Here is a 72089-nt window from a genome sequence, read left to right as displayed (position 1 = left end):
TAATTGTTTAATTAAGCACAAGGATAGTTAAGAATCCTGGCATAAGTATGTTAAACCTATCTCCCAATTAAGAAAAAGAATATATTTTTACTTGAGAAGGAAAAGGTTTGGAAGAGCAAAGGATATGAGTCTGAACTAATCTTTGATTAACCCACAAAGGGACTGGGTAGCAAATGTCCTGTCCCCCCTTGAAACTGTAGCTTCCTTCACTGACTGCAAGTTTAGGATTTAAAGATTGTAATGCGTGCCATGGGCTTGATGAGTGGCTAAACAGCTTGCTAGCAGTTACCAGACAGTGAGGAAATCCCTGGAGAAGCAGATACATGCACAATTTACTTTTATTTCTAGTCATCCTTGTTCATAACTTCTGTAACCCTGTTGGCTATGTTTGGATTTTGTAAATAAAATGCTTTTACTTGCTTTTAGCCTAACCCAGCAAGGAGTAAGGATGGTTTCAAAGCATCTGGCAAATATCAAAGACAGGTACGCAGACCTTCGCATCTGGTGCTGGCTCACTCCTGCAGAGTGAAGTGCTCCAATACATTTCTCCAGGATAGCTAAAATTGGGATACAAATTATTTCCGTTAAGCTGTAGAGGAGCTATTGGAATTTTCTATGGCATGGGCCTTGCACATCAGAGGAGCAGAGATAAGTTCTGGTCCTGGTGGTGTCAGGAAAATTGCTTGGGTTGTACCAGCTAAATGAACCTACACCCTCCTGTTAACAAAGCTAATATATACTCCAGCAAGCAACCAAGATCATCCCAGGCATGTTTTCTTTACCAGTATAGAGCTAAATATGGGGTCTCAGGTATACTGGTTTGCATCATCACACTTAGGTATTTGTATATTCGTCTTTATCTCAGTTGCTGTGTGAAAGTTGAGAACAAATTATTGTGGGGTTTTTTTTTTTCTCTATTGTGATTTTGCTGGTCCTAATAAATCAGCATGAATGATAAGACGAGAAAGAGCATTGTGGTGGGTTGACCTTGGCTGGCTACCAGGTGCCCACCCAGCCACTCTTTCACTCCCTTTCCTCAATAGGACAGGGAAGAAAATATGATTAAAAGCTCGTCAGTCGAGATAATGACAGGGAGATCGTTCACCAGTTACCATTACGGGCAAAACAGATCTGACTTGGGGAAGATTAATTTAATTTATTGCCAATTAATAACAGTACAATAGCAAGAAATAAAACAAAACTAAAACCACCTTCCCTTCACCCTCCCCCTTTCTTCCCAGGCTCAACTTCACTCCTAACTCTTCTACCTCCTGCTCTACTCCCTGAGCAGCACAGGGGGATGGGGAATGGGCATGTGGTCAGTCTGTAACACTTTGTCTCTGCTGCCCCTTCCTACTCACACTGTTCTCCTGTTCCAGCATCGGGTCCCTCCCACAGGATATAGTCCTTCATGAACTTCTTGAACATGGGCCCTTCCCATGGGATGCAGTTCTTCATGAACTGCTCCAGCATGGGTCCCTTCCATGGGGTATAGTCCTTCAGGAATGGATTGATCCAGCATGGGTCCCGCACGGGACCTGCCAGAAATCCTGCTCCTGGGTGGGCTCCTCTCCATGGGCCACAGCTCCTGCCAGCAACCTGCACCTGCATGGGCTCTCTATGGGCTGCAACTTCCTTCAGGACACATCCACTTGCTCCAGCATGGGGTCCTCCATGGGCTGCAGTGTGGATATCTGCTCTGACATGGTCCTCCTTGGGCTGCAGGGGGACAATTTGCACCACCATGGTCTTCCCCAGGGGCTCCAGGGGAGTCTCTGCTCAGTGCCAGGAGCACCTCCTCCTCTCCTTCTTCACTGACCTTGGTCTCTGCATAGTTGTTTCGCTCACATTTTCTCACTCGTCTCTCACACAGCTGCTGCACAGCAGTTTTTTACCCTTTCTTAAATATGTTATCACAGAGGTGTGAACAGCTTCACTGATGGGCTCAGCTTTGGCCAGCAGCAGGTCCATCTTGGAGCTGGCTGGAACTGGCTCTGTCCGACATGGGTGCAGCCCCATGTATCTTCTCACAGACCCCACCCCTGCAGCCTCCCTGCAACCAGAACCTTGTCATGTAAACCAAATACAAGCACCAAGAAAACTAAAACCTCCAAAGACTCTCTGGAATATTAGAGCTGGAAGGTCTCTAATCACAGAGCTTACTTGCCTGTGATTTATGAGGTCGCAATTAAAGTATTAATATATTCAGGAACTTTCATCAGTTTTAGGACAGGCTACAGTTCATCTGATAACATACATTGCAAGTCAAATTGCTGTTCAGAAATCTCGAAGTTTCAGTCATTCAGCCAAAAAGACCAAACTGTACCAGCATAGGTCTGGTAACAAATCACCCATCTCAAGTAATGAACAATACTCAAGGTAAGCAAGTCACAAACAATTTCATAACCATGGAGGTGCAATTGCCATTACAAGCACCATTTAAAATCTCTAGCTGTGTCAACTAAATGAGTCAATGATTGTTTAACGAGAGTGTGATTAGTTAATAACGATGAGTGATAAACACATTCTGTTTAGTGGTTCAGATTGCATAATCATCTCAGCTCTTTGGTCAGCCAACTTGGAAATTTCACGAGACACTTGAACCTCTTGCAACGTTTTCAGTGTTTTCTGCCTTGGCTAAATCAGAAATATATGAAAATATCTTTCTGCTGCTGTTTTGGTACTTCGGATAGTAAGTGCCACCAAGAAATGAAGACCTAGAAAGACATGCAGGTTGAAGACCTAATGACAGGAAAGGATAAATTTTGATTCCACTCAATGGATGGTTAATGGTATAACCTTAATAATTTCATCTGAAGTATTATGCTGATTTCAATAAGGCTTATTTCCATATTTCCAATGTAAAACTCTTGCATCATCCTTTAAAACATCCAGACAACATATAGAGGACCAGGTGATCTTATCTTGTCCAGACACTTTTATATTCCTTTTCTTCAATATATCTCCAGATGGTTTATGTATCCAGTTTTCCTATCCACATACTACAATGTTCATGATTGAACCTGCATTAGGATAGATAAACAGTAACCTGTTGACAAGATGATCTGCGGTGGCTGAGAGGTTACAATTCAATGAAAAGCTTTGAATATCTTTCAGATGTCATGGGTGACTGACTCCTGTTTAAAGCTAACAGGGGAATCTGTGGTTTCAGTTTGGGTTGATTTTTAGACATTGTCTGTAAGAATACAGCTGTACTAAACCAGCATCTGTTTCAACTCATGTAGATTCAAACTACCTGAATATTCCTCGTCAAAGTCTACCAAGGGAAGCAAATAAGCACAGAAGTGAAGCTATAAAACTTAACCTATTGGGGGCTTGGTTTTTTTTTTGTCAAATCAAATGAAGAGTGTAAGATTTTACTTAGAGCCTAGGGATGCAAACAACGTATTTGTTCCAAATACAAATAGACATTCATAAGCTTTAAAGAACCTGATCTGAGTTTTGCATTGTAACTCCCCCCCTTAACAAGCTGCCTCTTGTAGGAAAACTGCATGCTGGACTGTATTAGTGAGCACATAGCTGGTAGATAGGTAGAAGCAATTATTCCCACCAGCTTAGCTTTGCAGCCCCCCTAGAGCACTATTTCAGGCCCCCAGTGCCAGAGAAACATTGAGAAACCATAGCAACCCCAGGGAAGGGCCACTACACTGGAGCCATGCCATGCCAGGAGAGGCCAAGGTAGCTGGGCTTGCTTAGCCCAAAGAGGATAGGGCCAAGGAGTGACCTCACTGTTGTCTTCAGCTACCAAACGGGTGGTTACAGGGATGACTGAGACAGATTGTTCTTAGAGGTTCACAGGGAAGGCAAAGGGCAATAGGTGCACCTTGCAACAAGGAAAACAAAAACAATTTTTACAGTGAAGATGGCTAGGCATGACAGGAGGCTGTGCAATCTCCATCCTTGACAATATTTGATATTCACCTGGACAAGGCCCTGAAAACCTCAGCTAACTTTGAAGATGGTCTTGCTTTGAGCAGACGCTTGGATTAGAGACCTCCAGAAGTCCCTGCCAGCCTAAGTTACTCTATGATCCCATGATTTCATTAGAAATTAGGATTGTAAAACACAATGTTATTTCAGGGCCTCAACAAACTTGAAGAAAAAACTTTAAAAACTTGAAGTCAGGACTCTGTGATAAAACCTCAGCTAACTTTGAAGATGGTCTTGCTTTGAGCAGACGCTTGGATTAGAGACCTCCAGAAGTCCCTGCCAGCCTAAGTTACTCTATGATCCCATGATTTCATTAGAAATTAGGATTGTAAAACACAATGTTATTTCAGGGCCTCAACAAACTTGAAGAAAAAACTTTAAAAACTTGAAGTCAGTACTCTGTGATCTTGTGATCTTTCCTCTCAATCACAAGAGATGTCTTAGCAAAGCATTCAAAACTCATTAGCATTTCATCTTCCCCTGAAAAAAAATCAGGAAATGAAGAAAAAAGACTGTTTGTTGTTTGTCTTTTGGGTTTTTTGTTAGTGGTTTTTTTTTTTTTCTTTTGCATCACATCACATGATCAAATTCTTATTTACAATCCTTTTAATGTTGTTTCTAGGACCTGGGACTTTTCCAGCAAAATACCAGATATTGCAAAACATCATAATAAAGTAAAAGCAACACTGAACCACTCTTTTTCTCAGGTCCCTATCTTTAATTGAAATTACAGTTCCTAACTCATGAGAACATTAATGTGGGTGAAAACCATTAAAGATTGTGGTGGCCTCAGTTAGCTGTAGTAAGGAAAGGTTTCTTAGGAGTTATGTACAGATATGGTGTTACTGGTTGCTATGACATACTTCTGAGAATCCCCTTTAAATTAACTTATTTTTTCTTCATATGTACTTCCCATAAAAATACTGTATTTCTGCACTGGCTATGGAAAACTGCTGATGACATTGCTGACAGGTTCCACTTAAACAGATGCATGTGCATAAATATTTAAATGTAACTGAGGAGATAATAGCAAATACTTTTCCAGTGCCTTATATTGTGTTTTATGTCATTTAATTTAAAAGCAATGTCAGATAGCTATTGTTTTATACTTTACTCCATAAGAAGATAATTGTTAACACTTAAACACTCAAGGTCTAACCACCTTTAAAAACAGTCATAGCCCTTTCCTATATTAAAGTGAAAGGAAATAAATAAATACAAATATAGGCTGTTAAACTGGGAATGCAGCTAAAGACACTTGCTAAAAGTGAGTCAGGCTATTCTGGAATGAACACATAAAAATAATTTTCTGAGCAGATAGTATCTTCTTGCCAAATGTGAGTTAGGATAAATAGAATAGTGGAAAGTTTGTAGGCTGGCTCTTGGAATATGAGAGGTCAGGCCCTCCCCTTCAGACTCTCCCTCCCTCTTTAGGCACCTTGAAAGTGCCCCACACATAATTTATGAATTACATTTTCTTTCCTCCCACTCTCCCAAAATGTTTTGAAAAGCTAGAGTGAAGGCTGAGTACATCTCAGTAAATTAAGCATTACCTTGATATGATAACTATCCCCCCAAATTAAACTATTCTCCCCAAAATTAAAAAAAAAAAGAAAAAAAAAGAAAATTTAGAGTTAATAATCAAAAAAATATTCAGGCAAATTAGGGGATGGATGCGTGCATAAATTTTGCCACCTTTGTACTTTGCAGTAACTGTTTAGCAAAACCATGTGGTTGTGATTACTGCTCAATACTTTCTACATTCAGATTAGATGTGACTGAGTTCAAAAGGAATAATCAATATTTTGATGTATCTAAAATTTTTTCCCAATTTTAATACAAATTTTTGAAGAGTATTACTTCTTACTTACATCCCCCCCTCCAATTTATGTCTTTTTTCAGCTAATTTACTATTAATAAAAATAATAATTCCTCTCTACAACTAGTTTTCATGGAGTTTAAACCTTAAAAGTAAACCATTTGAGGTGCAGAGGTTATAAGAACTGAACCCTGTGGTGCCACCTCAACACAAGTAGCTATAAGACTAGAAACCAGCAGCAGTCACACACCACTAACCATCGCGCTACTGCGTCAGTCAACGTATGATAACAAACACATGACCTACTAAAGAAGCATTGCAAAATTGCTTTCTTTTCTATTTTTAGCCCTCTGATACACAAGGATTTAATATGTGACACCAGGCAAATTCATACCCTCTGTTCAGAACTTCCCCCTAACTACTCAGTGTACATGTGCAAAATTACCACTTGGTTTCCCTTTTCCTATGCCATGTATTTCAGGGGGTCAGAAAGTTTATTCTAAAAGGTGCTGACCATGAATTGTTATGAAGAGCAATGTGTTTGACCCTATTCCCCCTCAGTTCAGACTGTGTCTCATTTTGGAATTTTTATTACTCTCTCCAGTATTATTCTGTGATATTTGCTTAAAAAGGGTTGATACTTCCAGCCAATTTGCCTGAATGTGTGGCACTGTTCATCAGAAATTAGTCTAATTTCCACTGTAGATCATGGCTGCCAGATGTAACAGCTGTTCCCTCTTGTAACCCTGATACTTTCTTTGCTACACTGTCATACAGGTGTTAAATGTAAGATGAGACATCTGAAAATAACATCTGTCAGAAAAAATACAGTAAAACATGAACTGTCTGAAGAGTACTTAGAACAGGTGTGAGCATTTTGTCATAGATGGCAAAAACAGTAGCTGGTTGGGAGATTTTTCTGGGTTGTATCCTAACAGAGGAGGAACCAGTTAAGAACGACACAGTAGAAGAAAACTGTGGCAAGACTGAGTGAAAACTAATAAAATACTAATTTTAGGAAAACAAAAAGAAACAGGAATATCAAAAGAAGAGCAACGGCCTCCAAGAAAACAGTTTAAAAAGCCCAGGGACTAAGGCTAGAGAAACAAGTGTAGCGGGATAAAGAAGTTATGAAGAGTTATTAGTCCTCTGAAGAAGTGGGAGCAGAATTATAAGCCCCCATTACACAGGAAGGATGCAGAAGCAGAGGGACCTTCCACCAAGGTCAAACACAAAAAGGAAATATGCAGGAAGGGGCAACTAGGACAGATTGCCAAGGACAAGTATAAATAAGCATGCATGGTTAAAACCAGAAAGGGCAAGCCACCGAAGGAGATACAACTAACAAGAGACCTGAAGAAATTTGTTCTGGAAGCAGAAAGAAGACCGAGGGGAGCACTGGAAGGATATTCAGCAGGAGGGAAGGCCATTGACAAATGATGCTGAGAAAGCCAAAGCTCTTAATATCTTCTTTGTATCAATATTCACTAAAAAGATCCGCTAGAAACATCTATCTAATACCAGTGACAAATGGGTAATATTTCAGACTAGAATCATTAAGAACAAATTAGAGACTAGATCATGAGCCTGACAAACTAGGATGAAAAAAATAACTGGACAAAGCAATCTCAGAACTGGTAAGCAATTAACTCTGAAAATTTTTGGAACAAAACATTGAAAAAGAGCAATACTGGGCTCTTTTATAAAAGTTAGAAGGCAATGAAGGCATTACAGATCACCCAATTTAATTTCAGTTACAGGAATTTCAGTTACTAGATTGTTATACATATTCCTAAAGAAGATAACAGCAAGATGAGCAACAGGCAGTTGTCCAAGATCCAGTCCTGTTGAGTGTTCCTACTGATGACTGGGCAGGAGAACAGCAGGTTTATTACAGGTGCAGTGACACAAACTGACAGTTATCACCACCCCATTGAAGCAGACAATGAGAAATCAAAACAGCTGTGACAAAGCAAAGAAGTGCAGAGTACCATATGCACTCAAGAAGTGTCAACTGCATGGGGACAGGAACAACCAGCTTCGGCAGCAGCGCTGAAGAAAAGGATCTAAAGATCATTATGAAGCACAGGCAGAGCAAGAGTCATCATCATGATGTTGCAAAGAAAATACAAATTCCCAGCTGGAGGAATACAGCCCACCAGATGAGAAGCAATCCTTCTGCTGTACTTAGCACTGGCAGGGCCCCAGCACCATGTCCCATTTGGGGTGCTGCACTAGCTTTGTGAGAATGAAAGGAGTGCAGAGGAGAGCGGTCAGACACTCAGAGGGCCAGAAAACATGAGTTGTGGGAAGAAGCTGAAGGAAATTAGGTTGGTTGGGCTATTGAAGAGAAGCCTGAGATCTGGCACATACGTCCCTTCAGGTACATAAAAGACTCTCAGGAAAGGAAGGGGATAACAGTCCTGCTTCTCTTCAGCAAATAGGACAAAAAGGTACCATGCTTTCACTGCCATGAAAACTCATGAGAAATTAGAAAACACAAAGAAATGCTGTCTAATCCTAAAACCAGCTAAGCACTGGAATACAGAGCCTGCGCGCACTGGAGAATCAACACCATCACCAGCCTTTAGGAAAAGATTAGACTAACATCTGTGAGTGTTGACGGAGATACAGAGGCAGAGTATTCTCATTTTGAGGTCCATTCTTTCCTTACCTTCCAGTGGTCTGTAATAACTATTGCCATAAGTGACCTGGAAAGTGCAAAAAAACTTGTGTGATTTCAGTACCACTCTCTTGTCTAGCACCATCATTCAGTCCTTTTGTCTCTTTAAAACAACTGGGTTTTGAAAGTATCCTTGACGAAAAGTTATTTTCCTAGAATGTTCACTGGAAAGTAGAAGTTGGAAAAATTTGGGGAGTAATTCTATTCAGAAGCCAAATGAATAGTTCACAGAGAAATTTGGCTGTAGAGAACATCCTATCTCAGGAAAGAAGCCACTTCCAGACTTCTGACTCTGGCATGAGTCACACCTCAGCTGTGTCAGAGAGTCACTGTGGCCAGTTGTCAATGGCTTCTTCTAGGAAATCAGCTAAAATCCACCTGCTGACATGCACTGAATGGGCAAATTATACCATGCAGCAAAGGTGCATCATGCTGAAGGTGAGGTGATGACATGTAAGGATCCAGGTGTAAAATCTCAGAGCCAAACTATGAATTTAGATTGCATTTTCTGTGGGCTCTCATAAACCACATCAAACTGCCTTCCAGGTTCAAGTGGCTCTTCCAGGTGCCAGTCCCAGGGCAAGGATCCCCAGATCCCTCCTGTAAAATGGGCATATGAAAAAAAAATCTCTTCCCTTGCATCATTATCAGATTTAAAAAACATTTTGTTTTCTTCCTATTATATTACAGGGGAAGATGCCTCCCTGATACCTGAGAGCCTACAGCGCCTGATGCCTGCTTTAACAAACATTATTTTTTCATTGCTTATCATGCTGTCAAGAACAAAATTTCTGCAATAAACTTTCTCATCTGCATATATGCCTCCAGTGAAAAATTTTTTTGAAAATTTAGCCAACGTGACTCAGTCATTTCCAAGCATAGGACAAAGAAAAAATACATTGTTTTGCTCATATTAAAAATCCTGGCAATGCTGCTTTTGTATCATAGCTTTCCTTGTGTAATACACAAATTTTAATTGAGGCCAGCCACTGACAGAGATGGCAGCAAAAGTCAGAAGTGATTTGTTTGCATTTTTCCATTACTCCACACTGTGCTGCTTTCACAGAAGACACTGCTGAGAATTTCCCTTAAGTATCTCAGGAAAGTAAAAAGATGTGATTTTAGGTCAGGCTAGAGCCCTTCAATGAAGCCATACTGTTTCAAGTGACCTTCGAGGTCAGGTGGATACACAGAAGTAAATGAACATCAAGCAGATGAAGCTGCTCTTGGCCCTGCCTTTTCCCTTGCCCCTCTGAGAGATGGTGCTATGCCTGAGGATATCTGAGCTCCTCATGAGTCACACCAGGCTCCAACATGGTCAATGAAAGGGAGCTGAAATTACAGTCGGCACATTCTGTAGCTCTTACCACTGGTATAGACCAGAAGCAAATGCAGTTGATCTGTCCCTTAGAGGACGTGGGAAAATCATTTATGTTTATTGTCGCCAACCTGGTTGCAGGTGCTGAAGAGGTGAGCACCAGAAACTGGAGCACAGCAGGATCTTGCTTGTACCTCAGCAATGCTGGCTGCTACCTTGGCCCTTCAGCTGTTAACCAGCAGCTAGCATCTAAGAAGGCTTCTCCTGCCCTAAGTTGCGTCCAGGGCTCATCAGCTGCTTTTAAAGTGCTGCACTGGAAATGCTTCTCATAGTAGGACCCCTGGCTGGCACATCCAGTCAGGAGATACTTGCTCTTGTATACCTGATAGAGCATAAAGAGACCATTTTTGTACTTAGTTTCTGGAGGAGAAATCAGAAAGAAGAAAGAAGTCTGAATTGGAGCAAAGCCTGCTAATTTTCCACTTCAGAGGGATCTCTCAGTGTTACATCAATTGAAATAGGGTGGAGAGCATCTATAGAAAGTAGCAGTTCAATTGCAACTATCATGTCTTTTTTCCTGAAAAAATGTTCTAAAGAAAAAGATTTTTATTAGAAGTACGCAGTTTCCACTGGTATTCTGCTGAACAATCTCACTTTGTCTTGAGATTTTCTGGGCTGGATGTCGTATCAAGATGCCATCATACAATGATCCATTTACAACAGTATCTTGGGTTATAAGATGTACCCAGATGTTGTGTGACTTACTATCACACTGTCTCAAAACAACAAAATAGAAAAATAAAGTTGACTTTTCTGAAAAAGATAACTGAAAATAAATGTTTTTCACAAAAGCTTGATTTACTCAACTCCACCTTTCAGAAGAAAATGCAGGAATTTTGGGTGAGACAGTATTGTATTCTTAACATTTCAGGCAGTAGATAAAGCAAGTCAAGACAATTGTCTGGAGCAATGAGGCATCTCTTTTCTTGTTCCCTGTTCATACTGACTACATCCCATCTTTATTTTTGGCCATTTGGAAGACAGAATGCAGGTCACGTAGCTGCAACCCCATTCTTCCATGGGGGATGACAGGGAACAGTTCTCTCAGCCTTTCCACTTCACTGAGCAGCTGAGGGCAGGATGCACATGTTCTTTCTCACTAACCCACAGGGTTTATTTACACAGTACATTCTCTTTGTGTGATGTGGGCACATAGGATTTAAAAAAAAAAAGGGAGAGAAATAAATATTTTAACTTTTCTCAAGCTACAAATAACAAGAAACTTCAGCAAGATTTTCCTTGGTGCTTACATGTACACTTTTATTCTTTACTCTTAAATTCAAATGGTGTTGCCGTGTTCTGAAAAATGGTAAAATGATAATAGAGTATTTATATAGATGAACCTGTCCAGATAAAACAAGAACCAGCCTGAACTCCACTACTTATCCTCCAGAGCACAAAACCAGGAACAAACGCTCCTCTGATCACAAAGTATTCTCTGTAACATCTAATTTTATTTTCATTAGTGGTGCAGTTTGTCAAAATTGTACCCTGCTAAGTAAGTCATCCTCTCAGGTTTATGAATAGCTGCAGTTCCCTGATGAAAGCAGTGCTGCATACTTACCATCACAGGAAACAATCCTTATATAGAATACTAGAAATAAAAGGTAGGGCTCGAGGCTAAGGGACCTAGACACCTCGCTGTTATTTGGTTCAATGGAATTTAAGTTCCTAATTCTTGTGAACTTGTCTGATATTTCCAGATATTTGCTGTGTTGGTTTATTTGCTTTATCACAATATTTTTCAAGATGACAATTAGGTGAGTATTTTACAACGTATGACTAAATTTTAGCAGATATTTTGTGAGTTGGCTGCATCAACTTTTCTTTCTTTCCTCCCTCTGATGAGTGTCTGTTTTGCAAATTTCTTGGCCCTAGACACAAACTGAGCAAAATATGCTAATTTCTAGCTGTATGGTCTTCGCAGTTCTGTTAGGATTTGTACAAATTTATTGATTCATATACCATAGGTAATAGCGAGAATGTAAATTTTAGTGATTAGGAGGGAAAGAAACAAGGCATGTCTTCTGAAACAGACATTCTTATTTGTGATTTAGGTTTTAACCCCTGTGATATTACCAGGGTTGCCCTCAGAGCAGAGCAGTCATTTTGATTCTTATTTATAACTCATTGAAGGCACTATAGTGCACTCTTTCCTTTGCCCTCAGTAAACTGCGATCCAGTCTGCTCATGAAGTAAATTCCTGTTCATTTCATCTCACCTTCCCAAAGGTTCCCCTACACTTTTGAAGAATTTTACTAGACACATTGAAATTTTTGGTGTAAATTGAAGTGATTTTTATTTAGCAGCCTGCATTAGCTTGCTTGGTAAATCACTTTCTAAATGAAAAATACATATGTTAAATACGAGGCCAGAGTTTTCATCTGCTCAAAAATCCAGTCTCTCAACCCCACACTATTGGGGTGGGTAAATAAAGTAGTGAGGCTGCTACTGGGAAAAAGAGCAAGTGCTCTTCTCTTCTCATTTCCATTCATGAATCACATCATGTACTGTTCCAAGAATAGTGTTGCTTCAAGATAAACATCATTTGCAATTATTATATATTACTGAGGGAATCAAGTGAGCACACAATCACCGATACAAGCCACATTTGAATAATGTGTCCTCCTTCACACACAAATTAGCAAGCAGTGGGTGCTATCTGATTGGAAATAGGACTTAGGGAGAGTTATTCTTAATGTCAAGCTTGGAACTTTACTTTGCAAAACTCTAGATAGACTACCAAAACCACTTTTTGCAAGTAGCTCTCAGTTTGTTTAGTTTAATTTTCAGTAACCAGTTTAACTCCAGCTGCTAGGAACTGGTACACATTCTGTCACTGGAACTACTGAGTCAAAACACATATGTCTTTAATGGGGCTTTTGGCAAGCATAGCACAGATGCTATTACAGAGGTTGATGCAAATAAAACTAATAGTTTATTTCACACTTTACAAATAGAAATCAATGTTTAGGATAAAAATAACAGTTTACACACAGTAAATATATTTACAGAGATAAATCAGCTAATAGGTTCATTATACTCATGCTCATTATATCTATGTTGATAAATTATGAGCTAAAAGGAAGGTAACACATAACACTCAGAAGGGGATATATTTTTAAAAGGTTAATGAAATCAATGTGAAGCTGTCAATCTTGCAGTCTGAATTTCCTGATTTGGAGACGGTAGGATTTCTAAGTCTTGTGTATGTTACAGCTTTATATTAAAACTTGAAACTTGCTACATCTTTCAAATTAAATACATTTGGCCTATTTCTAGCAGCTGTTTAGCTCCAAGTACAAGTTTCCTATTTCAACTGCAACTTCAGAAGACACTTCGTAAAAGCACTTTTTAATATTGGAAATTCGTGATTTGAGGGATTATTTGTAACATCTCTTCTGTGGAAGAAGATCAGATATTTTGTTAGATAAAGACATGCCTGAGGATTAGCAAACCGGACAGTAAACAGCCAATCTCCCACAGATGTAAACCATTTCAACACACGGTGCTGACCCAAAGCTAATGTTCATAACAGTTGATAGTAGGTTTTGGATGTCCTGAAGTGAATAATTTTAATACGACACTTTTTCGACTCAAATGTAGTCTATTTGTTCAGATTTGTTTGGCATTTATATTAATCACTTGAGAGGAACTGACTACATGCAAAGTTCTTAGAGAGAAAGAAACAACATGCAAAAGGACATGAAATTCATGCGTTTAAGGCATCCTGTTACTGTTTTATGCTCCAGCCTTCCCACTGCTTTCACACTCAGGTGAGACCGCAGTGGGGTAGGGACTCAGACCACCTGCGGCAGCCATGGGGCGTCTCCGCATGCCCCATTACTCCTTGGTGCCCAGCCCCTGCAACCTCTGCTCTCCAGCAAGGGGGACCAGGCATGCATCATCCTGCACCGAGACACGGGGCTGGTCGCATGGACTCAGCGATGCAACAGGGAAAATCTGACTTGAATTCAAATACAGCAATAAGTATGTTTCTAGAAGGAATATTGGGTTTATGTGGCTGTTGGCCCATGTTACCTGGTACGATTATACATTCACTAAAGCCCTAAACCAACACTATAGAAGTTGATAGGAGTTTGTCCTCCACATCAGCTGGAGTAAAATATAACCTTAATTTCTTTTTAAGATGGCATGTCTCATGCCTTATTTGCCACTGATTGTTTCAGGCTGAATTTTTATTCCTTATTTATTCCTTTATTTATTATGTGGTTTTAGCTGGAAAGAAAATCATGGGTATTAGACCTGTGAGGATATTTATGTCCTGAAACCTTTAATTTCAGATAATCTTCAAAAAACATATTAATAATTGAAATTGCACAAAAATGGGAGGAAATTCACAGTAACGTCTTAAACAGCACAGTAAAGTCACTAAATAGAGGTTCCTTGTGATGTCCATGAGATGTTGGAAGGTGGGGACCCTGCAGACTACTAAGGCTCTAAAATAATTGAAAAGCTCCATTTCATTGATTAAACTAACTTGTTTAAGGTCAGAACAACGTTTTATGGGACTGATGAAATTCACTCATGATAGTCTTGGTATAATTTCTGTAAAGTGGAAAGAAACAGGATATGAGGAGTCCATCTGAAGGCCCCAAAGTTCACTGTGAGTCCAGCAGTAGCTAGACAGGGATACTCACGTGCTGTGAAAATATGTGTGCGTTTTACGTCAATGTGTGATGAAGCTAGTTCTGCAAGATACTCCTGCAAATCAGTTGTTGTTCTTTTAATTTCTTTGTGTTGTAAAAACAGCTTCAGGCTTAATACCGACCACGCCAGCAACTGGACAATGACTAAGAAAGCAAATCTGGTTCGCTTTCCAAGGACTTTCCTCAGGGTAAGATGAGTAGCTTGAAATACTTGGACTGTTTAGGTTAGGAAAGCGAAGAGTAAAAAGAAGAAAACCTAACACTGTGATGATGACATTCAATTGTTCTTCATGCCCACTGGGGGTAGGAAAAGAATTCAATTTAATTTGTTGTGTAAAAAAATGCTGCTTTCACGAATAAGTTTTTAACAATGAAGAGAGTCTAGCACAGGAAAAAGCTACCTACAGTTGTTGGAGAAAATCCTTCACTGGAGAATTTTAAGACAGATATCTGTTATAGATGGTCTCAATATAGTCAATCCTCTTCCAAGCAAGAGGATGTCTTCAGTGGAACTCTTGAGATCCCTGCCAGCCATGCATATCCAAGACACTTGGGAAACACTGTGTAGATAAATCGGGCAGCTTCAGAGAAAGGATGCATGTTGAAAGCATTTGTGCAGTGACTCACCACCACCTGAGGTAAGCATTTGAATGGTTATTTACTATTGTTCTATTTGTCATTCAAATTATTTTGTTACTGGAGAGCTGGTACAAACTCATAAGTTTCAGCTGCCTAACATTTTCTATTAGACAAGATTTTTTGTGCTTTCTTTGAAAAGCAATTCAATTATTTGCAAAATAATTTCAGTAGTCTACAGGCAAAAGTCCACAAACTAGAGAAGTCCCTTTATTGTCCCATGAAGTTTCATTCAGGGTAACCCAGGCTATAAGCTGGGAAAAGTGGGATGTACCTCAAGAAAAAGATGTTATCCACCTCAGTAAATATCTTTTCCAATGAGTAATAATGACATAAAATACCCTAAAGAGTTAGGTCCACACTAGACTGTGAGATATCCAAGAGTTGCCAGGGCAGATGCAGCTGGAAAGAAGAAAATCAAGGATGTTAAATCTGTTTGTGTCTGTGTTTGTGTGTGTAGGAGAGAGAATTCACACGTGTATACTACGTTTGCAGGTGAGTATATATGTATATATATGTGTGTGTATATACACACACACACACACACACACACACTGCCAGTCAAGTTGCAGCTATCTTTCATTCTGTTACAGACATATATAGCATTAATTTTCTCAAGGTCTGTCTGATTTATTTAACCAACCAACACAAAGCTAACAGATTTTGGCAAGCTAATTCAACATTTAAAATAATCTTTTAGTAAGTAGTTATATTAAAATATATTTCCTTCATATATTCATACCAAGAAAAAAAAGAATCAGAGATCATGGAAAATTAACATTAAAGGTCTACAAAATCATCTAATGGTATATCATGATTACAGTTAATCTTCTCACAATATTTTCCAACTCCTTCCTTCATTCTAGCAGTATTATTGCTCGTCTGACTTTTTGCTGTATTGTGAAACTTGATTCCTGGTCTGGAATGGAGTTGCTGACAACTACTATCTTTATTTCTTTTGCGAGCATTGTTATCTAAAACCCCTTTATGCCTACCTCTTTACAGCAGCAAAGTTAGAAAAGGACAATCTCTCAAATAAATTCAACACCAGAACTCTGGGACCGGTTAGAGTCTATTTAGCAAACACAACACCTCATGTTATATTTTCCATTGTGTGATTTAGGACTATTTATGAAGGTTTTTAAAACTATTTCACCAATTTCAAATACTTTATATGTATATAGTCATTACGTGTGCAATCTGTACAACATCTTCATGAGGAGTCTGGCCACAGTATTTTGCAAGCTTATTGATCAAATAATGGTGTAAGTCTTAGCAGTGACAGCAACAGAAGGTAGCAGTGAGAGCTGCTGAATGAAAAGACGTAACATCAAACGAGCATATTTGCTCCCACTGAAGACTGATATTTTAAACCTAATTAAACGCTAAACATGCTGCAGCTTAAGGTAACTTTCTGTGCCTTAAGCATATGCTTGAGGGAGGAGGCGCCCTCCAAGTTCACCTGCAATAATATCAGACCACCTAAAGTAAACGAAAGATAAAGGGTCGAATCCTGCCCTACCTTAAAGCTGACGTAAAGTCTTTGGAAGTCTTTTATCTTGAAGTTAGTGAGTTTGGGCTAGATAGAAGAGGCTGAGTTGAGTTTTGCACTGATAGCAGTCCCACTGAATATGATTTACAGCTTTGGTTCATTATGGCCTGTTTTTAAACTGATATTCAGAGCAGTGGATTTATTTCCTTTTAAAAAAAATTAAATGTTTTTGAAAAAAATTCAGGTTTAGCTCACTGCCAGGTTTCAAAGGAAGTTAAATAGCCCTAAGAGGAAGGGTCCCTTTGGGTGGCCTGGAAATATAGACAGTGAAACGGGAAAAGGAAAAGCAGTTCACAGACTGTTTATAAAAAGCATGAAAAAAACCCCACTATAAATGTTCTAAGCATTATTCCAGTTGCAACATCATTTGGGGGGGGGAGGGGAAATGGTCCCTCCAGGATGCAAATCAGCCACAGAAAAATGTGGGATTTGCTCACAGCAAATTAAAACCAGATCAATTGATTTTCAGGGGACAGCATTCAGACTTCTACTCTGCTGAAGGGAAGTGCCATAAAAGTTGCTCTGTTTCTCATGGTACGTACAATAGGAGTCCAAATCAGGGCCCAAGTGTGAGCTCAGCGAGATGCTCAGATCACTCCAACCTCTAATAATGCAGATAAAAATTAAATGGAGATATGTTCCTATGTGTTTGGTTCATCTAGAAACACTCATCTGCGTGCCATGCTGTCTTAGCCCAATGAATTACTCCTCACCAAAGATGTGAGAGGTAGGGACATACTACTGCCCCAGATGCATGGTCAGAAACACTGAAACACACAGACTAACGATACCTGAACAGAATCTCCATCATCTTAGTCACTTGTTCCCATTTACACATATTCATAACCACAAGATCACCCTTACCCCCAGTGTTCCAGAGGACTGGCAGCAGCACAGCTTCTGCACTCTCCTCAGACTTCTCACCATGATGGGCATGTTCACGCCTGAGCAATTGGTCTTAAAAAAATCAGTCCTTTTCTAAACATCCCCAGAGAGCCCCATGACCAGCCAAACAGGTGAAGTATAATGACTTGGAGAGTTTATAGATAGATGGGGAGCACACAAGCTGTGGAAAACCAGAGAGCATGGCTCTGCTGCTACATGGACTATCTGCTATTTTTCCCCCACAGAAGGAGCACAGAGGCAGGAAGGGCTGTGACAGCCTCAGGACCACACCGTGCCATAGACAAGGACCCTCTGTGACCCAGGGGAAGCTGACACTGTCTCCCTCAGGAGCCCTCTGGCACCAAGCTCAGCAATCTGGATTTGGCCAGGATGGGAAGGAGAATTAGTCTCATTTGTTTGGCTCTAGACAATGTTAGAATAAATAGCTCAGCTCAGCCTTTGAGCTGAAGCGCAGACGTGCATCAGCCAGTTTGTTACACAAATCTGTTTCTCTTTTCTTTTTTTGAATACAAACCAAAACCTCCAGAAAGGAAAGATAAAGATTACCCACAGAAAAGCTATCTGTGACCTTCGTGGCACGCTGACTGATCTCTGAAAAACAAACAGCTCCATGAGCAGCAGCACAGATGAAACATGATTCCCCACAGCTCTGTGTCCCAGGGTTGCCTGGCAATGCCCTGACCCCAGCTCTTCTCCATAGCCTGTACTTACATTCATTTTGCCTCCTGGTGCAAGACGCAGGCTGTAACGTGTTGAGGCTGGAGCCAAGCAGGACACGTGGTCTCTGCACAGCTAGGACAGCGCTGCGGGCTGCACAAGGCCAGGCACCAGGGGTTTCAAATCTCATCTCTGTCAGATGTGGTTGAACCTGGCCAATGACTAAGTAGTCATTGGAAGTAGAAATAACAGCAGCACAGCACAAATGAACTGAATCCCCACAGAAAATGAGATACACTGTCATGAGCTGCTGCAATCCATCTTCCTCTGAAGCACATCTCCCTGTTACGCTAACAGTGGGTGACAGTGTTTTAACTGCTCCTAAGGATCTCATGAATTCCCATAGCTGTGTCACACGATTTTGCACAGCAGTGTTTTCTATTGGAAAAAGCACTTTCCTTTAACCTATATTGATATGGAAGACTGAAGCTGAATGATTATTGGCATTGAAATAATTATTTTATATGAAAGCACTCGCAACACTAAATATTGTGGATAGTTCTATATTGCTTCATTCAGGAAGTATAATCTAATGTTTACCCACACCAGTTAGACTTGAACACAGTAATTAAATAATTCAGAGAAAGTTAGGATGATTATAGGAACAAGAGAAATCTTCACTCTAAATCCCTGGTTCAAATTTGGCTCAGTGCTTGTTTATGCTGAGCCATGACTGTTCAGTCAGTGAAGTCACGCGGTATTTCTGGGCCCATTTAGGAAGAAAACTGGGGTAGCAGATCTGTTATTTTCCTTTTAAAAACTGTAATTATGAGCTTGGTAGTTTTAGGCTATCCCCCTGTAGCTGACATGCTGATGATGTCAGGAGCAACGCCAGAGGTTAAACACACGCAAATTTAATGTCTCACTCCTATTAACAGAAAAATGTATGCTGCTGCTTTTCTCTGCCCATTCTGTGACTAAAGAAAAGATTTAATTCTTTAGGCCTGAGTCACAGTGTTTTTTAATACAGACAAAAAAAACCCCTCACGTTTATACTCCCCAGACGTCATATTCTTCAGAGGCAATGGTCAGGTAGAAGGATCAGTAAGGAGGCAAGTCAGACAGCCACTAAGGATGCTCTGGCAATTTCACAGTTAAATATCCCATAACCAGAGACTGTCAGAAATACAGACATGGAAACGATCTGTGCCATGGAAAGAGGGAGAAAAATTATGTTGCTCATCTTTATATAACTTTTTTGTACGTGGTGCCATTCTGCCTCCTTCTTTCTCCCCACTAACCCCATCTTCTCTTCCTCTAGTTAAACCCCTCAGTTCATTCAGTGGTACCTTGTACATCCCCAATCTCGTTGCTGTCCTTCATAATGCTTTCAGTAAGTCTGAATCTTCCTTATCTGTGACAGCTGGTAATCCAGCTGAGGCCTTAACCACGCTGAGTAGAGCACAAGTACAGCTCATGCTTTGCTTTATGCAGCCCAGTCTGGTGCTTATCTTTTCTCAGCAACATGATATTGATGTTCTTGTTTAGCTCAGGATCCACCACAATCCCTAGATGTAAGAAATGCAATCTCAATAGCTGGCCTCATCCTTTATTTGTGCAATTGATTGTTTAAACCTAACTTTTGCATTTGTACTCATAGATTTGTGTCCTTATCTTTATGACTATATCTCCATTTTTTCAAGTTCAATTTGGATTATAACCCTGTCGTCCTGTGATCTGACTGCTTCTCACTGCTCTTCAGGAGCTTGTGAGAAAATCCTTAAGCAAACACAGAATGAATTAAAAAAACCCAAAATTTTCTTAAGGGGAGTCTTGGAAACATAATTTACCACTACTGCAATTATTGCTGTATTTTACTTTAATTTGTGTCCCAGATTTGAATGGCATTGTACAGCATAGAAAAGAAAGTGCAAGTTGGATAGCTAGGTACAACATTGTCTATAATGAAAATGAACCAAGAAAATGCCCAAGTTTCTTGATGATACAGGGCTGATGTGTTTGGGAGAAGAAGCTATATGTAGAACAAATATTTTCTAAATTCAGCTTTGTTCATTAGTTCCAGGATGTTTGTTGAACAAGGCAACTGGATAAAACATGATTACTCAGTTCATAACCTGGCACTATTTTCTAAACCAATATAAAGAAATATGTTTTTACACTTTGGCAGTTGCTGTTTAGCTAAGTGGCAAGTGAAAAGTCACCGATTCCATATACTGTCAAACCGAAATCTGTACTGGACTTCTGAAGAAACAGGCCAGACACATGATTTCTTCTACTGGCTGATTTCAAGTGACTCAACTAAATCTATTCTAGAAGCATCCTGATTTGGAGAAACTTAATATTTAGATCTCTATCGTGCAACTACTCTGAGTACAATTTTAGAGGTACTGAGCTGCCGTGAAAATATAGTAGTCATTGCAGAGGTTTAGCTGGTTTGAAAGTTAGGAGGGTCATCAACTGAACCCAGAGACTCAAACTCTCAATATAGTAAGATGTTTCACTTTTTATTATGAAATGGGACTTACTGCAAATCACACAAGAATAGCTAAACTTTGATACTTTGAAAATGCTGGCCTCATCTCCTGTGATATTTCTCATTTTCAAAATAAAAATAATGGACAAGTTCTGATAATAAGATCAACTACTACCATAATTATTGGATGTGACTATATAAACAAATCCAGGGTCAAAGTGGGAGTTCATTCTTCAAAAATCTGTTCTTCAGATAATTTCATTTACTAGTACAGAGGTAGCAGCTGTAAAAAAGAAAGGAAACTGGAGAAGCTTTTTTTCTGGAAAATGTAGTTAATATTTTGTATATAGGATCCCACTACAGTTTCACAGAACCTGTGTGACTCTCCACAACGTGACTGCTTCTTATCACAAAGAACAGAAACTGGAGATCATCTGGGAAAAGTAGGTACTTTTGTACCCGTAGAGTACCATCGTGAAAACTTCTGCCTTTAACTGTTAGCCTATGCTGCCTAGCAGGCAATTTTTTCCAACTTTCCTAAGTTATTTTGGCACATGCTGTTTGCCCTCCAGTTCATAAAATGCTACAGGTTCATGCAGTGTACTTGCTCTGATTTTCCAAATGTTTCACTTTGTTTCTACATGATTATGACAAAATTTACTCCATAGGCAAAATAGTAAGAAGCACTGCAAAGGAGAATATGCATCTAAGTGGAAAGACGCACCAGACCTTTATAATTAGCACATTAATTGTTCCTCAGCTTCTCTGTAGCCAGCCACCAACTGTGTGGCAGTTGCTCTGCAGTCAACAGGAGATCCACAAAAACCAGACATGTCACATGGAGCCTTCTGCTTTCAAAATGTCCCTGAGACTATGTTTCCTGTCTGAAAGGACTAGTGTTGAATTTAATTTTTCCCTTTCCTCTTCTGCAGTTATCTTGATTAATGTTTTCCACCAGTGGAATGTGTATTAAGTTTAAAAACTTATTGTTTTACACACACATGAGCACATGGAGTTCTCTCTCCCTCTTTCACCTCAGTATTTTCCTACTCATCAATTTGTGTAAGAGGTGGCCACTCTTGTTCAATTCTGGTCATTCAAAAGGAGGTATACCTTGCTTGGTGCTGGCTCAGCATCACTGGGGAGACCCATCATGTGGTCTGGGCAGCTGCTGAAGCTCCCACTCAAAGGAGAGAGGTGGATATCTTCCCTGAACAATTTAGAGCATCCTTGGAGTTTTTGGGATAAATCACTCCCCTGACAGCACCTCTTCTGCATCCATTGCAAGACAAGCTTTGGACAGTGAGAAATAAGTAAGATGAACTCTGCATGGGTTGCCATGGAATTATCCCTATGCACAGGCTTGCTAGTGTTAGGATACTTTAAAGGAAAGTGTAGGACTGAAATTATGATAACCTTTAACACAGAACAGCTACGTCAGCTTCGTAGTACTAGTAGTTCATACATATATAACATTCTCACCTGTGAATATATATTTCTCCAACTCACCAAGCAGTGTATCCCATCATGATGTACGATGGCAGCTGAAAATTTTCATGGAATGGTTTGCAGGAAAAGATGGGATATAATCAAATCATGTTTTCATTATTTTTGTGGAAAATAGCTGCTGCCATCTTGAAGTGTAGGGGTAAATTTCAGGTCTTTGTTCAAAATGTAAGTTTATTTCCATTTCCCTCCTCCCAAAAATCACAGAGACAGTAATTCTGCCTGGGCCCTGATTAAAAGCGTACACACGGGATGGAAGAGACTGACGTATCTACTTGCGTGGGAAGCAAACGGGAGTCTGCTTGAAAAGAATCTTTTTTGTGAGGAATAATCAAGAGGCATGGAAAGCCAACTGCTTCATTAGGTTAATTTTTACAAAGGCTCCATCCATCAATATGCATTTCAAAAAATTAGATTTATAGAATCCATTTTGGTTGTTAAAATTGGAAAATATGTTGAAAGGCAAGCTTCTTGCTCAACAGATCCACTCTTACATAGCTGTTCTAATGAATAGTGATCAACAAGGTTATTTTTCACTTCCCTTCAGTAATCTACAAACTAATACCTTGACACTATGTTATATAAGCTAAAGGACACAAGATAAGGAATGCTAAGATAAAGATGTTTCTTCCATGCACCACTGACTAAATTCCAATCATTTCCGCCAGACATAGGCTGCAGTTACAATTGATTTATACAGGAGATGTTTGTTTCTGGTGTTTTTTATAAGATTCATAATTTTCAGATCACAGTGAAAACTAATGGTGTTCAGAGTATGGTGTTAGGATAAGGATAAGGTATTAGGATAAGAGTGTTTTTCTACTCATAAATGTGAAATCAAGGTAGCCTACAGATAACAGGATTTACTACACTATTTTACAGTATATTTTCAGGATATTGTTCTTCACGCTGAACAGCATATAGACTTTTTCACATGATACTTTGTCACCTGGGGCTGTGTTCTCATCCTTTGGATTTTTGTCCTTCTGCTCTTCTATGAATTTATTTACAGAAAACAGACCTCTAAGGACAAAGCAAAGCAAAAATTTCTGATATCCTTTGTTTACTAGTACCTAAAAATAAGAATGGTTTTAGTCATACAGATATTTAGGGACTTTATCTAGGGTTTGTGAACATATCATACAAATCAAATCTTTCCGTTGACATTTGGTTCAAGATTAGATTACATTATACATCCTCTATTACATTATACATTATTACATTATACATCCATTATACATCCTTCTTTAAAAAAAGAACAGCTTCAGCCTTATTCATTTACTTATAGCCAGATTAGCACATAAGGGAATGGATCATACAGTGGATATAAGACCACTGGGAGATCATAAGCTTTTCATACAGGGTTAACATCTTCTGCAAAAAATCCCTTATATACTACAAGCTTAACACTTTCTGCAAAAAAATTCTTTATATACTCAAAAAAACACATTTATATATAAACCTCTTCATATAGAAATCTAACAAAAAAAGGAGGTTTGTGTGTATGTGTGTGTGTGCGCGTGCAGTTTCCAGTAGCTGAGTGCTTCAAGGTGAACATCTTTAAGCTCAGCGGGAGGCAGAGGCCAACTCTCGCGCGCCAGCCACTGAAGCAATAACCTGCTCATTCACACACCCACGCATGGGCAGACCTGGCGCAAGGCCTGGACAGCTATTCCAGAAGCACACAGTCAATGGATAGATAAAAGGATCCTGGCACTGGTTCCTCTAGGATGGCTGTATCCTCGGCAATGACTTCATTTATGACCTCTTAAAATGAGTTAAAGAGACAAATTGGCTTGGCAATCAAATTCTTCTCTGATGGCAAAAAGAAAAGAGACAAGTCAGAGCAGACAAGTTCATCTGTCTACCTGTCATCTTCCTGCACATTTGTGGAAACTTTGTATTTCTCCCATCTCCTCATGCAAGAATAAAAGCCAGAGGCCTAGGCAAGCAGCCCCTGGGGTATAATTCATAGAATCGTCAAATGGTTTGGGTTGGAAGGGACCTTTAAAGGTCATCTAGTCCAACCCCCCTGCCGTGGGCAGGGACATCTTCAACTAAATCAGGTTGCTCAGAGCCCCGTCCAACCTGACCTGGAATGTTTCCAGGGATGGGGCATCCATCACCTCTCTGGGCAACCTGTGCCACTGTTTCACCACCCTCATCATAAAAAATTTCTTCCGTATATCTAATCTGAATCTACCCTCTTTTAGTTTCAAACCATTGCCTCTTGCCTTATTGCAACAGGCTCTCCTAAAAAGTCCATCCCCATCTTTGTTATAAGCTCTTTTTAAGTATTGAAAGGCCACAATAAGGTCTCCCTGGAGCCTCCTCTTCTCCAGGCTGAACAACCCCACCTTAATTAATCATCACTCCCACCTCAGCTCTTTTAGGTTTACACAAGAGCCTGTCCTGTATCTGGGGTTATCAGACACCTAAGACTTCTCTCAGCTATGCACTTTACACCTAAGGCAAAGGGATGCATGACAGTGAGTCACTGTGCCAGACCTGCCCACGTGTGTGTTGCTCTGATAACCCAGCAGCCAGGCTAACTTGCTTTCCAGCTCTGCCGTGCCCAACAGCACACAAGAACTGCAGTGCTGGAAAGCTCCAGAAGCCAGCCACGGGGAGGGGCCCGGTGTCACTCTCCTTGACTGACTAATGTCTCAACCACTCCTGGAGCTGGGGTGACTCTAGACTCTAGAAACCTTGGGCTGGAGCCAATAAATAGGGGCGCCTTTTGATGTTGCTAAGTAATATAAGGCCTACCTCAACTCCTCACAAAGCCGTTAGCTTGTAATTATATATTAAGACATAGAGGGTTGATGCTTATAGAAGTGTTCGTGCCATTAAAGTTGGAGTTTGTTTTTGGACCTTGAGTGTTATTTCACCTTAATCCACACTGAGGGGATTTGTGGATCTTGGTCACTCTCCCCTGCCCGCAGGTGGGGCATGACATGCGGCTAAAAATCTGGTCTCAAGTTATCGTCACTTTTGCTCTACTCTTCTTCATTCAAGAATTTTCTAGCCGTGACAGCATAGCTGATGCCTAGACATCACTTTAAATGTTTCAAAGTTCAGTGTTTAGAAGCATTAGGCAGATTATCGCCCAGTACAATGGGGACATCTAGGACTGGATGATGGGTAGGCCCTTACTTCTTTTGGGTAAGGAATGACCAAAGCTGTCATATTACAGTGAAGTGTCATGAATACCTGAACTTCTGAAACATGTTGCATTTTGAGTGGATCTCTAATACCTGCTAATAAATGTTTTTAAACCAGGCAACCTCACAGACCCAGAGTGGAAACATCTGAAGATTAACTGGTTGAGCAAGTGTCTGTACATGCCCGCAATGCTGCCACAAAGCCTTTGTGCATTTGTTTTATTTGACAAGCTATCCACATCAACGCTGTATAGATTATTTTGCTAGCATAATGATGAAGAGCACAATTTCATCTGCCTTTTGATCGGCTAACTTCCTTGCTCTTTAGAGACCACAAATGACACTGAAGGAGAGAACACAGTGAACTCCTTCTACAGCTACTATAAGCATGGTAATAATATTTACAGCATATTTCCTTTGCACCATTGCTATTGTTTACCCGGAGTCTACATCAAAAGAAAGAAAACAAGAACATATTCTACATCCCTGAAGTCAACAACCTCCCATTCCTCAAAAAGAAAGAAAACAAGAACGAATTCTACATCCCTGAAGTCAACAACCTCCCATTCCTCAAATCAGCATATAATTGAGATATGCGTGTCTGGCTTACAATGTCAGTTGAACGTCATTGCTCAGTGTTTTTTCCTTTTCAACTGATACTGCAAAAGCTGATGCACATTGTCAGAGAGTACTGTTTAACTAAACCAGTGACAGGAAAAGCCGCCTACAGATGCAATGCTTAATAAAACTACGAGCATAAAAATTGTACTCCCTCACACACCTTAGAGATCAGCCATGACAGAGCTCTTACCACAATATTACAAACATTTTATACATTATTATATTTTTACTTCTCCAGTAAGTAAAGTAAGATACCACAATAACAAGTGTCCTTTAAAGGGACTTCAGAAAAAGGCTTTAGAAGAAAAAGAAAGCTATAAAAGCAGGTAGATGTTCACCAAAAAGACCATCAACAAGAACTCTGCCACACACAGTTGAAATTTATCTTGTGCCTTCCTGGAAAGGAAGCACTTTTCCAGGTCCTGTCTCACACACCTCTACTACACAATCCAAGACCTACCAGAACTGCTGCTTATCCAGAGCTGAATTTTGCCCATCCTAGGCCACAGACATTGTAATTCTGGAGGGAAAGACAGACTGACATGAGTTGCAGGAGCTGTCTGAAGTTGTTCAGGGGGTTGGAACTCCTGCAACTGTCCTGCAGGAGATAGACTGGAAGAAAGAGTGCAGGTAAGACTGTGAAAAGAAGGACGATCAATACCCTTCATTGCCTGGCTCTGGTGTTTTTCTCAGAGGGCTTTTATTCTGTGTCTACAGAAGAAAATACTCAAACTGGAAATTGCCAGAGATGTGAGAAGGGTTTGCAGAACTGAGCTGGTGAGACTGAGGCAAAGAGGAGAAATAGGGCAGGAAGAAGGACAGAGTAACAAATGGAAATGCAATAAATAAGGTGAGAAACATCCACTGGGGGAAGAGAACACGCTCAACCACCAGGTCATGTGGTTTAACTAAACCAAGCCTCTCAGTCTCACTGGAGATGTCTGAGACTCCCATGGACTTTATGGCACAGTAAGAGCTCAGTCAATTAAGGAGTGTATTAGCTGATCATCTGCTAACCATCCCACCTTTCTGAGACATAATTTGAGCTCACGTTATCTGTAAAAGTGAATACCAACAGTTGTCTTCTTTTTTCACCATCCTGTAGCTACCTTTTTTCTATGTGCTAGAGCAGCACCTTAAGTTTATGGTAATTAAGAGTTTTTTCCTTGCCTTGACCTTCATGGTAGAAGAACAAAAAAGCTTTTCTGTTTCAGCAGTGTAAAGATGCAAGAAAATGCAAGTTGTACAAAAAATCTAGATAGCCAAATACTATTTGCTATTCAAATACCCCAGTGATTCTGTACTATTGTAACACATGTATTTGCATCTTACCAAAAATCTCAACGCATCTCTATTACTTTTGCATAATTCCCAACTGCTACAATATCCAACATCTTCATTCGGTTGAGTTTTATCTTCAGAAAATTCTCAAAGATCTCTGCTTCACAGTAATCAAAAAGAATCCCAGACAGTTGTCAGATCCACACTGCATGTCAGTGTACAAAAACAGTGGAAGAAAGCAGCTGAAGACCCAAAAGCTTACCATCTAAGCAAACTGGCAGATATCCAGGCAAAATGAGTCCTGGCTGCAAATGATTTTGCAAAGTAGAGTTGCATAAGATATATCAGATCAAACTTTTGGGGTCTTTGGGGAAAAAAAAAAAGCAATTCTGTGCGTTTCAGCAGGGTGGAGTAACAGTACATTTTTTAAAAAAGGAAACTTCCCTTGTAGTCTAGCTTCCTGAACTGTGTATGTGACGAGGTTAATGCTATAAAAATACAGGAAGTGGTTAGACTTTTGAAAGCCTTCACTTCACAGCATGCAGCATGCTGCAGCTGAAACTAGTCTTTTACTAAGAAACCCACTGTTATTTTCCATGCAACTTTCTGGTATCAAGCAAAGTTACACAGGTCTACGGCCTGTCTCCATTAAGACCTGCCTATGTCTTACTTTGCTTCTTTTCCTAAGAAGACATTGCTACTGTGAAGAAGAATTTTATCATCAAAAATGAAGATGCAATATTACCATTGTAATAACAACAAACCCATAAAGATACTGGTTTTGACTACCCCAGAACATGCTAAATTCATGAACTATATTATAGAGTAGGGTTAATAAAGTCTTTTTTTCCCCCAATATCATTAAAAAGCATCCTAGTCTTCAATATTCTTGGTCCATTGCTGTTTACAGAGTGTTGATATTTTTCCTTTAATCACAAGATTAATTTTATGACATCAACACATCAGAATTCAATGAAATTAAAATAATAAATGCATTTGCAGTTGTTATAAAAGGGATTAATAGTTTGAATTTGGGCATTAGATATGTATACACTTAAATAATAAGCTGCTTCATCTCTACATGAAGTCGGTGAGCATATTTTGATACTCAGTAACTCTAGAAACAAAGCCACTTAATTTACAGAGATTTAGATAATGAACTTTAGATTAAAAACTTCAGCTGCAAAACCCTTTCTCATTAAAGCAGTGAAGTGTTTGCTTCATTTTAAGCACGTTTAAGCTTGATTGCATAAAGTTTAACACACAGAACAAGTATCTAAGGCTTGTACTTCATTATGCATATTCAGAATCCATAATAAACAGAATTAGTCTAATCCTATAACAAAGATATTGGCTTTGGTACCACAGTCCCTTGAAGGTAACTTACAATAAGATAACTTCAGTGGAGTTACTGCAGATTTATTCCAGCGTAACTGAGAGGTAAGGTGCAGCACTAATAAAAGTAAAAATCCAGAGATGGAAACACTTTGGAAATGCTCTGATTGTGCTTCTGCAAAGCCTTCAGCAAGTGCTCTGTCCCTCTGCGGTGGTCTCCCCTTCCACCTGCCCCCATGCATCCCTGCCTCGTTTTCCTGCTCCCACTCCAAAGCCAAAGAGGTGAAGACTCCACATGAGTGCTGTAAGGACACACGGAGCAGTACCCCCTCCTAATGTAATTGCGGCTGTCATCTCCCTGCCTAAAAGTTTGACATTGCAATCCCCACTTTTCTAAAGAGGAGGCTAAAAAGACAGAGATCTGGTACCTCCAGCTTGTAGATAGAGTACAGCCTAAATCATAAAATACAATATAAATCATAAAGGACAATACATAGAAGGGAACATAAAGGCATTAGTAATTAGCAGCTGATGGGTTAACTAAATGTATTGAAGCAGATGTCCAGTGAGAGTCTGTAAATCTAATTTCTCAGGCACTGTTGCTTTTACTCTAGTAATATCAACTTATTCTTTTATTTAAAACAAATTTCTTAGTCTGTTACTAATTGATAATGGCATATTTTAATGAATATAGGCATTGTAAAAGAAAGGTGAATTAATTGTTGCCTCAGGAATATTAACAATTGGCATCCTACTATAAGTGTACAAGCCTGAAGATTTATATGTGCCATATTAGCAGAGAGTTGAAGGGATTTTTTCCTTCATATGCTGTAGCATATGAATTTGAAGTAAGACTTTTCTCATTCAGTTCTTTGGAAATTTCTGTAGTGCATTATTGACCTTTCAGCTTAACAGAATCCAAGTTCTCAATCACAAATGAGAGTAAAGTCCAACTCCCAACTCTCTTAAACAGTAGCCAAAGAGATATCAACTCGTGCCTACACTGAATGTACATTTCCAAATGACGGATAGCACTGACGTCAATCCCAGAGCAAGGCCATGTGGACTGCACAACAATCTTTTTATTTGATCTTTCCCACTGACTTCATGCAATACTGATTGGAAGGGTTACTTTACTCTATGCCAGCTAAAAATAGTAAAAATTAAATCAGTATTTACTACAAACTTGCAAGGACTGTCACAGTTTTAGAAGATCACATGCCTTTCTTCAGTGTCAACATATCAAAAAGAAGTCAAGCTTTTTAACACAGATAAAGCTGGGAGCAGTTGATCATAGTCCTGGTGTTCATGTAGGTGTGAAGGCCTGTTTTTTATTGTAGGTCCTGACTTGGGAAATCTGTAATTTTTAAGCATCCCTTGTTTCTACCTTAAGTCTCATTTTACACCCAAAAATGTATAAATGTGCAGTACAGGAAGGGTCATGTAGCTGTTCTTATGACTATGTACATCTATGGAGGCAACGCTTTTTATGTGGGGATATTATCTATACCTGAAGTATTTGGGATCAGACATAGTTTATCAAATTCTTGGGATCTGCAGAAACTTTACCTTTAGATCCTGAATAAAAGAAAAAAACATATGTGGGAGTGTGCAGTTCTTTAGCAGCATGGCAAGCTCTGAGACCTTCTTGTCTCCATGAATCTGCTTTCATGGAAGTGATTATTTGTCAGAGGGGGTTTTTTTCACCTAAACTGCAGTTCTTTCTTAACTATGTCAGATCTGTATGCAAATGCAGCCACAGAAAATGGGCGGATGCACAGGGAGCCCTTTTCTGAGCCAGGCAACGCAGCCGTATGCCCAGTTAGAAACTCCCTTTTATGGTCGGAGGCACGATCACCTGCGAGACTCCCACTTGTGGAACACCAGGGGAAAGGCACGAGCTCAGAGGGGTTCAGCCTGCGCTAGTAAGCCTGCAACGTTAGAGGAGCCTCTTCCCCAACTGCAAAGCTGTGCCTCTGTAAAGTAAGAAAGAAAAGAATTCATAAGGTAGAAGAGACCGTGCAGGAGGATGTGCAGCCTTGCAGTCCAACAATCAGTGTTTTCTGCACAGAGACAGGAATCCTGGGTCTTGCTCCCGGTTCCCAGGCTGATCAGGGATTGTGCAAAAGCATAGCAATGAATCCTGGAGCCCCAGGGTCTTCCCTTCTTCCCTTCCCTCTCCTAAGGGGTATGAAAGCCTGCAGCACAGCACTTGGCCCCTGTGCTTCACCAGACCAAGGGAGGCTTCTCTGGGGAGAAATTACAATTTTACACCAATTTGAACATTGATTTCTTCTTCTAACTGTTCAGCTACAGTAACTGGCACATTTATGTCTCTTCTCTTCCGTGCTGCAAGACAAACCTTCAAATCTTTTACTCTAAACTTTAACCTTAACTTCAGTTCTTCACCATCAACCTTTGTCAGACAGAATATCCTCTTCTAACCCACCAGCCAGCCTAGGATGCACATCCCCACTCAGAGAGCCTGGTGGACTTATTCTGCATACATGATTTGGTTATAAAATAAATCTGAATATTATTCCTTACTGAGGGACTCTACTCCACAGAACTATTTATAAATGTAACTGCTGTTATTTCTAATGACTGTTGTTTCCTAATATGAAAAGTTGGCCTAAGTACGGCTTAAAAGCTTTTGTCATCCTTTTAATAACTTGGTTTCAGTATTAAAAACTACCCCTCTGGTATTACAATGGGCCAAACCAGTGTGACAGGTTCCTGTGCAGGTTCACGGAACTTGTAATTCTTGTTCCTTTTCCTGGCTTTGCTCAGTTGTACTTTCCCTGCTCCCTGAGGGGTCCAAGGAGTTTGCAGCCCTTTGAGTCATCAATAAGTAATGGTGGTGATTTCTGGAGAGCTACATCTTGCCACTCACTGCCACTGTGCTGTTATGAAGCTCTGGGAGTGGAAGAGTTAACCTGACCGAAGGCATGTCCTTGGGGATCCAGTCTCAGAGAGTATGAGACACAGACATGGTATTTGGCTATTCTTGCTCTTCTTCATTCCACTCCCAAATTTCAAACACGGAGGAACTCAAAACCTCAAAACAAAATGATCCATTTTACTTTAAAACCTCAGACAGATTCTCATGAACAGACAGAGCAAAGCTGAAGCGCAGGGTTAACATCCTTGCTGTTTGGGGATGCCCAGCATGCTGGGTGGGGAGTTTTTGGTTCTGACGCCTTTTTCTAGATCAGTGTGTCAACATCGCAGATGCACATACACCAGGATCAGCAAGAACACATTGCCAGTTCTAGATTCAATGTGTTACACCCTTATCCCATAGTCTTTAATGATCTTCTGTACAAAAACGGACATAAATCCACCCCATTCTGGCAGCGAGATTTTTCAGGGCCATGAAGACAATGCTGGCTGTTGGTAGCTGAAAGTGAAGCAGATGCCTAAACATAGATTTAGGGACCTAACGGAAGCATTCTTTATATAATTTTGGCTCCATTGCTTAAAGTGCTTCTGGTTGAAGTTTTACATATAATAGTTTGGATGTTTATTATTATTATTATTGTTGTTGTTGTTGTTGTTGTTGTTGTTAAAGAAACAAGACTGTTGACTTCTGCTGTGCTATACAAATCTGATTTACTAGGCTACACAGCAGAATATATGATCACATCTGTTTTCTCCATTTTAATATTGAAACGGCATTCTTCCCATACTATATGTTGAAAATATGTTGCACTGTATTGCCATACTCACAAAGACAGCAGAATAAAAAGGTCTGAAAATGGTGTTGTCACATTTTGCCATTTGTTTTAAATAGCTGGTTTTTATTTCTGGCTGATGTAAATGTTTATCATTATCTAAAATAACTACTATGATTCATTATCTTCCATGGGCCTGAAACAGAAATTATGTTTGGTCAAGATGGCTGTCATCTAATTAGTTCCTGAAATGAATTAAGATTCACATAAAAAAAAAAGCTACCCCATCTGCTTTATGGATAAGAAAAAATAGGGGAAAAACTGTGAAGTGTAAGGAGTGAGAGCTAGAAACAGTGTCAACCATCTTTCAACTTAACCCATTACCTTTCTACTTAGCAAGAATAGCTGAGATTTCAAAGCATTTTTTTCATCCACCTTAGACTGAATGTTTCAAAAAACTCTGGCAGAGAAGAAGGTGTCCTGATGGTTCAGACACCATCTGCAACACTGGAAGGCCCAGACCAGAGGTCATTTTAGGCCTTATCCAGAGCAGGTGGTTTCAACTACAGGGTTTCAAACTACACATTAGGAGTGCCCTGCAGATCAGGAAGACCTGAAGTCACTCTCCTTTTCCACCATCAGATAAGACCATGGAAATTACACAGAAATTTTCTACAGCAAAACTTTTCCGACTCTACTGTGGTAAAGAATGGAAAAGAAAAAAAAAAAGATAAATGAATATAGGGGACATTCAGACACAAAATGATTACAAAATTGCAGTAAACTCATCTCAAAGCAAGGGAAAATGGAATTCTCCTAAATCAGTTAACAGAAAGAACAACATTTTTGTGTACATGTTCTGAGCTGAATTTTGAACCTGAAACAACTATGCATAAATTAAGGGGTGAGTGGTCCTCCCTAAACACGCAAAAAGAAAGGCAGTCCTGTTCTCAGCTTCATGTTGTTAGTGGTAACAGTTCTCAAGTCCCGATATACGTTATTATTATCAGCATTGTTATTTTTATTATTAATCTCAGGCTGTGTACGTCAATCTCACGACTTCTGAGGCCAATATAAGTGACAGAAATTGGCAAGTAGAGTATTAGTTTGGGGAAAGTAACAATAATTTTTTCTTTTAAAAAATCCTTAACTGTTGCTCTCTTCCAAGATGATCTCTAGTTATTCCTTGAAAATTAAATTGCTGTTGATTACTTTCCAGTGTACAAAACAGAAGTATCTTACAGCACATTTAGCTCAAAGCAGATCAATTTTGCATATGCAAAATGCACATCGCCTACCATAATGACACTGCATTTTTAATGTCACTCTCTGTACGTATGTGTATTTAAAACAAGAAGATTAATTTCTTCTTCATTCCTATATGGTTCTGTAATATGCTGTATTTATTATGCACTAAAAAGTACTAGTAGACACAGAAAATAAAGTGTGTGTGCTGTATTGATTCCTAGTAATTGTAATTGAAATATTGTCTGTATCTGAAAAACTAGAATGCAAATAGCCATGTATAGCTCAAGCCTACAGAGCAATAGATTTTCAGCAAAAGCCAATAGCACATTGAGAACAGATAAATTAATGTGGTATAAAACTGAAGGCTTCTTGGATACTGCCCACCATTAGTAAACATTACCCATTTGGATGTCCTCAGAAACAGCAACATACAAGAAGCATCCAGACTTTTACAACTGGCATTCTTCTTGTGTTTGAATAAACATTTCCTTTTCTAACCGCAGTCCATTCATTTATTTGCTTGTGCTTTTATTTCCTTCGGAATCTCTAACTGTTATGGAAAAATCCACAGCCAAGAGGGAGGCAGGAGGAAAAAGTTACAAAGTTTCCACACAGAGCTCTGTCACTGGTGCGGCATGTTGCAAACCTGTGGGTCTCCCTAGGTCCACCGCTGTCAGCAGCATCAGCACTATCTGCGGTATTTGTAGCACGCTGATCAGTATCTCAGCACCAAAGGAAATATTTTTAAAGGAGTGAAGCACAGTCAAAATCAGCTCCAATATCATCTTCTTTGCAGTCAAGGGCTAAATTTGGAGGCTTTTTCTCCCTCTTTCCCTAATCCATTGTATCTCCTTCTCCTCCAGTTTTCGCTTAAGGTCTTTGGTAATAAGTTTATGGGGGAACGAAATTGAATTTGCCATTAGCTCTGGAAAGAGACAGTCTAAGATTTGTCCAGACCTCCCTGGCAGAGATGCACTAGAAAGCCCTTCTTGGGAGTTCCTTGGCTAATGCAGGGTTGGGAGGTTTCTTCTAAAGGGAATTCACCTCATCCCATAACATTTTATAAACTCATCTCAAATACTTGCAAAGAGTAAATGTGTTTTGAAATGGTAATAATAATGTGGACTTTATATCTGTTTGTATATATGTGTTTGTGTGTTTTATGTTTTCTCATAGGAAGAAAAAACTTATTTCTCCAGCTTTCTCAAAACAATCTTCATCTTTTTCCCATGCATCACAACCTAAAAAAGGCACAATGTGCTGAACAATTACCTCACTCAGAAAAGTTCTCAAGAAGATAATAGAAATTTTTTAATGCAATTTGGTCCCAAAGGATATTTCTACACAGATAGATGCTTTCCAAGGCAGGCTGGCCTTGAAACAAGATGCATCAGAAGCATCTAGAAAAGATGCTCCTCCCTAGACTGAGCTCCATTATGCTGTCTCCCGATCTTTACATATGGAATTTGCAGCATCATGGTCCAAGCAAATTTTCTTTTTACAATCTTCGCTATTGTTTTAGCACACTATTGTTTTAAAGTAAAATGCAAGGCAACAAGACTCCTTGCAAATGTCTTGTGGAATTTTTACTCTTGGTACCAGTTATTATTGTTGCTACAAAGACTGTGATTATCATAATGCACTGAAAACAGTAGCACTGTTAAGAAAATTTTTATTAGGATGTCCAGTGTGATTTTCATAGTGTGAGGATCAAAGCTCATGCAGAAGGACAGATACCTAAACCTGAGTAATCTTAGAAGAATTGTGTCAAGGATGTGTATTTTGAAATATTTGTATGTTACTATGCTTTAGCACTTACATAGATCACCCAGAAGGACTTTATGAATTTCTATTCTTTCGATGAATTGACATAGATTCTGGTGAAGGAGATGTGAAGGTGGTATCTCCACTGTGATATGAAGCACAAGAGGCTGGTCACAGACAGAAAGAGGTATTTGCTAGAGCAGAAAAACACTCCTCGTTGAAAAGGAAACTCAAAGCTTTTTGAAAGTTTCTCACATGTCTAGTTAGAGTGTTTTTTCATATTCTCAGTGCTAAATCTGGAGGGTGTATTCCTCCAAGTCCAGCTGGCAGCAGAGGAGAAGGCAGTGATGCATCATTCTGCAGAATTGGACTCTCTCATTTCCTAGGCTCCTGTAGGCATTTTCACCTAACAAACCCTTTGCTCTTGCAGGACTGGGAACACTGGCTTGGCAGTTATCTTTCCTGGTCTCCTCCTTTGGCAAATTGCTTTGCTGTGACTTTTGGACGTTAGTACTAAAGGTCTTGACTTGTTAAAAGGCTTCAGAAAATGTTTTGTGAATAATGGGCTGCAGAAGGCTGCGATGCACAAGAAACTTTTCTGATGTCTGCATGCAAGGCATGGACTCTTTTGCTGCTGGGGCCATTTCCAGTCCGATGTTACTATTCCAGTTGGAACACTGTTAAATAAAGGCTTATTCTTGTCTGCACTAAATGCTGATTAGTGTTAACATCTTGTTAGTTGAAATAAGTTAGCTTTGCAATTCAAGGCCTTTTGGCTATGTAGACAAATTCCCAGAAGCTGGAGGAGGCAGAGGTATGCTCTGACGTCTGTGGTCCCTGGAAGATGGCGCACTTCAGAAAATGGCATACTTGCTCTGAAGGAAACCAATGATTTTGATCCGCAGTTTGTGTATCTCTTCTCAACCACAATGAAAAGAAATCTGAGTCATCTTTTTTGCCCTTTGACCCCAAATTTCCCTTTTTATTTACTCTTTATGATTATCTGAAATCTTAGTTTTCTTGCTCTACAAAGAACAATTTATGCAGTCCTTAGAAAGACCTATTGTTCACAAGTTAGTGATAGTGTTTCCTGGGACTGCCAGAACAACTTGCAATGTTCTACCCACAGAAGTTTTATTACTAGTAAGACAAAAGCACAACAGTCCCATCAAACAGATGGATCAAGTGCAACCCACTTTAAATGAAAGCACATAAACCAGGAAATCTGGGATTTTTACAAGGCTAAGCTGTAAACGAATTTAGTAGAAAGACATATCAAAGTTTAAACGTATAAAACATAAACATGCCCAGGTATTCCAGGACAGTCTTTGATCTCAGCTGACATCATTAGTATGTTTGTCATTGAATGCCTTCAAGAAAAAGCAACTTTCCCACTTGTCTCAGAAAAATTGTTACCACTGCCATTGGATTGTTACCATATCTGGCAGTGGTACATTAATGCAATGCATGGGGTTTTTTTCTTCTGAGTGAAGTAACAGTTAACTAGACCTTTGGACTTGGAAATCTTAAAGAACTTTCCAAAAGCCAGTTAGTATCATCATACTCATAAAGTTGGGGAAATCTGAGGGTCAGGAAAGTGATGCCAGAAGAGGAGTAAATTTTCATTTTGATTCTCCTACGTGGGTTGCGTTTCCCTGCACATACTCCACATCATTGACTCTTATTTGCCATCGGTACTAAGATGAGCAGAGGAGAGACAAGTGATTGGAATCTACACCCAGGGTGATTCACAGCTTCTTGCCACATGAAAAGATAAGTATGCACAGAGGAAGAAGACAAAGGTTTCCCACTTAAAACATTTCAAAGCTGCTGTTAAAAATGCAAGCCCTCAGGTTTTAACTACTTTTCTAGAAGCTTAGTGCAGCACACTACAAAAGTGAAAATCTGGATTATAAACAATAACGCTGTGAAGAGTTCTTCACATAAGAACATCAGAAATCCCTTTTTGCCCCAGAAAAGATTAATAGCAGCTTTTAAATTAAATTCACAGGTTACAGCAGTTCTGGACAACTAGAAGAGCAAATTCACATAAATTATTGGGAGAGGAAGGAAAGCCAGGTTAAAACTAATTCTTCCCAATGTACAATTGTTATTTTTATGGAAAAATGTTGTTTCAAAGGGTGGCTCAATGCAAAGTGATTTTTTTCTCCATTGCTTGGATTACACACAATGTTTCTGGTAGATGGTTTGAGGCAGCAACACCTATGTCAGAAGTACAGGAATAGCCAGACATCCACAAGTAAATATTGAACGGCATGTTAAAAAGCTTCCTTTTTAAACAAGGTCACATGCAAAGCATTTTGAAAGAGGTGCCTGTCTTAAAATTTTGAGTCAGAGCTACAATTTTGCACATGAAGATAAATAATACCAAAGTGAATAGCACTTTTCCTGCCCTCCACTGCATTTAACTCCTATATAAAACATTTCTGTTAGGATACCTAAAATGGCTGCTGTTCTGAGGGCTCTCTTATATCAAAGTCTAGAAAAGAAATCAGCAAAAGAAAACTATGTCTAAATTATAGATCTTTCCTGAATTAAACGTGGACACATTTGTCTATATGCATCTTTAGAGATACCCTCAAAATTAATTTAACTTATTTATTCATGTATTTGAAAGACCAAACTGTCAGCAAAGAATACTTAAATTGCAAAGTCTTATTTTATAACAAATCCTCCCTGGTGACCACAAAACAACATGTTGGGAATTACAGAATACTTTAAAAGGGTTGTTGGACAGTTGAGAGTTGGCAGAGTTTGTCAAGTTTTAGGTGTGATGAATATGAGTTAAAGCTCTGACATTTTGCAGCTCAGAATTAGTGTCAGAAACTTCCACAGATCATCTTCTATCAGCTTACTTCAGGGTCAACTTGTGATGAAAACTGTACAGAAAAATTTGTTTATTGTTTTACCCTCAGCAACTGTAAGAACCCATTTGTCAAACTTCAGAGGAATCTGCAGGAGACAGCAGCACAGTATGTCAGCTTCCACAGCAGTTGGCAGAAGCCAGAGTATTCATCTGCTGTAAAAGCAGTTTTACTGAAATCCTACAAGTTGCTGCAAATAAGTTTGATTACAATATGAAGTCACTATGAGGTCAGTCATAATCGACAGCAAACCCTGCCTGTTACTAAGTCAAGGTAAATAGCAATAAACTGTGTCTATATTAGGCTTAATTTGAGGTTTAGCTAGTTAATCTTCCTCTAACCTCACCCCATGGTCCTAAAATAGACTACCGCCAAAAGTCTTTCAAAAACTTTTATAGGATTGTGACAAACAAACCAGAAATTTCACCTTGCTAGTATTCACATGCAAAACTTGCTCTTGTTCTTTGTTTCATGACAACTAGTTACATTTTTTTAAAAAAGAACCAAAATTAAGAAATCTTAATTTCTTTTGTTATGCCTTGCAGCTATCTTTTAGTAATTTCACAGAGCCAGAGTATTCATCTGCTGTAAAAGCAGTTTTACTGAAATCCTACAAGTTGCTGCAAATAAGTTTGATTACAATATGAAGTCACTATGAGGTCAGTCATAATCGACAGCAAACCCTGCCTGTTACTAAGTCAAGGTAAATAGCAATAAACTGTGTCTATATTAGGCTTAATTTGAGGTTTAGCTAGTTAATCTTCCTCTAACCTCACCCCATGGTCCTAAAATAGACTACCGCCAAAAGTCTTTCAAAAACTTTTATAGGATTGTGACAAACAAACCAGAAATTTCACCTTGCTAGTATTCACATGCAAAACTTGCTCTTGTTCTTTGTTTCATGACAACTAGTTACATTTTTTTAAAAAAGAACCAAAATTAAGAAATCTTAATTTCTTTTGTTATGCCTTGCAGCTATCTTTTAGTCAAATTTCAGTTTACAAAAATTACTGCAGGGAGACATTTCAAAATGCTAGAATAGAACAAAAGAACAATATTGCATGTAATCCTTTGTCCCGCCTGGCTCCCTCAGCTTACAAAAGTTTTCCAAGGCCTATGCTTTCTAGACTTGACTTAATAACCTTAAATATTTCAGGGTTGTCAACACCTCACTGGTGACTTATCTTGTCCATCTTGAATATCATGAAATTCCTTAAGGGTTACTGAGGTGTCACGTCAAGAGCCTTTCTGCTACTACCCTGTTCTGCCAGGACAGCCTTCGCAGTCTGGCAGTGAGCAGATTACCCAAATACCCAAAAGCTTCCGTAAAAGTTTAAAAGCTATTTTGAGGAAAAAGACATACATGAGAGTAATGTATTTAGTGAAAATAGGTCTGTCTTATCAGCAGCTTCTGATAGGAATTGCTGCTTTTGTTTAAAAGGTAGAGCAATAAAATACCAGTGAAAATGTCGAGCAATAAAATATCATTGATACTGCTATTGACAATGCCCTATCTGCATATCTCTGAAAAGCTAAGCAGTCATTTCTTCAAAGATAGGAATGAAAAATACTATAAAAAGAACCCTGCAGGAAGAAAGCCCTATACCTTTTCTGTGGCAGTTTGTATCTCTCTACTACTGTTTGTAATATTGTGTATTATCAAAAAGCCTAGAGGCATCAGATGAAATCCCTTGGCATTCACTGGCAATTCAAACAGAGAATAAGGGACAGTTCCCACCTTGAGGACCTGTTGATCTAAGCAGACAATACAGACAAAGGCTAGGGAGAAAGGAGAGATTATTATTAGCAGGTTAAGGGGAAAGTCTATCTAAATATTTTTAGCCCCCCCCCCATTAAAACTTAATGACAAATACCCTTCTTGGATTTGTAAATGCATAGCTGTGTATAACTCCTACCTGTCCACAAAAGCATGACCATAGGTGATGGGCAAAGTTATGGAGAGCGTCTACAGCAGAACCAGTTGTGGCACCTTGATTTTTACAGTGTCAGTCAACCTGAATCATTTCATTGCCTTACTGTTTGTTGACATCATTATCCAGCAACCACGAATTGTATATATGTATCACAGTAATGTAAGTCCTATCTAGACCATGTCTTCAGAGGAGCTTGCATCTTCCTCTGTTCCCCAGCCGCAGTCAGGGTCGCAGCACCCCAACAATTCAGTTTCTTTTTTAGAAAAAGGTTGAAGACTCTCTGGGTGCTTTGATATCCTGAAAATTTGGGTCTAGTTATGACTGTGAGACATACTGGAAATCCAGTCTTTGACAAGTAAGACAACTGCCCTAGCAAATGAGGGAGTTTAGGAGATGTGTATATTCACAGAGTGACTAGGAAGAAAGTTGTGGGGACTAAAGAGGAATGGTGCAGGAGGCAAACCAGGAATACAACAGTTCATGGGCATTTCATTTGTACTTTGCTCTTGTTAGAGACATGAGGGTAAACTCATTTAATGCTGAAAGCCAGAGGATGGGCAAGAAAGCCAGCACCTTGGGTTTTGAAATGTTTTGAAAACCAAAATTATATTTGAAATCCACATTTTCCAAGGGAGGAATTAAAAACTGCTTTTTTAATAAGCATAATTGGGATGATATTTTGCTTTGTTAACATATTTTTACAGGATATTTTATACCTGCATAATAAGAAAAATAACAAAAGCTGAGAGTGGTAGTTTGGCTGGGTATTTTCCTATACTATTTCTATTTTATTGCTTTCCAAGAGATTCTCTGAACTTACAAATGAGTCAGTGAAGGAAGGAAAACTATCTGAGCTGATTTGCTTTGCAGTTATATTTATCTCGTAACCTTAACTCACGTTCCCTCCTAACCTGCATAGTAGTATGTCCTGTAGCCTCAAGCAATGAAGCCTGCTATTCCGGTTTTCAAAGGTCAAACTGAAGGATTTTGTGTATTTGCTTTAATATGGTCCTTCCAACTCAGGCATTTGGGGAATGATGCTCAGAGGTCTTCCAGCAAACCTTCCACACCTTGGGAAGGGCTAGTGATGGAAAATAATGCTAATGAGATTTATGTGCATGCTCCAGGCAGAAAAAACACAGGTGCTATATACAAAAACAACAAGGATCAAAATGTTAATGTGACAGATGTAGAATTTAGGTACCTACACCCTCTTGCAGTCCAGTAAAACCCCTGTTCATCTGAAACAACAGCATAAATTGGTGCACGTAGCATACGCAGCAGTGCACCATTTTCCCTGTAGAAAGCCCCTGGTGGAAGTGTCTCACGCCAAACAGGGCAGGTAAGGACTGTGCAGGCATGCAGTGATCCCGCAGTGGGGGAGGCAGGTGGTAACAGTCTGGCAATATTCCTAGTGACGTGCAGGCCCTGAAATGCCTGGTCTGCAGCTGCCCTTCTGCCTGACTTTCCAGTCCAGCGATGAACCAGGATGAACCATCAGTGGTTTGCTACCTTTTGGAACTACCTTTCCTTGCCTGTGCCAAAGGGAGACCAAGTGCCCTCCTTCAAGCTCAGGGTTTCCCACTCAGGCACAGAAAACTAGAAGCCAGACCTTGCAGCTTATGCATTTTGATTACTGTAACCTCATTTAGGATCAAGCCTTACACACTGAAAGGGCAAGATCAGACCTACCTACAACTGCCCAAGTATTCCTTTAGGCAGCATTTGTGCATGCACTTCCAAGAAAGCATCCAGGCAGCATCCTGCCCAGCACTGGCTGGAAGCACTCTAGCTCACTAGGAAGCAAAATGAAGTAGCAATGCATGGTGAGAAGCACTCTCTTTCTTGAGACTGGGTGTCTAACACTCTCCTAAATGCTGTCATGAGCAATCATCCAGACAGGGAAGTGTCAAAAAGTTGTTTTTATAAAGCCTTGTGACTGGAGCAAAAGCCATATATCACCAACCTTCCAAAAAACCCAAACAAAATACTCTCCATGCTCAAGATCCTTAGTAGATGGGATGGCCTTGAAACCAGTTCTGGTTTCAACACTATAGCTCCAAAGAGAAGATGAAGTGCAGAATTACTCCTGAAGTTAGGTTTTAATTGGCAGTTGACAGTGGTTACTGTCTACGGATCACCCTTCAAAGGCAGGTGGTAGTCTGCATAGCCTTCCTTATAAACATTGTCTACATTTTCAGTCTTGCAGTGTTTACACTGAGCATCAGAAGGGGATGGTCTTCTAACATCTTGTTCATTGTTTCTGCAGTTTTGATCCCTATGTTGTTGCCCTGATAGTTATGCAGCATTACAATGAGCCCACTGAAAATGGTTTGATATGCCTCAGCCACACCAATTGTTTGTAAATTCTGAAATGTGCTTTTTACAGGAACCACTTGGGGAACACATCATTGCCATCACATAACAGGACTCTGCAGGAGAGGTAAGAGACTATAGCCAGATTTCAGGGAGCACAGATTCACTGCAAAATGACATTTTGCATAAGGTCACTGTAAGAAGTCTGAAGCAAGTGACAATGGGACAGCTTAGGCCTCCAAATTTAAGGAGCCATCAGAAAATATTTTGCCATATAGATAAGACTAGAGCACACAGAAGAACTCAAGAGCATTGCAATGCAGCCTGCATTTCTTCTATTCCATGCAGAAAAGCCACCACAGGCCCTGAAAGCTGTTTTGCCATATTGCCAAATAGCCCTTTTTCCAGTAAAGTTAATTAGTTTGGATCCAGGATGATGCAGACTTGGCTATACTTTCCTGTTGTTGGACTGGATCCTTTTCCTGCCATCTTATACGTCCGTGCACGAGTTGTACTGTAGGCTTCACATAGCCAAAGAATGCTCTTCTCTCTCAGGCAAGGCTTCTGCTACAATAACCTTGATGCCCTCAGAGAGGCCGCCAACAGATAAGTAAGGATGAGACCATCACATGATTCATGTGTAAACCTTCCAACGATCACCTTATAAAGCAAAAGGATTAAGAACAGGAACCCTGTGACTCCATGAATCCAGTTCTGGTATGCATTCCCGATATCCTTGTTTGCCGTGCTGCTAGGTGTTCTTCCTACACGCCACATCCATCCCACACTGCTGTCAGAAGATTAAAAAAATTTTTATTACCAATTAAATGTTAATAATGGCCTGAGCCAGGCACAGTGTCGGTACCTATCATGCTCAATTGAGATACTTCTGCCAGTATACATACACATGTCTGCAAGTGTGCATGCTATTCTAGGGTGTGGGCTGATGCTGAAGATGGTGTCACACACCCAGAGTACTTTCTATTTGTCATTTAACTGGAATTTCAACTACGATTGCAAAGGATGGAAGACCAAGTACTAATAAAACCAAAACAAAACAAAACCAAAAAGCACTGAATCACCAGCTAACATCTTCACACAGTTTTCCCTCATTCTGAGACTCTCAAGTGAAAAGAGAGTATTTACCTAAAAGAATGCCTGGACTGAATTTTTCACAATACTTTATTCTTAATTATTGCTGTATTATCAACAGAGCTTTTCTTTTAAATAAAAGATGGCCTCCAAACATTTACAATTCATTTAAGCTCAATATGGTAGATGCATAATAAACAAGCCAAGCACAATGTGCAGTGAAAGGCTTCAATGCCAAAATAAAAACTGGGGAAGAGCTGAAGCATTAACTCCAGATTTATGATCCAACACCACTCCCACCCCCCCACACACACAGAACATGTCCTCATAATTAACACTTTCTTTTGGCTAGCTCTTAGCAGCTTATGGGTTTTGAGGATACTATTCTCAGGCACCTGGTTGTTCCCACACACTGTGCAGGAAGCTTGAGTACATAAGTACATCTCCATCCAGAATATCACTGTGGGAGCCAGATGCTGAAGAAGTTAGCTACTTTGGGACCAAACCTGTGGGTATCTCAATTTCATACTGGATCTAACCCAAAATTCTCAGATGCAGTAAAAGAACTTAGCACAATGAAAGCCAGAAGAGTTAAGCTGATTAAGACTGGCTATAGAACTGGTCCAAATAGTACAATATATCATCTAGAGCTTTTGGACGTCAAATGAAGTCTTTCCATTGAATTCAATAGACCTTGAATCCCAAATTCTGTGAAAAGAACATTGCCAGGTGTATTTATAGCAAGTCTTTTCCTCTCTATTATTTAACACCATCATTAAAATCTGAATATATTTTTTCTTTTCAAATATTGATTTCTTCCCCTTCCCATTTCTTTGTTTTTAAATATAGTTTCTTTCATATCCTAAAGTTTGTGGAACAATGACTGTGTTTTCATCAGTTTTATGCAGTGAAAAGTAGAGTCCACACTTGCCAAGTCCATTCTGGCATTACTGTAATATATCTTGAGACTCACAGCTGGCACGAGGGCTCAACTAAAGGCCAATTTTCACCTTCCCTACACTGCCATACACAGAAAACAATCAAAATCTGCTCACATTTTCAAAATTGTGAAGCAATCTAGCAGCACAGAAAAGGATTTGGGAAGAAATAATCAGATAAATAAAACACTGTAGATTAATGTCTACTTTAGTGAGAGGTCCAATTTTTCCTCTGTCAGTGTAAAATGATCACACGCTACCTAGTCATGTGCTTGTCTTTATGTGCATGCTGCTTTAAGAAGTGAAAGTCATTATTTCTGCTGTAACATTTGCCTTCTGGGTGGGGAAGTCCCCAGGCTTGTGCTGATGACTCTGCTCTCTGACAGCTGGCTTTCTGGGACACTGTGCAGTCAGACTTCTCTGGGGCTAGCTTTAAGACTTTTTTATTCCTTCTTTAGACTTACATCATAGGAATAGGTCACGAATGACCTTTGGAGACACGTGGTATGCCTAGCAATGTCTTTTACTATACATGAGGAGTGACTGCCATCCACTTCATCAGTTGTAATCATTATGCTCAAGAGTTTTGCCTTAGGGCTAGGTGTGCTAGGTTGAAAAGACTTTACTGTCATACCCGAAAAAAACTGGCAGAGCACACCACAAGCTTATTCACTGCTTTTCCCCTTCTTTGCAGGGAAATTAGCCTGTATCTAAGCTTGTGCTGCTGTAAACAGATACGTATTGTATCGAAGAATGTTCAAGAGCATCTTTAAAGTCAGTTCTAAACTATACTCCAGTCTATAGCACAGGGCTCTCCAGAGCTGATACAGCTGTGTGATGAGTGGATGGTGGAGAAGAGGGAAGGAAAAATCTCAAAAGGAATGCAGGCTAAAGAGAAAGAGGAGAAAGCTGAACTACTTGGAGTTAACAAAGTCAGTAAAACACGTAGATTTAGATCACCGAGTCACACTGAGAAAGCAGCGGTTCCCTACAACTTGGACATCAAACTGCTCTTCACCACCATGGTTGTCCCAGCTGTGGGTTAGGTTCTTCAGTTTCAAATTATTTTTCCCTCACTTGTACCACTGTACACCCTCCATGTACCACTGCAGTCCTTCCCTCCTCTTTTTGTGATTCCAGCTGGCCTAGACAAGGAGAGAGACAAGGCCAGGGTCATCCTGCTTCAGGTATCAGAGTAGAGAGTACATCACTCAGGCACATGATTGTGCAGTCTGAAGGAGCAAATTGGTGCAGTCTGTGGATTTATCTCCACGACTATACTACCCAGACCGTCCCATCAGACATGCTTCATTGTATTTAAAGTAAGCAAGGGCAAGGGTTGGATGCCAGGAGATGCTGAGCGGCTTCAGCTCACAGGATTCAGGCTGTGGGAGCTGTCAAGGTGACTTTTTGCTGTTTCTGAAAATGGACTTTCCCATCTTGCTTGCTTTCTGTTAGTATAGGAAACAATAACACAGGTTCTTTGTCTAAGGGCAACACATTTCATATGAAACAGAAGTTCTTGTTAAAGCTCTCTACTCGGCACTGCATTGTACCAAACAGCCTGGACAGCCTGGACAGGATAATTGTCAGTGCTGTAACAAGACGTTGTGTAATAACATGTAAATATTTCTGCATATAAGAAATTATGTCATAACAATTGCCTTGGCTTTTGCACAAAGTTCTGCACCTGAGATGAATCACTTTGATGCGTAATCTAGTAACGTTCTCTCTTTTTGCAGTTGTGTTATATAAATGCTTTTACGAGGCACGGCTAAGCCAAGAACACTGAGGGCTGAATGTCGAGGACACCTCAGCGTGTTGTGCTCCATTGAGAAAGTGTGCAAGTAAAAACAACACCTTGTATTCCAGCAAATACGTATTTGCACTCAATCAAACAATGGCATAATTAGCAAAAGTTAACATCAGCGTGATTTTAACAATAAAGGCTGTGTAGAGCTGGGGATGGGCAGAGCCCTTTGAACAGAATCAGAAAGCATGTCTGCATTGTGCAAGGGTGTGCAAGGCAGAGATCCTGAGCTAGCACATACCCAAACTGGTCTGTCTACATGGCATAGCAGAGTGCCAGGTTACTAGCTCGTGTCTTGGAAGTAGGATAGCAGCATCAGTGTGATACCACACCCAGTAATGAGCTTGGCATCACTGTGCTGACATGGCCATCCTCCTCCAGATTCCAGGGCTCCATTAGCTCAGGCATGCATGCAACGTGCTACGTTGCACAGTAGGGATAGGCTCCGAGTTACAAGGAGCTTTGGACCAAGTGCAAAATGAAGCCTTCAAGAGAGTCAAGAAAAGCAACCCCTCAAGTATTGGAACAACAAGATGAAGAGGATTAGAGATTACTTTGAACAAGGAAAGCCGGTGATAGAAAATTAATAAAAGTCTTATGATGGGGAGATAAGTCAACTCTGCAATAGGCCAGTGTAAAACACGTGCACATAAACAGCAGCTAAGTAATATCTGGCCTTGTCCTGGCTCACTGCACCAAGGTGAGCTTCATTCCCAAAGAAAAATTAAGTGAAACCATCAATAATTCAGCATATTTTAAGATATCACATTTGAACACAAGCAGTACGAGAAACCTGGGCTTTATTCCCTTCTTAATAGCACATTCTGAAATAAAGTATTTGCAATGCTACCTCTAAAAAAAGCTTAAAAAATGTCTCATGGAAGATCTAAATTTTTACATAACATTTCAGAGGTTTAGGGAACTTGGAACTCCTAATTCTTTCCTGCCTAACGCTGAGCATCTTGTTTTTATGAAACCTAAGATCTCTTACATAAACCTACTGTAAAATTCTGTGGCAGAAGATAATGTCGCTGGTTGGTGTGGTTTTACAAGCTGATTAAAACCATATTTAGACTATGGAGCATCCTTTACGCAAATGAATGCCAATGCACCCAATGAATGTTGGAATGCTTTGTCAAAAAAGTCTTGGTAGTCACTGCTACATGCAACCAACTCTGGGACAAAACTATCAGGAATACAAGTTGGTAGTTCCATACAAAAGGAGAAGTAAAAATCCCCTCACCATTGGGGCCGGAAATCAAACAGCAGTTTGTTGGCTGTAAAGTAGTTAACACCATAGCACTTAATAGCTAGAGGCTTTGGTGTATTTTTCCTGTTTAAAATCAGCCCCTTCCACAGCATCACAAACAGCGTGAATACACCTCAAAAGCCCAATTTTTGTCCTTATGTGTATAGGAACAAACATCCCTATGGATTTAACCATCCCTGAAGATCAGAGAAGATACAGGGTCATACCCTCAATTCTCTTCTTTGCCAGCCACTTAGAGGAATCAGGAACATCCAGGATGTCAGCACATCTCACATTCCCAGTCTCCCGCCCCGTAAACGTAGTGTCAGCACAGAACTGATGCACCCACATGCTGAAGGTTTCATTTTTACTGAATGGAGAAGGGCTGCTCTCATTAAACTCCCTGAACCACCCTTCCTACCAACAAGTTGGAATCTCCATATCCCTGCAAAGCTTCATATAGCTGAACTGAATCTGCTATAAGCAGAGATGTGAACATCACAAGGTCACTGCATTTTCTCCATTAGTGAAATCAAGGTCTGGGATTTGGAAGTCTCTTGCTACAAAATGTTAAAAAAAGGGAAGAACAGAATCAAAATGTCACCTTTCTGTCTGCATTGCCTCCTATTCGTCACTTCTTATGTGACTTCCTCCTGCCATCTATTTATAACTTCCTTGTATGAGCTGTCATACCACAAATTTATATGACCCAATTAACACGTACACAATTGCTTCAAAGATTGCATTATTAACCATCTTGGTTTTCTAGGTCATAAATTCGGATCCTATTTTTACATTTGTCTTTGTCCTAGTTAGGAAAATGACCAGCCCCCTTGAAGCAGAGTGCGTAAAACACACAGATGGCTGTAATCTGACTTCTGCATAACCTTCAGTGTTTGAAGGGAGTTTCTGAGCTCTGCATTGCTTCCCTAAACACAGTTTCTCTGCCTCCTCACTTAAAATGCATAACCTAAGGAACTTGTTGAGGGCAAGACAGAAGCGACCAAAGGTAGCTGTAACCACAGCAGAGGCTGGTGGCCTTGTCATGTGCTCAAGCCAAAGTAAACGACTGATAGATCTGGCAAATCCACGCCTCCACAGTCAGGGGCAAACTTCAGCAGAGCAAATTCTTCTGTTGACTGGTTCTAGAGGTTCCTACAAGGTTTCCATCATCAGTCTCAGTGCCATGTTCTTCAGTTTTCTTTCAGAGACCCTGTAGAAAACCTGGCTTGATGTGCATGTGTATTATTGAAATGTACTTTGAAGGCTGTGCTCAAAACGGTGTGTCGTAGTGATGAGTGTAACAAAGCAAAAGGAGTTGCCGTGTCCAAGCTACCCCTAGAATATAGAAAGAGTACAAAGGGCAATTGTGTTAAGGCAATAGGACTTATGAGATGATGTCATTACATGTATCACTAGATTAAAGATCACTTGACTGCATCTTGTACGGTGCAGTAGGAACCTCAGGCTGTTGAGATGGCTTTTCCGACCTCGTAACACTGTTTCCATCATGAACTTCCAACACACCCTTCCACTGCAGCAAGAGATTTTAGACTTCAGAAACTGTTCCTTTTCTATAGATTCATCTCTGATGGAGCATGGCAGGATTCAGCACAGCTCAAAACAGATGTTGGTCAGCAACGTTTAGGTGAGTTACCCCAAGATAAACAGAAACTAAGCACAGCGCATTGCAAACACTCCAGGAAACAGGGTGTGAGCAGTGTCTGCTTTCTATTTTGGTGGTTCTCTCTGTGTCACAAGTTGACACATGGTGCTATGATTCAGTTTATGTAGCAGCCCCTGTGTGTCCCTGGCAGAACAGGTAACTTAGAAGGCAAACTGGACAGCGTGAACAACACTGTCGTTTAGATAATTGTGGAACATCCTATACTGTACTGAGCTGTACTGGACATACTGTGCTGCACAGATGCGTTGCCCTTCATCCAGGAACACATTCTCTCTGTCACTGACAGAGACGGTGAGCTACTTCTGTTTGCACTGATGAGAATCACTGTATTACCAGGTGGTATTGATTAACCTCATCTGAAGTTGCTGTCATTGCTCCTACTGAGGCACCTTCTGACTGATCCCTTGTCACATTGGAACTGAATGTAGGGAAAACAAAAAGAGCTTTAAAATTGTCATTTTATGAGCAAGTACTTGAAAAGCAAGCAATCTCACAGCTTTGTGAAATAGGAGAATGAAATTCTAAATATATTAATACAATTAAAACAGCATTCAGTATTTGACAGCCTGACTGGAGGCTGACTTGCTTCTATAGGCCTACAAAGGACTCTTTTTATTTGAGGAAGGAAATACCAGCATTTCACTTGAAGCACTCTGGAGTCTGATTTTTAAAGTTCTTTCCCACATAAATACATCTCACAAACTCATTACAGTTGTGTTACACTACAGAGACAGACACAAACACACCCACACTCTCACCCAAGCACACAGAAAGAGCCATGGCATCTCCTCAAGGTTGCCCCATGCTTTCAAGTGCTATTCTCAGTCTGGGACATACACAGCAAAGCACACATCAGCCTCTCCCCCAAATTAAGGAACAGACTAAGAGAAACTCCCAGAAAACTGAGCATGCCATTGTTTTTCTTCACCAAGGAAAGTCATGTTCAACTGATTTTCCCTGTAAGAAGTCCACATGATCCTGGTCGCTATCAGCAGAGTGGATTAAAAATCACAGGTATTTCCAACCTCTGAAAATAAAATATTCTTATTTTATTCTATATCCAACCATTTATCCAGGTATTACATGACACTTAGCAGAGTAATACTTGAGCTTTTGGTGACCACCCCATAACGTTTCCTGATTTTTGAAAACATTCATGTTTCTGTTTGAGACATGAAATGAACTTGTGTTATACCACTGTGTACGCAATATACAGGGACAATGATTCTTTTCAAGCAAGTTTCCCAGGGCATTTTTTTTTAAAATCTATGAAGTGTCAGGCTGTAATTCCATCTATCTGTAAATAATGCATCTATACAAAAGCATTTGCAAGATTATTAATTTCTTAGAAGGGAAAGGTCTTTTAGAACTAGTAAGAAGGAACAGACCTTTCCTTCACTACAACCTTTTTCTGTTGTCCAAATTGCTTATTTTGCAGGTTTCAGTCTTGCTCTTATCTCTTTTCCTAGCATTCAAAAAATGTCATACCTGTCTCTGTTATTCATTTTATCTATTATGATCTGCCTTGCTTGTGCCTCCCACAAACAAAACCACTTTCAGGAAAAAAAAGATGTGGTTATTGTTCTGAATATTCTTTCGTAATTGCCGTTACCATGTGGTATTTGAAAGCCTAAGTATGTTACAACAGTGGATTTTTTTTAACGCACACAGCAAAGTTGAACTTAGATAGGAATTTTCTGATCACACTGGTCCAGTCTTAGTTCTACTTTCAGAGTTTGAGTCTTTGCAAAGTCACAATGTGGCAGCAGCAGAACTGCATAAAACTTTGAAATGAAAGTAACTTGAGGCAGGTTTTATTCCAATTTAAGTTAAAAACACGTTTCCAAACTTTCTGGAAATGGGATATTCTCTAAAATGGTTTCTTTTTCCAGAATAATCAAGTAATTTTTGGATAATATTTTCCATAATCAAATGCCCTGGGCTACTTTTGCCTCCCATCTAGTCCTAATCAATACAGAGTGCAAAATCATGCAGACTTTGGTCACAGAGAATCAGGGTACTGGAAACAAACAGAGGTCAGGAAGGACTGACTTATGACTCTGATGGCTAAAGCACAGCACCTATTAATATAGATTTAAATATGCAATAAAAACATAAAAACATATATTAAGATATAATCCTCGGAGTGTTTATAGTCAAAACAGACAGGAGTCCCTTCAGGCACCAACCGCATACTAGTGAACCCTGGTTTTCATATGGTATTTTGTTTTGGAAAGTGGTAAGGTAAATATCTTGAGATCAAATAACTCTCTCTGGTGAATCAAAACAAAAGGCTGGGACAGCATGACCCTTAATTTAATCAGGGAATTTTATAACACTATAAATGCACTCACAAGGCCTGATTCTACTCTCAGATACATTAATTTGAAACTGTATATTATAAATTCAGGACTAATGGAATGATAACAGCTATAGTCAGGCTTGTTCTACTTAAGTAATATGCATTGACATGTATTTTAGAAGTCTTGCATGATATGCATATATTTGATAATGATAAAATTCCAAGCATAAGGACAGCATAGGGCAAGTAGATTTTTATGCTAAATCTGTACCTTATGGAGATATGTAGAAGTTTCTTTATACAAATGATTTATCTAATTTACCTACCCATTGCATAAGCACAGCTCCACATCTATTAGCTGCTGTTACAGTCTTATTAATGTGAGCATCTTTTTGATGACCAGTCTGCCAAATCAAACTTATTGTAAACCAATGTGGCATAATGACTAAATATACTTCATAAATTTTTCAAACAGTCTAACGAAATCCTGATTTGAGAAAGACAAAAATTAGTATTTTTCAAAGAATTCACTGTAAGACAAAGCTAATATTTGTGAGATGACCTACATGACAGAGTTAAGATATTTATGGAAAAGATATTTGGAAATTATTCTAGATGATATGTTAATTACCCACAAGAGATGGGTGTTTGTGGGTGGAAGAATTATCCACATTTATTTGAAGTGTTCAAATATAACACTTCAATTAACTACGCTTAAATGTTTATAATAAATAGTTTCTCCTTTTTTTAATTTAAATCTTTCTTAATTTAATGGAACACTATCAATCCATTTCTTTGCTCAGTAACACTCACTGAATTTAATAGTGGCAAAAATTGGAGAACATCTACCTCATTTCATACAGGCTGGAGCAGACATCAGATATAAGTGATTCTCAGTCATGCTAAGCTACAAATATACCCACTTAGAGTTTCTATAAACCTCTACTGAATTCCTGAACTACGTAATTCTTTACGGTATATAATTTTTAATAAAATAAGTACTTCAATTCCATTATAATGTTGAATAGTCACTTTAGGTTGGCTTTGGCAATACAACAATCTTGGTTAAATCACAGATAATTTTGTTGCAAAACTTAACAGTATCCCTTTCGTGTCAGTGCTGCAAATATAACAAAGTCCCTTCTGACACCAGCAATTTTTTCCAACATCCACATAACTAAAACATATCCTTCAGCTGAACAGCAAGAAAATATGATTCACACTGAGATAAACCTGATGGAGCTGCTTCAGTGTAAAAACAACCTTCTTGGAGCACTATAAGTATCGCTTACATGGGTGCGAGCTAAATTAACGCAAATGTTTCCAGAAAAGAAAGCTGCACCAATCTGATTAAACCATGTTTTATACTGACTTACTTAAACATTTTTTTAAGAAGTATACTGATTTATTCAAATGGTTTTTAAAAAGTATATCATAGCCCCAGTGTCTGACAGCATTACAGTGATGGACAATACATTTTTAGACATCTTTAAACTTACGTGTAGCAGAATGAGTTGTCAGCCAGATAACTCAGTTTTAAGTTTGCTTCATTAAAAAAAAAAACAACAAAACAAAAACAAAACAAAAAACCACACAAAACACACAGTGCTGCAAATATAACAAAGTCCCTTCTGACACCAGCAATTTTTTCCAACATCCACATAACTAAAACATATCCTTCAGCTGAACAGCAAGAAAATATGATTCACACTGAGATAAACCTGATGGAGCTGCTTCAGTGTAAAAACAACCTTCTTGGAGCACTATAAGTATCGCTTACATGGGTGCGAGCTAAATTAACGCAAATGTTTCCAGAAAAGAAAGCTGCACCAATCTGATTAAACCATGTTTTATACTGACTTACTTAAACATTTTTTTAAGAAGTATACTGATTTATTCAAATGGTTTTTAAAAAGTATATCATAGCCCCAGTGTCTGACAGCATTACAGTGATGGACAATACATTTTTAGACATCTTTAAACTTACGTGTAGCAGAATGAGTTGTCAGCCAGATAACTCAGTTTTAAGTTTGCTTCATTAAAAAAAAAAACAACAAAACAAAAACAAAACAAAAAACCACAACAAAACACACTGAGCAGAGCACAAACAACAGGAGCCTGAAATATGTTTCAGTGCAATCAATGTCAACTACCAGCTTAGTGGTGGTCACTAGTCACTCTGGTCAATTCTCACAGAAATCACTATTTAGAAAAAAGGAGAATTCAGTGAAAACCATTGTGAAATGCCAGATTTTCTATGTCATTCCTTCAGAACTGGAAACTATATGGGCTGCTCGTAAAAGGTTAAAATCTCTACCCATTTACACCAATAAAAGTTAGAAAATATTTGAAAGACGAAGAAACAATTGACATCACCTTTCCCCAGACTGAAATCAAAGTGAAAGCCAAGTAAAGAATCCCACTCTTGATGCTTGTTAATTCCTGTTAAAAACACAAATGTGTTTCCAAAATCTGAGACTGGTGCAGATTTCTGAAATGTTCGAAAGAAAAAATCATTTCATCAACACCCATATTATTTTTTTTGGTCTTATGAAAAAATACAATGGTGTTTTTTCTAACAATAATTAAATAAGCAATTACTGTAAAATATTCAACCTCCCTCCATTATTAAATGAATTATTTCCTATATTATTAGGACAGGGCACTACCCTTCATGTCCCAAACAAGAGCTTTATAACAAAATGTCAAGCAGATTTACACAAATCTCAAAATCAAAGCAAGACTATTCATATTTGCATTGGTCCTATAATTTGTGTTCCTATTTCTGTAATTGAATTCTTCTTTGGGTTTGATTTGTAGACTTTGTCATATCCTGCAGACACTCAGGATGTCATCAAGTTTTTAAGAGAAGTTTGCAACTATGCATGACAGCAGACACTGTCTGAAAGAGACAAAACAGCTAATGATGGCTCCGAGAGGTTAATATTGTGCCTTTTTGTCTGCTTGTTTACTTGTCTGTGCAGAATGGACATTCCCACTTCCAAATAGAAATGATGGATTTATTTCAGCCCAGAAAAGACACCTTGGGACTGATTTGAAATGGTGTCCCAGTTTGACAGCAACACATTGATAAATACTGTAAAACTGACTATCAGCTGAGCACATGCATATGCTGATTTCATCTAGATTGTATTTCCCCAGTTTGCTTAAGGGAAAACAAATATTGATAACGTCAAAATCAGACTACATAGCATGCCCTGTTTATCCTTTGTCCATTAGACCAGTTAAAGACAGAAAAGAGAGACTTTGAATCTGATTTCTGCTTCACAATTCAGATTAGTTGCTTTCTGTTGCCTGTTTTGGGGGATATAGGTTTGGTATTTGTCATAGGGATACAGTGAGGTTCTTCTTCCAGACTTAAATTCCAAACTTAACTAATAGCAAAAACAGTTTCTGCACTTGGGCATGTAGGGTTTTTCACACATGCAAAACAAGGTCACGTTTCCTTTGAGGAGGAAGGGAAATTGCTGCACAGCCGCTTGTAGCTAGATCACCTGCCCAAGAAGTATCACATACAGACTCAAGTCTAGGTTTGGGTCTCTGATAGCAGCATGGCAAAAAGTCCATGTGAAAAGAAACCCACTGTTGTGTTATCCTTGCAAGTCAAGCAGACTCTTAAAAACACTTAAGCTTGGGCTTTAATGAATTTTTTGTTTTACTGTGAGTTTGGTCTTTTTTCCCCATTAACATTGTAGAAGGTGATTCTACCTCCAACTAAAGATGCAGGCTTTGTTTTGCTACTTCTAACCAATGGCAATTTCTCCTGGACCTTGGCAGATTCACTTTTAAACCAAAATTGTTAACTAAAATAACAGAAATGCTTAGGAAAAACACTTCTGTTTGCCATGATCAAACACAGTAGGCCATATTGTGAAGCTGTGCAATAAATACAGAACATTTTCTTCCATTTGTAGGTGACATTGTCTATGTAGACATATACCATGGCAAATCTAGACATATCCTACAGCACACACAGTGCACAGCAGCAGAGCAGACAGCCCTTGGTTCTTATTCCTGCTTCATATTTTTTAGATTAGGCAAGGCCCCAAGCTTTCTTCGATCAGTATGCTGTGGTTTGGGTCCTACCCCAGATGACTAACATCTTGGTGGAACTATTTTCAGTCAAGGGATTATTTGTATACTCCCTCCTGAATACTGATCCTACCACATCCACTTTGTGTCACAGCCCCAAACAAAAGGAGGGGAACTGCTGCCAGCATTTCTCCTGTGATCTTTGCGTGACCACCCCCGTCCAAATTGCTGCCCACTCACTCTTCCTGGCACTGAAAGACTGCTGTGGGAGTTGTACAGCCGTTGAAATGGCACCTTCACACACAAACCAAACACAGCTTCTGTTTCCTCATGCCTTATTTCCAACATCATCCCATTTGCTTGTTATTTTTCTGGGAAGAACCCCCTTGGCTTTCCCCTGCCACTAAAGTACTTAAGTAGTACATCAGAATTAAAGCCTCTGTTAATAAGGTGGCAATGCATTCAACCAGCAGCACTAGTGCCATGGGTACACAAACTGACTCAGAGGAAACAGGAAAAGCACTCTGTCCCCTTTCATTTCAGAAATAAAATTAATCCTTCGCTGGACTCTGAACTGAATAGTACATACTGAATAGTATATATATTATTGTTGTTTTAACATTCAACAGCAAATGACTGTAGCCACACTGCGGTCCTCAGGCTTTCCCACTTATGATGCATATGGGTCCCTGCTTAATGTGCTGCTGTGTTATGAATCTGACTTTGAGGAATGTGTTTCTCCTTTTGCATTGTAGAAGGAATCAAGGGCCACTTTCAGCTTTGGACTCCACTGTGGAGATTATGTGCCTAAACACCTAGCACTGCAAGCCTCCAGCATTGCAACACTTAAATTCCCGCTTGGATGTAGCCCTAATTTGCTGTACAACTCCTTAAGCCTAGAGTAGTATGTTGGTAATGCAGTCAGAAACACTGACCAAATTGCTAAGTCTGACAAATACATAAAAAACTCCTCCTGGGGAGAACAGTCTGAACTTTCACATACAGAAGAAATCCTGGCACGTTTTCACTGTTTGGGATTCAGAGTCATACACAGATTTTTCTTCTGGACTTGAAGAAGGTAAGTGGATCTAAAGAAGTTGTCTGTCCTCCTATTAGTAGTAGGAAACAGTATGCAATGTCCATGTTTATATGGACAAGGCATAGGCGAAGTAACATGCCTAGATTTAGAGCTGTGGGTGTTGTGCTACGTAAGGTATTAGCAGCAGTGTGACCTTGATGCACACTGCTCTCCTCGGCTGAGGCAATTCTCTGCAGAGAATGCTGGCTGTTATGAATTTCATCTTTATGTACCTACCTCTCTCCATTCAATATACGCAAAGCCTCAGAGCCTAACTGAGGGTTAGAATACAACCAGGCAGCAGATTATGGTGGCCTAAATTTCCCCATCTAACTGTAGACACCTACGTAAGGCACATAAACTGGCACACTAGTCACTCTCCACCCTCTGCACAGCCAAAAGGAGTCAGCTAAGGGCACCTGCAGGGGATCAGCCAGATCCCAAGCGGGCTGAATTACCTTCCAGAGGTGCTCGCTTCTCTCCAATTAGACATGAAGGCAACATTAAGTAAGCTCCTAGTTTAGATGCCTCAGATAAGTGCCTCAGTTTAGACAGGATGAATCCAGGCCCATGTTCTATATCAGGAGAAGCTGACAACACACCCAGCTCTAACGTGGAAATGCAGAATGTCATGCATCGTTTGTAAATCGGCACCGTGACGCCTCCTTCCCCTCTGCAGCTCTGCACTCAAGAACTTGATTGTGATTTACTCCACTGCAACAGCTGCCAAGTCCACATCCAGATTGCCTTAATTAAAAGCAATCATGTTAGATAAGGACAGGTAAAGACACATCAGATAAAAGAAATCAGACAGAAGGAATAATCTTAAATATGCCTCAGGTTAAAATTACTCTGAAAATTGCTAAGTAGCTAAATATTGTGGATTTCATTTTTATTGTGCCTCTAATATGATGACAAGGTTTTAGTTCGTAGCTCCTTGTTTGAGAAAAGTCACCTTCTTCCTTTTGTCTGTCTGGTACCCCAAATGCTTGGAGACATTTGTCCTTGGTAAGCTCCTTCCTTGCTAGCTACTTGAAATTGCATTTAACTTAACATTACTTCTGCATTTCACACTGGCTAGTTTTCAAAAGCAATTGTAAGGGTTTAGGAACATTTCCTCTAACCAAACCAACGCTGTTGCATGAATAACTGATTGTTCTCTTTTTTCCTCCCCTGAAAGTTGTTTGCTCAGTATAAACAAGTTTTTATGAGGGACTTCCATGAAGAAAGTTAATTTGGCAAGGCTCTGTAGTGACTGTGTTGGAGAACCCTGACCTCCCTTGTGTGAGCTATGCAATTTTAATCTCCCAGGATAAAGTAGTTACGTATCTACACAAGAAAGGGAAGTCAGACATCATATGCACAGTGCATTTCTCACACGGAGGATCAGGACCAGCTCTAGACAAAGGCGAAGGCAGTCACCTAGGGCAGCTTTCTGCAGGGGGTGGCAAAGCAGCCACAGACTCACAGTGCACTGGAAAGGCAAGATTACTGGTCCTGCTGCCACCAGCAACTCAGAATCGAGATTTGATGAGAAACACAAAAACCTTTGCCAAAAGCAAGGTCCCCTTTCTCTCTTGTCTGCACCTGCAGCAGCAAGAGCAGCAAAAGCAAAGCTGATTTCACTCACTCCCTGTCTTGGCTTTATTCCCTCCCTGATAAGAGGGGGAGAAGCCTGGCCACGGCTTGCCATCCTTTGTGTGGCAAAGTTCAGTTGTGCCCACATGGCTGAGACGTCTCGAGGCAATTCTGCCTAGAAGAAGTCCATTTGTGTAAACATGCAGGGAGAAATGAAGTTTTAAGATTAAAATCAGAGTCCAGAGCTAGATCCAACAAACAAAAGGGAAGAATCCCTACGGCAAAAAATGACTAAGAGCCAGAAGAGGTGCAGGCGAGGGAGAGGACTGCCTACCCAGAAGGAACTCACAATAGTGGCGTTTCAGAGGCATGACCAAGGAAATGCCTGACTGCAGAAATTTCTAGGCTAAGGCAGAAGTATGGATTATCAGATGTGCAGATTCGAAGTCCTGATCTGGGAGCTGGTGACAAAATACACAGAAGTACTTTGGGAAGGTATTCAATGGACTTCTACTTCTATGGACTTAGAAGTAGACATTTGGAGAGTTTATCTTGCTCACTACTTCAGTTGTATAGCATTAGTCTAAATGCTATTATCATCTACATCCATGCAGGTGCAGTCGCCTTAGAACTCCGGTAGGCTGCCTGACTAAGTACAATTATGATACAGCTCCAGAATTTCAGAAATAATACAAAGATCTGTACTCAGCAGACAATTAGAATTTGAATATATGCAGAAGCAAGCTGTTCCCAGACCTGCAATTAAATAGCTAACTGAATTAGAAGACACTGTTTCTGTGAACAAGTTCTTCTACTGAATCACATTGGCTTTCATCAGCATGTCATAACATACAGAGTTTCGGAAAACAGCGTTGCCTGGGAAAATCTAGCCAAAGCTTACTGGCTTTCGTACAAGAAAAGGGTCAGCCTTTCTAGAAAAAGGTTGCATGCAGAGATAATTATTTTTGTACCAAAACATTACATAGGCAAATACATCTCCATTTTAATGACCAAACTTCAAGTTTTACATGCATGTGAATGGAATAAACATAACTTTATTGCAGTTAACCATAGTTATCCTTCATCTCTTCTCTATTTGCTTATAATAACTTAGGTCTTAAGTAGCATGTCAAAAGGGCTGTCTTCCCATCTGTGGGTCGGACTCATCTCACCAAATATTAGCCATATGAAAGGTACACATCCAGGATAAACTACTGTCTTAGTTAACAGGGGAGAGACTTCCCAAGAACAACACATCCTACCTACCCTAGATACCTATCTTGCAAAGGTATGAATTGCCCTCTTCCACCACAGACTATGGAGATAACCTAAACAACCAATTTTGCACTAGATTACTAACTTGCTGGTGACCAAGATGAATCCCAGTCTATGTATGCAACTGGTAGAACAAGAGGCCATAATTTTGATGTGATCATTAAAAAACAACAACAAAACTGCTATTTAGAAATCTGAAAGAGTAGAAGAAACATAAAGATATATTATTTGATCAAGGTAGGCTCAGGTATACACAAGGCAAATCTTCAAGGATTCTCTTTTTGTTTTAAAATTTCTCTGAATGACCCAGTATGGCAAGGCTTATGCAGTGATAGGCAGCCTCTTAGCCAAGGCTTTCGAAGGGTTTTTCCACTTTTGGATACATGACTTACAGTCTGTCTATCTCTTATTTTAGGCATCTGCACTCTTTTAAAATCCAATCTTTGGCCATAGTTCTCCTCTTCTAGTAAGCATCTGTGACAAGATAACTAGTATACAGAAGTAATGTCTTCTTCAAATCATTGTCAGCCTTTGTAACCTCTACAATAAATTACATTTGTACAGTCCTACTTCAAGCCAGAGTTCCAGAGATATTTTGCATTTACAGCAGTCGAAAGCCTTTTACTGTATATATTATACAGCAGAAGTAATTTAACATCTGCAATTTTCTTGAATGATGAAATAAAGTTAGCTCCACAATGGCCTTAAATTTGGCAGCGGCCAAGGTATTTCTTGTAGTGAATAGAGATACTCGTCTATATCATAGTCATCTTACACAAAATTGCCATGTTTTTCAACATGATCGCTACATAGGAACTAGAAATTAGTGTATCAATTTATGAGAACGATAAATGGAAAGATTCCTTGATGCTTTTAACTTATTCCATCTAATTTGTTTGGTTTTTAAAATGTTATATAAGCAATTTTATTTAAATGAGTACTTCTGTTGTAGTGGTTAGTATTCAACTGATAGTTTAATACAATAAAATAGTTTGTAATGGTTTACAAATACGGTTGCTTTTAGGCTAAAATCTTAAGGAGGATATTTGCCAGAGGACTGTGTCATGATTTATATTCCTTGGTGTGAGCAAAAGACATGAAGAAAAGACAAACATTCTTTTTCAATGAGAGTGCTAACAACTGTATTTCTTAGCATCATGGTAACTTTAAATAGTGAAGTATTGATCTTTACAGTTTATCTGTTACTCCTAGGCAGGAACCCAAATAAGTAATAGCCTGCAAGATGACAGATGTAGTAAAATAATTTGAACAAACAGAGTAGAACTTAAGGCCTTTTTTTGAAATAGACAGATATTTTGAGTTAAGAAAATTTGGGGGTCTCAGCTTTCTCCTTCATGGAAAGATATTAAATATTTTCTTCTCAGAAAAATGCCTAAATTGCCAGTTAGATTAGACACATCCTATCAACCATGCAGTGTCCTTATATTCATCCAAAGGGTTTCACAGGAGGTTAAAATATTTGAGGGGGGGGGAACCCCACTATTCAGCAAAGATGACTATCGCAGCTCAGATAACCTGGTTTCAGAGAGGGACTTTCCAATCTTACTGTAGACCACTTAATTTTCCTTAATGTGGAGAGGGTTTTTTTATTTTACTGCATTTTGGCCTCATGAAAACATTTTAATTATGAAACTGTTTGCTTAGTTAATTAGCCCTCTGACACTCCTTATCAATAGGAGAAGTCAACACACTAATGGAAAATAAATTACAAATCAAGAGACTAATACTAAAAAAAAGCACACCAAATCTAATTAAAAGCTCATTTGTACTCCAGTTTCTGATGATATAAAATACAGGCTGAGAAGTTGGGGGTGGGGTGTTGTTTTGTTGTTGTTGGTTTTTTAATGAACAATTCCTTTAGAATTGTTCATTCTATGTCAGCAGATCAAATTTATCCAAATTCACCAGCCTCATTGGTTATTGCTACAAAAATGAATTCCTTTATTCTTCTTGGTTTTGATCAGGATCAAAAGCAAAAGAGTGGAATACAGTATCCAATTTTTATTTGCTAGTTAGTTCTCGAACATGTTTGAAAAGATTTAGACTTTTTTTAAGTGAAATTATAATTTTATAGCTTGAAAAATTATAGGTTTATGCAATTATGCATTAATCTCTTGCAGTTCATTCACACAGCCAACATTAAAAGTATAAAAACAACAATGTGTAAAAACTACTGATATAAAAAAAACAATAAATCAAACAACATAACCTTATTTTAAATGTATAAATACAAGAACAAGTGACTGCTAGGTTATCAACATAATGTTATTCTTTGAGCAGCCTATTAATAACTTCAGTAATCATGAGGTATGCAAAGCAACTGACCCACCAGTATTAACTATCATGAGCTCTGGTTCCATTTTGATCTCTACCCATGGAAACACACATTTTCCACATATTACTATACTGCTTTTAGATTTTTTTTCTGATTTTCCTGGTTTTCTTGTATGAGGATATTTTACGAACTGAAGATGCTGCTATTCAAGATGCGCTTTCTATACAATCCCAGCTCACCTGTGTGAGTTACATAGGACAAATCAATTTTCTCCTCATTTCCTCACTGTTCAGGAAGGAAAGGTGTATAATTCAGTGGAAGCAGTTTTCATTTGACTTTTCAGTTGACCCATCTGAGATTTATTGATTTATTTATTTAAACTTTCCTAAATGACTGCAGATACTGGGAAAGGTCTAATTTTGTCATCTTAATAAATAATAAAAGACGTCTTTGGTTCCCTGAGCTCTAAGTGCAAGTTTTGTGTCATTATTTAAACCTAGGTTGACTGTCAGTCTCAGCAACTAACAAAACCATGCAAACCTGCAAAGAGACAGTTATATGCACACATAAGTATGCAAATGTAAGGAAATACTCTTTATCTTTAAATATTAAGCAGCCTGGCTATCCTGCTCTCAGAGTAAATTCAACCCTCTAAGCAACACCATCTGGCAAGTAAGTTATGTTGACAAGGTTTGCTCATAAAGACTGAGCTTGGTTCCCCACTTCCTTGTTTCTCAGGCTCTGACTTAACCATTTTCCCTGCAGCTGAAATATATCAATCAGCTGAAATGCTGGGCCAGATCCTGATTTCTGCTGAGATTTCTTAAGTAGCTGCCTGGCAAATGCAATGGAAGAGGAGAAAGAGGTGGTGGTGGAAGCATGCATTAGAGGAAAGGGGGCAGAGCAAGGGCCGGCAGCAGGATCAGTCTGTGGAGTCTGCAAGAAGAGTCAGCTGAAGTCCAGCAGCCCTACAGCTGTGGTGAAAGAAAGCTGGCATATCTCTTCTCATCAAGGTCTGATGTGGCAAGTGCCCATGGTCCAATTGATAATGTTTAGTTTTGCATATAAAAAACTCCAACAAATTTCTTATTCAAACTGAAAGTCACAACCTACAGCAGTTGACAGGAAGATAAATAAGGTTCATTCAAATGGGATCCTCTTCTGGCACTAGAGCTACAAATGCACCATACTTTTTCCCCATTCTTTTTTTTTTTTTTTTTTTTTACCCTCATGAACAACTTGTGAACCTGCATGAGAGCAAAGTTAAAAGAGTTTTGACAGTTCCAGGGAAATATAACTGCCTGTTATCCTCCCACCACTCAGTTCCCCACTGGAAGCTCTCCAGTTGTCATGAATCTAACAATATACAGAAAAATAGAAACATCTGCAATTACTAAAAACCAAGACGAGAAAAATAATGTGCTTCACAATCCAGCAAATGAGAATACTCTGAGAAAAGCCAACATGTTGCCATAAGTGCAAATCACACAGTTATCAATATTATTACACTGCTGCTCTGCAAAAGGCTCAGTTCATTGCACTTCAGCTGTGCATAACAAATCTGAAAGCTTTATCATGCCTTATTCACACTAACATTGAGATCAGAGCAGGATCTCATGACACCATACCAAACATCATGCTTCTCTGTCCTTGTCTGGTGACAAGTTACTTTCAGTAAGTATTGCCAAAAGCTGATAACTCAAAGCTTATGCTGATCATACCCAGGTACTGAAATATCAACAGTTTTTCCTCCCCTCTTTCTGCTTTCAAAATCTTGAGAGCTAAGAATGTCCTTTTATGAGATAAGAGCTGAGGTTCTAAAACCACAATTCAAAACCAAGACCTACTGAAAAATACATGAGTCTTGATATCATGAAAATCTGTGCAAACTACACAACATATAAGATTTTATTATGATTATTATCGTGACTCCTGTTTCAGTTGAAAAGGCAGTATAAGGCTTTGCACAGAACACAAAACTGCTCTGTAAGAAATTCAAAATATGTAACATGTACTGAATAACGAGACTGGTAATGTAACTGTATAGGTTGGCTTACATCCTTTCTACCTGTACTGACCCAGCTTGATAGAGGTACTGGAAAAACAAGTGGGAAAGCAGCATACGACATTTAGATAACCAGCCTTTTAGCAAGCACTGGAAAGCAACTCTCAAACACCAGCTCTCTTCCAAACTCTAACTCAACGTTTGGTCAGATTTGGAAACCTGAAGATGTAGGTTGTTGAGAACTAAATTTACTTAAGAACTTATTACTAGTGTGTTTGATTTTCAGATACCTAACTCTTAGCCTTTCCCAAGTACATGCTAACCCAGAAAAATAACTACCTCAGGCTGTCTGAACAGCCAGCAGAGAGCCAAACATGCCTTTCCTGCTTGAATGCTGCTGAATGGATTCAAACTAGAAAGCCCATGGAGCAGAGAGCCACCTAGTCAGCAAAATGTGGAGGGACCCACCTATCCAAAGGAAGGCACTGTGGAGAGTGCGGAGACTCAGAGCTGAAGGACAGTCCTCTACTCACATGGTGTCCTGTCTTATGAAGACTTGAATATGGAGGGTTGTGCTGATTTTGGCTGGGACAGAGTTCATTTTCTTCATAGTGGCTGGTATGGGGCTATGTTTTGGGTTGGTGATGAAAACAGTGTTGATAACACAGGGATGTTTTCATTACTGCTGAGCAGCGCTGACACAGAGTCAAGGCCTTTTCTGCTTCTCACCCCACCCCACCAGCGAGTAGGCTGGGGGTGCACAAGAAGTTGGGAGGGGACAGAGCTGGGACAGCTGACCCCGAACGACCAAAGGGATATTCCATACCATATGACGTCATGCTCAGCAATAAAACTAGGGGGGAGGTTGGCCGGGGGGCCGCTGCTCGGGAACTGGTTGGGCATTGGTCAGTTAGTGGTGAGCAATTGTTTCCATTTGCATCACTTGTTTTTCTTGGGTTTTATTTCTCTCTCTTTGTTATTTTCCTTTTCCATACAATTTTTATTTTTTTTCAATTATTAAACTCTCCTTATCTCAACCCACAAGTTTTCTCAATTTTACACTTCTGATTCTCTCCCCTATCCCATCAGGGGTGGGGGGGATGGTGAATGAGGAGCTGTGTGGTGCTTAGATGCAGGCTCGGGTTAAACCACAAAAAGGGTCCTTTTTCCTGTGTATCTGCACGGGTTTGGGTTCAGGTGTTTGTTTTCTGCATGAAGCCCAGATTCCAAGGGAAAGGTCTTGAGTGTCCTTTTCCTTTTGACAATAGTTAGAGCATTTTTCTGGAAGGTGGAATCACCTCAACGTGAAGAACATGTGGAAATTCTTTTAGTCCATTCTGAAACTTCCCCTGTGGCATCTCCATTCCCTGTGAATCACCTAGATGCTTCTGCACAGTCATACCTCTACCTAAGGTGCTGAGCACCCTGAAGTCAGGTGTTACAGAACGCAAGAGGACTGTATTTGGATTGCTCCTTTAATACCAATAAACTACACCACTAGTAGTCAATGCAAGAATTATCCAAGTATTTTTCTGCTTCTACTTAATGCTTTCTGGCTCAGAGTGCACAAGAAAAATGGATGAGAACTGTGTGTAACAAGAAGGAAAGGAGACATTTCAAAGTACTGTGTCACGAATCTTTCTCAGTATCTATAAAGAGTCTGGAGCAGGGTCAGTTTTACCCAGGGATTATTCCAAGGAATAATTACCCGCTCCTATTACCCAGGAATTAATACCCATTATTCCAACAGCTCATAACTATCACGTTCAGAGAAGCTGTTCCTGGAACGGACTTTATTGCACAAATGTCAAGGAGCTGCAAAGCTTCTTTCTACTTCCAGATGCTTTGAATCGTCAGCACGGCTTTCATCCTCTAGCCTTACTTCAAAACCTGTAGTGTGCAAACTGCATCTTCTGAAACAAACTTTTCTAGTGAGTCCACTTAATGACACTTTCTTTATCGGGGCATGCCCCCCTTCTTTCTGTCTCTTCTTTTGCATCTAAACTGAATGCATTCTCCAGGCCCCCACCTCCTTTTGCACAAAAACATGCATTTTTCATATTGTACACTACTTTTTAAAGGAAACTTGCCGGGAAGAGAAAAAAGAAGGCTCGTAGCAAACTCTTATTCAAATATTGGCAAAACATCTGTGAAACAAATCTTTAACTGGAAAGGAAAAGTACACGTTATTTTAAATTAAAGACACATTGTGCCTCCTGTTCCATTAAGTCACCCTAAGTTTACAGGATATCAGCTCCCACAGCAGGACTGCAAGATTAAGCTGGCATTGAAAAGCTGTCATGACAAATGAAATGCAATCTAAGTGAGAAGTGCCCCGAGATCCTGAATGATGTAATCATTTCTTCCCATCTTCTACAATATAGTACATTTTGAATTGGTAATCTTGTTTTTCTGATCTGAGTCATCAATGATGTCTTTTATTTGTCAAATGGCATCATTGGTACTAAGAGATAGCCTGAAAATGGAAAAGGGAAGCAGTCACATATCTCCCAGAGGGCCTCATTATCCGACGTTGTTTGGACAGGCAGAGTAAGCTGCTGCTACCTTGATGTCCTTCCCTGAAATCCTGCTGTGAGGAGGTGGCATCTCCCTGGAATTAAGTCATCACAGCAGAATCTCGGCTAGTGTAAACACCATGCACTCTCTGCCTAAATTCCTGGCCAACAGTGACAGGCAAACTGTCTGTCCAGTAGTCTGCAGGAACAAAAGTTTGCACTGCCTTCTCATGCAGCAAAGGATACATAAGCTCCTTTCCTCTTTCACAAAGACCTAATACCCACTTCCTTTTCCTTAGGAAGCAATATTAAAGCTGAGTGCACTAAATACATTTAATATAGTCTGAGACTAAGCAGCGATCCTTGACGTTAGATGAAGATCAGCTGTAAAAACTTCAATGCTCATGCTAGTGTTTCTCCATGTGCTCTGCCACCTATGTACCTGTTATAAACACTACAACAGGAACTAGGCATATTTGCTCCCAGCTATGTTTAGTAGGAGCTGATCCTAAATTCATAGCTCTCTGAGGGTGAGAAACAGGAAGATTTGAAGCTCTCTTCAGGCAGACAGTTAAATAATTCCTCAGTAGCTTGTTTGGGATGTTAGAATAAAGGTATATCAATAGTCTTCTATTTATTTTTAAATTACATTTCATTAATTAATTAATTAAACTAGCACGATATTTATTTTTTTATTTGGAACCTGGACACACACTTTTGACAGAAGTTGAAGTGATTGCAGACAGGAATGAAGTACAACCACTCTTCATATGTGTTAAAACAGCATCCAAAAGCACCAATGTGGTTAAAGCATTTTTGCTTGTACATATGCCCTTGAGACTGTATCAAAAGATAAGGCAAAGAAGAGGTGGGAAGGCATGAAAAGACTTGTCCAAACTTATACAACTTACTGGAAGAACTACAAGTAGAGCCACATCTCCAGAATACCAGCCTGGTGCATTAACTAAGAAAGAATACCGCTTCCCGTTTAATACTTACTTTTCATAAATGGTATATTTAATTTCTCTATCTTTCTGTCAACAAATAGTAAATGACATATTGCTCATAGGAAATTATAAACTACATTTGTATATTATGTGTACATAAAGTACACAAAGTACATTAAACATCATAATTTAGTGTTTGCCATTTAGTTCAGTACCTCCAAGAAACAGAGAAAGTGGTTTACAGCAAAGCCAGCTGAGCAGGAACTCCGTAGAAGGTGAACTGCTCTCCAAACAGGGAAATCTGTCTGCCCATCTTCCTGAAGGCACTTATTTCTCTCGTTTTTACATTTCCTTCAACTCAGCTTTCAAGTTTATTGGTCACCTGCATTAGAAGTTTTGAACTAAGCTCTGAACAGACAGTTAGATTCAGAGTTACAAAGCAATGTCATACCAGCTTCATGTAAATCATACTCCAATTTCTGGATTCTTGAAGTGTTTACATTTTCCATGGCATTTTCCCCACATTCAAAATGATATCAACAATAGAAAAATAAAATCAGAACTTTTTTTTTCTTGCTTTTTATTCTTTTTAAACTTTTTCTCAACATGAAAAAATACCACATTGTGGTTCCACCTAAACCCTTTCCTGGTAAGGATTGGTCACGCCTGATGTTTCTGATTAACAACATTCTTTCCTTGAGAAAAATTTACTTTTTTTTTTTTGGTGAAAATTCATAGAAGTCTTAAATCAATAGATACAACATGGATTTGATTTTGTTCTGTCACGCTACAAAGATTGGCAAGCGACTCTAATAACAGAGTCAAAGGCTGTAGTGATGAAAGTTTTCTTTCAACTACCAGCACTGCAAGGATACCTACATGTGAGATGTTTTCTTTGTCAAAGTTACAGAATTCTTAACATGAAGGTCATTAGCTCAATTTGTAAAATACTTCCAAATTGTATTTAAAAGCTATAATTTAAGTGACTATAGTTCCAAAAAAAAGTAAACATGGGAGTTGAAGATGGAAACAAAGATGGACAGGCTAACTGACTAACTTCCAGAAGTAGGCAGTATCACATAACTTTCTGCAAAAGATCTACAATAATGAGGGTTGCATTATAAAAGATTCAAAAGACATAGAAGAAATGGACATACACTTTGATGAGAACAAGATAAATTGGCATTAACCATAAACAACGTGGATAAATAGCACGTCTCAACCATATACACTCAGAATGGAGAAATTTTGTAAGAAGAGCTTTACTTACCAGAAACCATGATTTCCACAGCATCTTTAAATTAATATTATTGCAATTTTAAGATTCAACAGTATTTCCAAAATACACTTTTTATTCAAAACTGTGTTGTGCCATAATGTAAAACAGTTCTTTCCATTTTCCTCTCCAAAAACCAGCACAAAAGCTTTTATAAAATACTTTCAAAGACAATTTTAATTTTTTTTTTTTTTTTTTTTTTTTTTTAAGTTTAAGGATTCTCAACTAAAATAGGGATCAGAAATGTTACTGGACAAAAATCAATAATTTCTGTAAATGCAGATGATTTATATAAAACAAGTAATTAATCAAAAATCAACCTTCCTTCAAAAGCAATCCCTTGCGAAAAGTGCTCAACCCATCTCAAAATTAATTAGTAAATGCTTATTTGAGCTGGGTAACTTAGCCCATTGAGGAATCTGAGCATCCTGTGAGATTGTAAACTGCAGCAGGACTTTGGAAATTCCAGATCTTGCAGTAAGTGCTCGGCTCCCAGCTAAATAATGTTTTTAGATCATTAAACTTAGTGGTTTAGTTTTGTGTTTTGTTGGTTTTGTTTTTATTAAGGGAAGATACTCTGGAGCAAGTCACTAATGACTTAAAGTGTAGTATTCTTTTCTGTGCTTCTCTACACCAGAAGACACTCCTTCAGAAGTTTAGGTCAATGCATGTTCTTCTTGTGATTTCAACATAAGCTAGATAGGACTCATTATTTAAAAGAAATAAAAGTGGTAATGTTTCTAAACGCATTTCTTAATTTTATGAGTGATATAACATCAATAGGAAAAGTGGCTGCAGAGAGTTTAAATAAGTAACGCTAGAAGCTGCTTTAAAACTCTCTAGAGCTGTAGATTCCGTAATGTTCAGCTTACAGCCATTTAGAAATTTATCCTGCAAACTTTTGTGATTATGAGCAACCCTTACTTACTTGAGTAAAGCCATCAATGTCAGTAGCCCTATGGACATGTATAAGGATTTACAGGATCAGGGCCCAACATTACAATTCATTACTCTCTCTGTAACCCCAAATATAAAATAAATATTGTTGTGCAACATTTAGTACAGCCCAAATGAAATAACAATCTTGTTTTGGTTTTTTTTTTATCTAATTTCAGTGGGAACAAAGTCAGGCCATAAAAGCTAGAACAGAAAGATTAAAGAAATTGCATTAAAGAAAGCTGGAGTAAACACAGTGATGTTTTGATACAGTTATCGACTTCCAAATAACTGAAAGGCACTCAGATCACTTAAGAAAATAGCCAGAATGCCTCATTTTAGAGTTGCTAAGCAAGGAGAGCTACTGCCAAAATATACAGTTAGTTACTGCCACATGTGTTAGAAAATTACTTTTTTTCTAGGGGTTTGTTTATTTGTTGTCAATTATTGTTTTGGTTCTGTTTGTCCATTTTATACAATCTGTGCCTTATTTCTATGTACAAAATAAAAGAATGATATACTTACTCATGGGATATCAGAGTCTGAATCTGTCATGATTCGTTCTTGAACAATATTTATTGATGTTAATTATTAATGTGTGAAGTAACTTGTTCTGCAGCTCTAAATATATTCTCCAGAAGTATTATTGCATTGGGGTATGGAAAAAGAAATCTTTGGAGAATTTTAGGAAACATACAGGCATTGAGAAGAGGGTTTGGTCATCCCCTAGCATACCTCAGTAACTTCTATCCCAGAAATTTCCAAGGGTAGAGATTTCAGTTCATGTGGCCTTTTGTGCATACAACAGTAGGTTTCCCATGGACACAGGTGCTTATGGACCTACTTTACATCAGAAGAGGAGGTTCATGTATGGAGGACCACTACTGTCTGCGAGTTCCTGATATCCTGAACAGTGAAATACTTCTATGTTTGCAACTAGTATGGCAATTATGACCTACAGCTGCCCTGTTTGCAATGCTCAAATTAAGTGCCAGTTAGTTTCTATCAGTACCTTCAAATGAATTTAACTATGTGGTTTGCCAGATAATCGGGGGGAGTCACACAGAAATTGTCTCTGTGAAACAGAGAAGAAAATTAAAAGAGGAAATGAGGGGACTACCTTCTTACTGGTATCTTTATGTGGAGTACCTGAATGAGGTACTCTTACTTGAAGTCATGTGAACACTTTTAATATTAATGGGTAATTTTGAAGCTATGAAGATTCATACTGAATCTAAAACCTTCACTGCTCTCTGCAGATTTAGTTTATTAGTTTAAAGTTTCTAATTTAGTTTAGGTAATCCCCAGGCTTTAGGATTTTTCAGCTGGCACAAAAATGCAACCTGGCCTCAGTTGCCATTCTTCAGTCTTACAGTTACCTGTGGACATCCTGGGCAATAGGACTCGACCACCTATCATTAAGGAACCCCTGAGATCAGTCGCTCAATATGATCCATCGCTCCCAAATAATTTCCAAGCACAGATCAAGAGTTAGTACTGGCCATTCCCAAGAGGCATGTTGCATATGGGCAATGTGTTTTGAAAAGAGTTTAATGCCATGATCATGGGCTCTGTGTGTTAGCTGAACCGTAGTGCTAGAAAGCGATCAAGGGAATGTTTAATTAGTGACCATAGACGTAGCTTCTGCTTGTTGCTTCAGACTGGCTTTGAATACTCTCTTTGTTCTGGCCATTATTTATGTAAGTGATTCCAACTCAATGCTAGAAGTGATATTTTAACACCATAAAGGCAGAGTTTATATACCTATAAAGATATCATGGTTTAGCTGACAATGAAACAAACTAACCTCTAGTAAAATACCATTGAGAACAACAGGGAAAAATGAAGAATAAATTGGGTCCAGTAAATTACTCTTTCAGATTTTTTTATGATCTTATTCTTTCATATATAAAATCCCCAAAACATATCTCTGAAGCAACATTTCTAAGAAACAAATTGGACTAGATTCTTCACTAGATCCCTTTATTCTCCTGTTGACAAGGTCAGTGAGACTTAAAATAGTTATAAATCATATTACTGGGGTAAAGTACTGAAAAAGAACTCTAGTATAAGCAAAAACATAGTCTTATCTGTGGCTTTGGGCATGTTCCTGCTCTCACCAGAACCTTGCATTTCAATGAGAGCACATTTGAACTTTTCTGCTGTAAACAGTTTAATGGGTACAGGATCCAGCCAGTTCACAAACAGTGGGAAAGACTAGAACCAGGAGATACAGTATTCATTACTTTCCTACTCCTTTACTTGAGAAAAGAATCTCCCACTTCTTGACTCCTTTAATCTCAAATTTAAATACATTTAAAACACTTATACTGTTCCTGGAGTGGGTAAAACCCCGTGCCTGGATGTTAATAATGAGTGCCTCAGATGACTTCTTAAATTGCCATAAATTGCCGGGGGGGGGGGAGAAAAAACTTTAAATTTCTTGCTAAATGTATGACATTTATATCACTGTAAAATAGTTTTCCCCAAAATCCTACTGTTCTCGAAGACACAGCTTGATCATTAGAGTCAGCTGCTGCACCAGAAACCAAAATAAGCAGGAAGTCCAATGACCCC

This window comes from Aptenodytes forsteri, unplaced genomic scaffold, assembly GCF_000699145.1.
Source record: "Aptenodytes forsteri isolate BGI_AS27 unplaced genomic scaffold, ASM69914v1 Scaffold120, whole genome shotgun sequence".
Lineage (NCBI taxonomy): Eukaryota > Metazoa > Chordata > Aves > Sphenisciformes > Spheniscidae > Aptenodytes > Aptenodytes forsteri.
The sequence above is the reverse complement of the archived record's forward strand: the minus strand, read 5'-3'. Positions refer to the sequence as shown.